The sequence below is a fragment of the Colletotrichum chrysophilum genome (genome assembly GCF_026319265.1).
Source record: "Colletotrichum chrysophilum strain AFK26 chromosome Unknown scaffold_82, whole genome shotgun sequence".
In the NCBI taxonomy this organism is placed as follows: domain Eukaryota; kingdom Fungi; phylum Ascomycota; class Sordariomycetes; order Glomerellales; family Glomerellaceae; genus Colletotrichum; species Colletotrichum chrysophilum.
In genome coordinates, this window is record NW_026517369.1 from 94,612 (window position 1) to 162,070 (window position 67,459).

The 67,459-nt window shown below is 55.9% G+C and overlaps 17 protein-coding genes and 2 non-coding genes across 19 annotated transcripts; 12 read left to right on the forward strand and 7 right to left on the reverse strand.

Moving 5' to 3' along the window:
* The first annotated feature begins 359 nt into the window (after positions 1-359).
* Positions 360-442, forward strand: COL26b_008949. Its single transcript has one exon. It is a non-coding gene; the product is annotated as a tRNA-Arg (tRNA).
* A 3,871-nt stretch (positions 443-4,313) lies between these two features.
* COL26b_008950 (uncharacterized protein) lies at positions 4,314-5,516 on the forward strand (the record flags this gene model as incomplete). The annotated part of the gene is made up of 1 exon (XM_053181694.1): positions 4,314-5,516. The coding sequence occupies one exon, from the start codon at positions 4,314-4,316 to the stop codon at positions 5,514-5,516; it is 1,203 nt and encodes a 400-aa protein (XP_053034342.1).
* A 1,419-nt stretch (positions 5,517-6,935) lies between these two features.
* COL26b_008951 (uncharacterized protein) lies at positions 6,936-9,927 on the reverse strand (the record flags this gene model as incomplete). The annotated part of the gene is made up of 5 exons (XM_053181695.1): positions 6,936-6,970; positions 7,045-8,112; positions 8,401-9,178; positions 9,224-9,551; positions 9,788-9,927. 5 exons carry the CDS (start codon positions 9,925-9,927, stop codon positions 6,936-6,938), a joined length of 2,349 nt encoding a protein of 782 aa, XP_053034343.1.
* Positions 9,928-12,234: 2,307 nt separating this feature from the next.
* Positions 12,235-13,807, reverse strand: COL26b_008952 (uncharacterized protein; the record flags this gene model as incomplete). The annotated part of the gene is made up of 3 exons (XM_053181696.1): positions 12,235-13,084; positions 13,135-13,656; positions 13,728-13,807. The coding sequence occupies 3 exons, from the start codon at positions 13,805-13,807 to the stop codon at positions 12,235-12,237; spliced, it is 1,452 nt and encodes a 483-aa protein (XP_053034344.1).
* A 3,866-nt stretch (positions 13,808-17,673) lies between these two features.
* COL26b_008953 (uncharacterized protein) lies at positions 17,674-18,947 on the forward strand (the record flags this gene model as incomplete). Its single annotated transcript, XM_053181697.1, has 2 exons — positions 17,674-17,771; positions 17,855-18,947. The coding sequence occupies 2 exons, from the start codon at positions 17,674-17,676 to the stop codon at positions 18,945-18,947; spliced, it is 1,191 nt and encodes a 396-aa protein (XP_053034345.1).
* A 1,008-nt stretch (positions 18,948-19,955) lies between these two features.
* COL26b_008954 (uncharacterized protein) lies at positions 19,956-23,806 on the reverse strand (the record flags this gene model as incomplete). Its single annotated transcript, XM_053181698.1, has 4 exons — positions 19,956-20,591; positions 20,644-23,489; positions 23,558-23,678; positions 23,801-23,806. The coding sequence occupies 4 exons, from the start codon at positions 23,804-23,806 to the stop codon at positions 19,956-19,958; spliced, it is 3,609 nt and encodes a 1,202-aa protein (XP_053034346.1).
* Positions 23,807-24,431: 625 nt separating this feature from the next.
* Positions 24,432-26,740, forward strand: COL26b_008955 (uncharacterized protein; the record flags this gene model as incomplete). Its single annotated transcript, XM_053181699.1, has 2 exons — positions 24,432-24,770; positions 24,818-26,740. 2 exons carry the CDS (start codon positions 24,432-24,434, stop codon positions 26,738-26,740), a joined length of 2,262 nt encoding a protein of 753 aa, XP_053034347.1.
* Positions 26,741-27,161: 421 nt separating this feature from the next.
* Positions 27,162-28,049, reverse strand: COL26b_008956 (uncharacterized protein; the record flags this gene model as incomplete). Its single annotated transcript, XM_053181700.1, has 1 exon — positions 27,162-28,049. One exon carries the CDS (start codon positions 28,047-28,049, stop codon positions 27,162-27,164), a length of 888 nt encoding a protein of 295 aa, XP_053034348.1.
* Positions 28,050-29,928: 1,879 nt separating this feature from the next.
* COL26b_008957 (uncharacterized protein) lies at positions 29,929-32,079 on the forward strand (the record flags this gene model as incomplete). Its single annotated transcript, XM_053181701.1, has 4 exons — positions 29,929-30,672; positions 30,723-31,039; positions 31,097-31,456; positions 31,509-32,079. 4 exons carry the CDS (start codon positions 29,929-29,931, stop codon positions 32,077-32,079), a joined length of 1,992 nt encoding a protein of 663 aa, XP_053034349.1.
* A 159-nt stretch (positions 32,080-32,238) lies between these two features.
* On the forward strand, positions 32,239-32,311 carry COL26b_008958. Its single transcript has one exon. It is a non-coding gene; the product is annotated as a tRNA-Glu (tRNA).
* A 4,389-nt stretch (positions 32,312-36,700) lies between these two features.
* On the forward strand, positions 36,701-37,882 carry COL26b_008959 (uncharacterized protein; the record flags this gene model as incomplete). Its single annotated transcript, XM_053181702.1, has 1 exon — positions 36,701-37,882. One exon carries the CDS (start codon positions 36,701-36,703, stop codon positions 37,880-37,882), a length of 1,182 nt encoding a protein of 393 aa, XP_053034350.1.
* A 479-nt stretch (positions 37,883-38,361) lies between these two features.
* COL26b_008960 (uncharacterized protein) lies at positions 38,362-39,145 on the forward strand (the record flags this gene model as incomplete). The annotated part of the gene is made up of 3 exons (XM_053181703.1): positions 38,362-38,590; positions 38,649-38,999; positions 39,051-39,145. The coding sequence occupies 3 exons, from the start codon at positions 38,362-38,364 to the stop codon at positions 39,143-39,145; spliced, it is 675 nt and encodes a 224-aa protein (XP_053034351.1).
* A 155-nt stretch (positions 39,146-39,300) lies between these two features.
* COL26b_008961 (uncharacterized protein) lies at positions 39,301-40,642 on the reverse strand (the record flags this gene model as incomplete). The annotated part of the gene is made up of 4 exons (XM_053181704.1): positions 39,301-39,452; positions 39,502-40,331; positions 40,386-40,543; positions 40,601-40,642. 4 exons carry the CDS (start codon positions 40,640-40,642, stop codon positions 39,301-39,303), a joined length of 1,182 nt encoding a protein of 393 aa, XP_053034352.1.
* A 513-nt stretch (positions 40,643-41,155) lies between these two features.
* Positions 41,156-42,270, forward strand: COL26b_008962 (uncharacterized protein; the record flags this gene model as incomplete). The annotated part of the gene is made up of 2 exons (XM_053181705.1): positions 41,156-42,209; positions 42,260-42,270. 2 exons carry the CDS (start codon positions 41,156-41,158, stop codon positions 42,268-42,270), a joined length of 1,065 nt encoding a protein of 354 aa, XP_053034353.1.
* Positions 42,271-43,752: 1,482 nt separating this feature from the next.
* Positions 43,753-44,866, reverse strand: COL26b_008963 (uncharacterized protein; the record flags this gene model as incomplete). The annotated part of the gene is made up of 3 exons (XM_053181706.1): positions 43,753-43,885; positions 43,934-44,775; positions 44,825-44,866. 3 exons carry the CDS (start codon positions 44,864-44,866, stop codon positions 43,753-43,755), a joined length of 1,017 nt encoding a protein of 338 aa, XP_053034354.1.
* Positions 44,867-45,822: 956 nt separating this feature from the next.
* Positions 45,823-46,959, forward strand: COL26b_008964 (uncharacterized protein; the record flags this gene model as incomplete). Its single annotated transcript, XM_053181707.1, has 1 exon — positions 45,823-46,959. The coding sequence occupies one exon, from the start codon at positions 45,823-45,825 to the stop codon at positions 46,957-46,959; it is 1,137 nt and encodes a 378-aa protein (XP_053034355.1).
* Positions 46,960-47,296: 337 nt separating this feature from the next.
* On the forward strand, positions 47,297-49,530 carry COL26b_008965 (uncharacterized protein; the record flags this gene model as incomplete). The annotated part of the gene is made up of 2 exons (XM_053181708.1): positions 47,297-47,406; positions 47,454-49,530. The coding sequence occupies 2 exons, from the start codon at positions 47,297-47,299 to the stop codon at positions 49,528-49,530; spliced, it is 2,187 nt and encodes a 728-aa protein (XP_053034356.1).
* A 668-nt stretch (positions 49,531-50,198) lies between these two features.
* COL26b_008966 (uncharacterized protein) lies at positions 50,199-51,921 on the reverse strand (the record flags this gene model as incomplete). Its single annotated transcript, XM_053181709.1, has 4 exons — positions 50,199-50,331; positions 50,379-51,040; positions 51,087-51,806; positions 51,871-51,921. The coding sequence occupies 4 exons, from the start codon at positions 51,919-51,921 to the stop codon at positions 50,199-50,201; spliced, it is 1,566 nt and encodes a 521-aa protein (XP_053034357.1).
* Positions 51,922-56,567: 4,646 nt separating this feature from the next.
* On the forward strand, positions 56,568-58,187 carry DBP8 (putative RNA helicase; the record flags this gene model as incomplete). The annotated part of the gene is made up of 1 exon (XM_053181710.1): positions 56,568-58,187. The coding sequence occupies one exon, from the start codon at positions 56,568-56,570 to the stop codon at positions 58,185-58,187; it is 1,620 nt and encodes a 539-aa protein (XP_053034358.1).
* Positions 58,188-67,459: the final 9,272 nt, after the last annotated feature.

Genomic DNA, 67,459 nt, shown 5'->3' on the forward strand with positions numbered 1-67,459 from the left:
GATGGGCTCTGGTGACCGAAATGCTCCGGCCGATCCACCCGGGAGCCCGGCCTGCGGTGAGCCAATGAGCACGCCTCGTCAACGACTCAAGCCTTTGACGGGAATCCTTTCGCTTCCCTTCCTATCCGAGCGTTTTTTTCTTCTTCTGCTCCATCATACCTGATCCACCGACCAACGTCGAGTCCACTTTTCCTTGGTGTTTTCTCTCTTTTCTCCCGCCCGTTCTCCACTGAACTAGCTCATCGTCTCCAGTCTCGTGCTCATGCGAAGAAAAATCTCTTCGCCGGCCCCCTCCTAGCGTCTTGAGCAGGTTCTGCTTCGCGTTTTCCAACAACCACCTCGGCTCATTCAGCTGAAGCGGCCGGTTGGCCCAATGGCAAGGCGTCTGACTACGATTCATCGTGCAATCAGGAGATTCTGGGTTCGACCCCCAGGCTGGTCAAGTTTCTTTTTGTCGCGTCTTCACATCTTGGCGGCACGGTGATGTTTTTCATGATGCCTGCTACACACTTGTTTCGACATTGGTCCTTGTTTGCCATCAGTGTACACAGAATTATCTGCTATACTTGTCTCTTTCAGCTTATTGTTCCTTGAGAAGGACATTGGTCGTCGTCAAATTTTCAACGACGTCGAGTCAATTCCTGCCCGTGGAGAAATAACGATAAGCTTAAAAAGCTGACAGAACTCAGTGAGGCGCTAGTCAGAAGTTACCACAGAGTTTGATCTCGCGTGGCCCGTCGCGTGCTGCGATGTGGCCTTCGCCCTGCATAAACTCAAGCCGTCATTCTGAGCTTGTTCGCTAGACGTCATGACTTGGAAGGGGTATCTTGGTCAACGAAATGGCCCGCGCTGGCAGAATTTGTAGACGGTTTGATGAGTTGTGGTGATAATTATTGCTATCTCTCAGGCAAAGGCATTGAGAAAGAAGGAGTTCAGCGACCGATGAATTCTGCGGCAACCTGGCGACCGACTGCCTGAGCGCTGTGTCCGAGGCCTTCCCCTCTGAACACATCAAGGGTTCAGGGGTCCCCTCGACAGAGTCTAGGTTCAACTTCGGTAGGCGTTAGAGATGTCTTATCCCCGAATGTCCTCTTGGATCTAGAAGCATACCCTTGGATGACTTTTCTTGTCGCAGTGCGCGCAACCTCACTTATGCAATACGACAAAGTTTCGATGCTTTCTTGTCTCATACCAGATCAAATTTGGTTGCACGCTTCACGTTGCAACCGCACGAAGTATTCTTTCAGTCTCTTTGTATTTATCTTTTGCGCCTTCTATAACTCATCCGGTTGAACTAATGCTCCAAGTCTATGCTTCTCGTGGGTTTCCTCGCATGTCTATGCTACTACTTTTGGTCTTGTTACCGCCCCTGCCTGGCCTCCAATGGCTCTCTGACTTCATCTCATGAGTACCAGTCTAAACACTTCATGAAAAAGTCCTCGTGGTCTGTTTGGTTTCGGTCAAGCTCAAAGAATTTTTCGCCTGGGCCGGCGACGCGCACTCTACCGTCGATCCCATCCTATGACAGCAGGCCTACATCAACGCATGCGAACTTCTTTCCGTCTTCTTCTGGGTATAACAAGACAAGATATGGCGAAGACGGGACCTTGACAAATGATGCTATCTTTTGCTCGGGTGCGACTCGAACACGCACCGCATAGACCCCGCGAGGATCGTTTGCCTGGCGAACTTGATCGATTTTCAACGCCTCCGTGAAAATGGGCGGCGCCGTGATGTAAGCGTTTGATAGCTGTGGATCCCATCTTTTGTGAAGAACGTCTGCAAGTGCCCATATCGCCATCTTGACCGGACCGTTGTCGTTCTCGTAGATTCCGTTGCAGACACCCAGAAGCCAGCGGATAGCGGCTTTATTGGCTTGGGAGCTGTTCGAGATTATTTGTGTTAGTTTATTCATCGCGGCAACGAATTCATGCTCAGGCGCATCTAGGCGTCCCTGCCGGATTATGTGGAGGATATGGATGAACAGCTGGCCCACTACTCTCACGCGGCTGTAATCCCATGCAGATGTAGAACGATCTGGCTTCCACGTGGTCTCGATAGACCATTGGCGATACTTCAGGGATGTGGGCTGAGCTTCCTTCGAAATGACTTTCTTGAGTTCCTATTCAAGGCCAAAGTCGATGAAGAATCCTTCCCATCTGCTGGTCTTGTGTTGAAGATAGGTGTTCTGTCTTGTCAAGCTCACAACCTGCTGTTCGAGTTCACGGATATATTCCCGGAGTTCGGGACCCTGGAGTGAGTCCATGGTTGACAATATGGGCAAGTCGCAACATTCAGTGGCGTTTCTCAGCTCGAGTTTGGGCTTCGTGTAAACTGATGGCGATTGGCATCCAAAGAAGCCATCGGTTCCGAGATAAGGTATGCTGGTATGAGTGATGTCAGTACTTAATCGCCGCCGTGTCCGTTCATTTTACTGACCTATGCACTGAGATCTGCTGGAAGAATCTTGTCGTGAAGGTCTGTGGTCAGTTGAATGATGTTTTTCTCGTTGCCTGCGGGAGGTGTTTCTGGAAGATACGATTGGTTTTGGTCGAGTCCCAGAGATACTTAAGGAGAAGGGAAGCAGGTGGCCATTAGGAAGTTACCTGAAGCGCGACTACCTAGTTAAGAGCGGGATCCTGCCTTATCTAAGGTACGCGACCTTGATCTGGGCCCTTCCCTATTTGCGAGGTCCTCCTGCTTCCAAAGTCTATCTGGCTTTCGACCACACCTTCCATCAGATATCATCTCCCAGCAAGAGCTCATAACACATTGACGACGGCAGTCATCTCGGACACAACGAAGACAACAGACAATATAGAGACAACAAGTCCGGACTGGATTGAGGGTTTGCTGCGCCATCACATGGTCGAATATCTCCTTGGGTTCTCGTGCGATCAACCCCCCGGCAAGAATCACTAACAGGGACGCAGTTTACCGTGGCGTCCCACCTTTCCTCGTGTACCGTCCAAAGAGACCTGCTGTCCTGGGGCCTGCCGTCTTAGCACCTGCCAAAGTGACTCCTGCCAAAGACCTGAATCGGGATATCACGACATGACATGGCCAACGCTGCCCATTTAGAATGGTCCTCTTGAAAACCTGTACAACCTGACGCTGTATTCCAGCAACTGACCGCCTTGGGGAACAGTCTATTCAATTTCGGCCTGTATTGCTTAAACAAGTCATATCCTTTGTCAAACGCATACCCAGGAAGACACATGGTGTGTACTGAGACTATGCTTTCTCTCGTCATTGTATGTTTGTTTCCCTCACTCTCTGTCGACATGATCTAACGGTCCGTCAAAGTTCCCCAATGCTTCACCCAAAGAGCAACACTGTTGGCAGCCGCCCGGAGCCCCTCAAGTATTGCATGTCATGGTGTTGGAGGAAAAGCTATGAATCACTGCCTCTCGCTCTTTCCACCATTTCTACCCAAATTCTTGCCACTACGTCTCTCGCGTTATATGTTTCCTGGGCACTCTGTGAACCTCTCTGTGAAAACCGCCAGCACTCTCCAGGTGTCTTTGAGATACAGCTTTTAAAAGAGTAGAATCAGTGAACCACTGACTACCTAGTCGTTCCTTCTTTTTGATGTCCTGGTGACAGCTTCATCCCACAAACCCTCACCTCTCTGCTCTTCTGACTTCCTCTTCCACAGCAACATTTCACATTCACCATCAGTTCCCAGTCATCCACTCTCGGGAACTGAGAAGGCTGCACATTGGTGCTTTTCGTCACTGCGCTTTCTTTGCTACCGCACCCCACGAATTAAATAATTTTCTCTTTGCACTCCGGTTTCCACGACACCACATCTCCCCAAGTCTTTGACATTGCATCCTTACTTCTCACTACACGACCAAAAACTCGCTACCTGGAGCGAGAAGACAAGCTGATACCGGGGCCGCAGCTTCCTCAATTCTTCCTCATCTGCAGTCCTCGACCCAGCCCACAAATATCACCCTTTTTGTTCTCAACCCCCCACGCCAAACCCTCCTCCACAACGAATAATCAATTAGCTCCCGATTTCAACCACCTAGCTGAAGACGAGTTCGGTCAGACGTACGAAAACAAGATCGAAAGGGACTGGCGTGTCGTTCCTTCCTTCCTCCACCCCTTGGTTATTTCACCTCATCACCAGCTATAAGTATCCGTCACCCACTTCGACTCTCCCACCACAACACCTCAACACAACATCACAACCACACAAAGTGATTCACCACAACAACAATATTCGCATTCACCCTCCACCCGGTATATATCGACGACCACCCACGAACGTCATCCTTCCAATCCCTCACCCGACAACCGCCACCATGGTCAACACCAAGTCTCCCGAGCTGGTCGAATACCACCAATTCCTCATCGACCGCATTCCCTCCAATGTCACCGATGCCTTCCGCATGGCCATCATCGACGTCATCGAGCAGCGCGTCGAGTTCCCCGACCCCAACGACTGCAACCTCCTGTGGTACATCCAGAACGAATACGAAAACGACCGCGAGCCCAAGGCCGCCGAGGTCGTCGCCCTGGCCCTGTGCTACGAGAAGGGCGCCATCGAAGGCGGCATCTACGACATCCAGCAGAAATACTATGCCAAGCACTCCGACCTCGCCCACAACATCCACAAGTGGACCATCGCCGGCATCTCCGGCCAGCCTGTCCAGGAGACGGATGAAAGCGGCACCGCTTCTCCTGACGCCGAGTTTGCCGACCTTTATGCTTCTTTCAAGCAGCCTGATCCGTTCGCTGATCTGTTAAATGATCCGTCCGAGAGCTCCAAGGCCAAGGGAAAGCGCAAGGCCTCTGACGAGGACGACGAGGCCGCCAAGCGCGCCCGGCTGTCTCGCCTCTCCCACAACGACTACACTGACAACGAGGACACACCCCTCCTCAACAAGCTCATGGCCAGCGCCTTGGCTCCTCTCAAGAAGTCCTCCAAGAAGGGCACCCCCAAGACCGTTGCTTCATCCTCCCGCAACCAGAGCCAGGACGCCAACCCCGGCCCGACCGCCGCCCTGATGGTGACCTCCTTTCCCCGCGTTCCCATGACCAGCAACCACGCTGCGACTTCCAACAGGAACAACACGGGTCAACGCCAGATGCCCGTCACTCCGAACGCCGGCTCTCGCCGTACCAGAAGCAGTCCCGTAGAGAACCTCGAGGCCGCCAAGACAGCCCAAACCCAGGCCATAATCGACGTCCTCCACAAGCAGGCCACCGACAAGCTGGCCCACGCTGAGGCTCTTCGCAAGGAGAACTCTGCCGCCCTCGACCAACAGCCTGCCGACATGGACCTGGCTGCTCTGACCGAGCACGTCACCCGCACTAGCGGCCTCAACTCCCGAATCCACTCCTACCACGAGAGCGCCATCAAGGATCTGAGCGAGGCCGTCCGCCTCCAGCGTGAGCAGGACAATGCCTCCTTCAACCGGCTCAACCACATGGAGAGCATTCTCAGCGTGATCGGTAGTGCCGCCCGCTGCACTCTCAACCGCACCCACGAGTCTGAGAACTGAACGAGCACGTCCGTCAAAGAGGCAGCTTGTACGAACAAAGCATTTGGAACCATGCCCAAACTTATGAGATCAAGGGCGATTTTTGATTTTTTGCAGGTTGAATTGAAGATTGGAGAAGGCTTGGCAGGTAATGAAGTTGGTCCGGAAAGCTCAGGAGTATTCAAGGCGTTGGACAAGGATTCAGATACCCAGGAAGGGGATTGTTTCTCGCAAAGCTAGATAGATTGGGCCAGACCTTGCTGAATACACTGCATTGAATGAGAAGCTTTCACTCATGATGTTGTTGACTTCCATGATGCCTAACTGCTAGACTATTCGTTGTCATATGCTTGCTGTGATGGATTCCGCTGTTACCTTTAGTACGCAGTGCAGATGAGCTTCAGGCAGGATGTCTTAAACAGATGAAACTCTCAAGAATTGATTGAAACGAGAGATCAATTAGTTCTTTCTCTAATAAACCCAAATGGGCTACTTTACAAGCTTGTTCTGCCCAAAAAATGAGAGGTATTGATCGCTCTATGTCAATGATGATGCTCCCCAATCCATGAAACTCCGGAACAAATAGATAAAAGAAAGACATGACAAGAGAATAAGAAAAAAGAAAAGAAATTAGTGATTACAACAGAAGTTTACCTCTCTTCCCACCCCATGTACTTTATTGGCAGACAACAATTTTTGTTGTCATCAAAAGCAGCGCTGAACTTTTTTCATCTTCTCCTTTTTTAGAAGCAGGTACCCCATTCCGGCTGGCAGCCGTTGAACGCGTAGCAATTGCTATTGTTCCAAACCCACACCTTTGTAGTCGCACATTGACCTTTACTCGTGCAGCAAAGACCCGTCCCGCACTTTTGTCCCAATGTCGAACCACAGGAGTCACCGACGTTGTTGGCGACCTTGACAACCTTGGCCGTCTGCGAAGGGGCAGCGGAGGAGGAGGTCGTGGTGGATGTCAACAACGTGGAGGAGCTGAAGATGCTGCTGCTGCTGCTGCTGCTAGAGGACTGAACGCTGCTACTGGTATCGCTGCTGGAACTGCTGCTACTACTACTAGAAGACTGAACGCTGCTGCTGGTGACGCTGCTAGAAGACGAGCTGCTAGAGCTGCTACTAACAACGGCATCGGGAGAAACGACAGCACTACTGGTAATGATGACAGAGGAGCTGACAACGACATCCGGAACAACGACAGGACTACTAGTAACAACAACAGACGAACTGGCAACGGCATCAGTAGAAACAGAAGCACTACTGGTAGTGACGACCGTTGAGCTACCAATGGCATCAGCAGAAACGGAAGTACTACCAGCAGTAACAACAGTCGAGCTGCCAATGACATCGGCAACAACCGAAGCACTACTAGTAGTAGCAACAGTCGAGCTGTCCGTGGTGGTCAATTGGGACGAAGATACGGTCGAGGTATTATCTGGCAGAGGAGGTTGCTGCGGAGGAAGAGCCTGAGAAGTAGTGTTAGCAGAAGGTAAGATAGAAGAGGTCAGCGTCGATGCGCTTGTGACCTCGGTTGACATACCACATGTGCCGAAACTGGATTGACATCCAGTGCCACAGTGAAGATCAGTGCTACCGCAGTAGCCGTAAGCCGAGCAACAGTTTCCAAAGGTGGAGCCCTGGCAGGTCTCCGATCCCGAGGTGCCCGTCTTGCCGCACTTTCCATCAAGAGACACGTTCACGTCCGAGCCGGTGCCAGAGCACTTTCCGAAGCCGCTCTGGCAGCCCGTATCGCAGTGAGCGGTGGTGCTACCACAGTAGCCGTAAGGCGAGCAGCAGTCACCGAAATTGGTACCCAAGCAGTTGAAGCCCTGGGTACCACCACAAGTACCGTCGCTGGAAGGGTTGGTGTTGGTGGAGGCCGAGGCGGAAGCAGTGCGGGTACCGCTAGCCTGGCCGGCAGCGGAGCTTGCTGCAGAGCTTCCACCGGACGCGGAGCTCTGGCAGCTGCCGAAGAGAGACTGGCAGCCAGTACCGCAGTGGGCATCGGTGTTACCGCAGTAGTTGTACTGAGAACAGCAGGTGCCTCCAGAGTAGCCAACACAGCTCTTGCCCGCCGCGGCACCACACGTACCATCGCTGGTGGCCGGGAAGGTAGAGCTTGCGAGAGGAGCAGAGGCAGAAGCGGTACCGGCAGAGCTGGGGCGGGCGCTTGAGCCGGCCGCGGCGCTTGCGGTGCCACTGGGAGAGGTAGCGTTGACGGAGGCGCCACAGGTACCGAAGACACTCTGGCAACCGGTGCCGCAGTGAGCATCGGTGCTTCCACAGTAGTTGTACTGGGAGCAGCAGCTGCCCTGAGAGTAGCCGATACAGGTTCTGCCGTTGTTGCTGCCGCACTCGCCGTTGTCTGAGACAGGAAGGGTGGAAGAGGGAAGAGCAGCGGTGCCAGTGCTGGAGCGAGAGGCAGATGACGAGCCCGAAGCCGCGCTGGCCGTGGATGAGCCAGACTGGGCGGAAACGGAGCCAGAAGCCGAAGCAGAAGAAGACGCCGAGCCGGAGACGGACGCAGCAGTGGCGGAGCCGGTAGAAGAACCGGAGGCAGAAGTAGAACGGGTTGACCCGGAAATAGAGCCTGAAGTAGAGCCCGAGACTGAAGATGATCGAGTCAGAGAAGAAGTTCCTGTGCGAGAGGTAGACCCGGTGGTGGCAGCAGTGACGCTTCCGGTAGCGGAAGTGCGAGAGCTGGAACCAGAGCTGCTACGAGTGCTTGAGCTGGAGCTGGTGCGCGACGTGCCAGTGCTGGAACGCGAGCTGGAGCTAGAAACCCGCGAGGACGAGCTGGAACTCGTGCGAGCGGTCGACGAGCTGCCACGCGAAGAAGAGCTGGTGCGCGAGGAGGAGCTGCTGGTGCTGCGACGAGAAGTAGATGAAGTCCTACCTGTGCTGCTGGAGCCGGCGTTGCTTCCGCAGTTACCAAACTTGGACTGACAACCCGATCCGCAGTACGCGTTGGTGCTACCACACCAGCCGTTGACGGAACAGCAGTTTCCAAAGCTAGATCCAAGACAGGTGTTTCCGCTGGTTCCACCGCAGGAAGCGTCAGTTGAGACAGCCAGGGACGTGGAGGTGGGAAGGGTGGTCGCGCCACCGGTAGAGAAAGCTGCAGTGGTTGTCTTGGATGCCGTGCTAGCGCAGACCGCAGGGCTGGATGCGGTGATTTTGAAGTTGTAACCCGGGTTGCCACGACGGTACCAATTCTCAACGGGATCGCCCAAGCACTCGCCGACGGTAACGGCCCTCCAGCCGTTGGCGACGACGGAGTCCAGAATGTGAGGAGTAAGAACCTGGGCAATCTGCTGATGAATGTCGTGCTCGATGTGCAAGTAGGAGCCGTTGCAAGGAGACTTGGCCTGCATGGCTTGGTCCCACAAGTTGACACTGACGCCAATCTGGCTAGGGTCAGTGTGCAGATAACCCTGAGTGTCGAGATCAAAGTAGGTGATGTGATAACCAAGATCGGCCATCTGTCCCTGGCACTCGGATCCGCAGATGGAGTAAGGAGGACGCATGTACGTAGGGTAGAAGCCCAAAATGTCGGTGAAGGCGATCTCGTTATACACCATCTGGTTCTTGCGCTGGGCCAGGGTCAAGGAGTCGAGGTTCTCGTGAGACCACGTGTGGCTGGCGACCTGGTGGCCCTCGGCAATCATACGCTGCTGTTGTCAGATCTGTGCCAGTTTGGACACGTGTGGAAGTCTTACCTGAATGGTGCTAACGTAGTTGGCGTTGATCATACCCTTGCCGATGTTGTTACCAGTGATGAACCATGTTGCAACAGCACCGTGGGCCTTGAAAGCATCCAGCATGCCATCGGTGTAGAGGTACGGGCCGTCGTCGTAAGTGATGGCGACATCACCGTCGTTGACGCAGTTGTAGATGCCAACACCGCCGTAGGGAACGCTACCAAGCTTGGGTCTGGCGTCGTTGGAAGTGTCGGGGCCGCTTGGCCTTTGGTTGCCGTCGCAAGCAGGGCCGTAGCTGATTTGACAATCGGGAGAGTTGCAGTAGTCAGGGCCCTGACCACACCATCTATGCAGGGTTAGCCACTGATTGCATGCCAGAGAAGCGTTGGAGAATACCCAGAAGCCGAACAGCAGTCGCCCGGGTTGCAAGCTCCGAGCTTCGGACCACACTGCGATCCATCTCCGACCGCGATTCCGGAGGGCAGGGCCTGTGTCTGGCCGGATGTCTGTCGGGCTTCGAGGGGGCTTGTAGCGTCTCCACGGGGTTTGAGTGGCACTGATGGAGGGTTCCATGCCTCGTACGCCGCACGCTTCTGTCGCAACTCGTTGGGCCCACCGCGTCCCCAAATGACATTCATGTGAGGCTCATGCTCATCGTGGCCGTGTGCCTGAGCGAATTCCAACCCAGTGAGGGAGGCGAGGAGGAGGGGAGACCAACGCATTGTGGCTCGCTGTATTAGACAAAAACTAAGATATGAATATAGTGAGTGGTGCAAAGAAATAAAAGAAAAGGCCTAGGAGATAAAAGAGTGACTCCAAGCTTCTTGTAGGGACACTGAAGCACCTTGATAGAGGATACCGAGATAAAAGCCTCTCATGATTCAAGCGCGGCCATCGATGTTATATACAGCATGGGAGGCGTCGAGGATGAGGTCGTGGCATCAGAAACGGCGTCACATTCTCCACAACATGGTTGCTGATGAACGCGAAGAAGCACCCCCCACCCCTCTCCGGGAGGCTCGAGCAGTGATGGATGGAAATTAGAGGGTCAAGAGGCGAGGCCGCCAAGTAGCCGGGTCGGGAAAGTTAGCGTGGCGTCAAAGATTCTCGATCAGCGTCTGGACGGGTAGGAGCAACGAACTCATCGGCATGGAATCGCCGTGATGTGCGCGCCTAGCCTTAGACACGCTGCAAACCGGTCCACCCGTTCTGAAGAAATTCATTGAGCTCGTCGCCAAGAGCGAAAGCGATAAAGATGCCAGCGTAGTGTTCAGGTGAGACCATACCGAAGGCAGCGAGACGGGAATAGGAACTGATGAACCGATGGGGACGGTAAGTGAACACGAAAGAAACGCGGTCAGAGCGGGCTGGGCGACAAGCCACCGGTTGCGACTGTGACTGTGGGAGGAAACGCCAGGACGAGCCGAAGACGCCAGTGGCTGTACGGGGCCGCACCGACGGGTTCGAAGAGGCTCGAGGGGTGTGGAATGCCACGCCGTGGTCACATCGTTGGACCCTTCTGGACGTCCGCTATGAAAGGCGAGCGAACGGAGCGAGTTGTGGAGGTTGTCGAAGGAACAAGAAAGAGAGCCGATCATGGACAAGCCTGGTCGGGCGCGCCACAAGACATCACCCGTTCCAAGGCTATCTTGGGAGCCTATTCCGTGGTGTTGAAGCCTACCTCCGTGTCTGTCCATTTTGGCTCCGGATAGAGTAGCGATTCTGGCTCAGAGTCAAGAACGCGGCAGCACTAAGCCGAACCCGGATGTGCCTGACAGTAGCGCACCCCGTTGGTTGGGCCATTGCTGGCAAGATCGGAGAAAAAAATAGAAATGGGACGAACGCATTCGGGTTGCCGGTCGATCTCATCTTTCATTCCTTTCTCCTCCACGGGGAACCCTGATTGCTTGGCTCTGCCGCACCGCGTAGGTGAGCAGCGTCCCCTGACACCTCAGTGCGTATCCTGCAATCTGCGTCAGTATCCGTCGCCCGGCCATGTGTTGATGTGGTCTTGGCGTTGAACTACCTGATCCTGGCCAGAGGGCAGGCCATCGCTCAGATGTTGAGATGCAGATTTGACTTCAGGTCAGAACAGACACGAGCCCACCGATCTGGTCAAGCTTGCAGATGACGTCCTTGCGCCTGCATGGAAGTCTGGAGCAGGATGCCTAGTTGGACGAAGCGCCTGCGGAATAAACAAATAAACAAAGCAGTGCAGACTTCATCGGAGGATCGGCATGGCACAGGTGCTGTCATCCCATCGTCTTCTTGCATCTCGCCTCTCGGCCGGCTGCTTGGGCCGAGTCCAGCGATAACATTTGGACCAGGGTGAACCGAGTCGTTGGTACCGTCGTTAGCAAACCGAACCCGAGCTCCCGCGACGGCGTGCCCGCTGCTTGTAGACGTGGCCGGTCAAGTTCTCACTGAAACCATGCAATTGGCTGTGCAAAAACAAGCTTGTTCTCCGCGGAATGTTCATTTGAAATTGTGTCCTGCCTGACAGCTCCCACGCTGCCCTCCCGAATTGTCCCCGATGTGCCGGTAACCCGGCTACCATTGTGCTGAATGAGGTTATGCATATAAACTCCATGACGCCCTACGCCACACTCTCCGGAATTGGTATATCAATCCATTATCGGACCATTCCTCGCCTCGTCTGAGTGACGTCGGCCACAACCGCACGACAACCCTCTGTCCAACGCCGTTTGCGGAAGCCTCGGCATTCGCGGCAACCTAAAAAATCAGTGCCCCCGCTGGTATTGAACCACGGTGTGCATCTTAAAGATCCCCCCTCCATACTGTTAAAGCACCGTCATTTCGGATTAGTTGACGTAGAACATGACTTCCCTTGTCGCCTCAACTTTCGTTGTTGTACCAACTGGCATCGTCGTCCTGGTTTCGTTGACGTTTCCTCGGAGCGTTCCGATCCGACTGTGGTAAACGGTCAACTTTATCGGTTCGCCGAGTCGTGGCATGTCGTGGGCCCGGCAATCGCTTGTCGATTCTTGAAGTTCCGGTCGGTCCTGTCCTTAGAGTGGTTGAGTGCTTCCCGATTCCTTCGCAGCGGCTATCGCTTTCGCCTCTTCAGCCATCGCTTTAGCCTTGGCGTCGGCGTCGTCAGTGGATCCCGGGCCGGACGGAGAGGAGCCGTCGCCCCCCAGACCGTAGTCGAGCTTGAGCATTTCGTCGAGGTCACTTTCGTCAAGGTCGTCTAGTCCATTTGCTTTGGTGTCAGCTGGTTTGTTCTGGGCGTCGCCTCCGGCTTGCTTCTGCTGCTCCTGCTTCTGCTGCTGCTTCTGCTGCTCCTCTTGCTGCTTCCTCTGCTCCTCTTGCTGCTTCTGCTGCTCCTCTTGCTTCTTTCGCTCCTCTTCTGCTTGTCTTGCGGCCTCTGCCTCACCTTCTTTTTTACGACGCTCGTCCTCCTCTGCTTTTGCTTTTGCCTGCTCTTCGGCCTTCTGCTTAGCTTCTTTTTCTGCCTGCTCTTTCTCTGCGTCGGTGGGGCCTATACCTCCTTCTCTGTTGTCGCCGTCGCAGCGTTCGCGTTCGAGTTTCATGTCCATGATCAGGCTGACCTCGGGACAGTAGTCAAAGATCTTCTTGCGCTGGGTCGGGTTCTTCCAGACTTTGTCGGGAAGGTTTTTGCCGCCGTCGGGAATGTGGTATCCCATCGGCTTCTCCATGTACACCTCTTCAACGGCGAGGGCGCCCTTCTTCCCGTGCGCCACCTTCTCCCCCTGCATCACCCACAGTCTCTTGCCGTACCACTCATCTTCTGCTTCTGTGTTGTTATATCTTTCCTGGAATTGCAAGACCCTCTTGATAGAGGATACTCTACGGAGGGAAAGACCGCCGTTACCTGAGAAACGGTCGTCGGGCGTTCTATCGGTGGGTTAGGACGGCAATGGTATTAATGCATGGGGTTGACTTACTTGGGCGCGCCAGCCCAGCTCCAGTCCAACCATTCATTCAGACTCGTCGGAGAGTTGGAGCACAGGATGCTGTCCGACTCGAACTTGAGGATCCACTCCACGCCAGGGAGGAATTCGTCGTAGAAACGTCGGTCGGTCAACAGGCGGTAAATGTGCTCCTTGGACTCGATCGACCAAGGCTCGGGAAGGACCATCAAGTCCAGCTTGCCAATGATCTGCTGGTGCTTGACGCCGTAACTCCGAGAGATGCTTACGGTGCTCTTGTTGGAGCCGATGAACAGGAATCTCCAGTCAGGAGGCACGACAGACGTCATATGCAGCAGCTGGGGAACCAGGTGAGGGAGCGGACGAGGCTCGATGATGAGCGCAAGCTTAGACGCATTGTATCTAGCCCTCGGGTCGTCGGTCGGATTCCAGTCGACCTTGATCTTGGGAATCTTCTGCCGCGCCTCATCCAATCGTGACCTGAATTGCGCCTTGATCATGGGCTGGTAGCCCGGGAGGATGTGGGCGAACCACCATCTGCACGAAATGTCAGTTGCACGTACTGGGTAGAAGAGCACATGGTTGCATATGCAGACGGGAAGACGAACGTGATAGCCAATGAGGCAAGAAGCAGGAGCTTGCCTTTCGTAATGGCAAAAGCGCTCGTTGAGGAGGTTGCGGCAGCCATGGCGAATAGGCTTCGACGTCAAAGGACGCGCAGCGAGACGAACGTGAAGGGATCGGCTGTCGGGTGTTTTGGGCGGAACAGTAGTGAGTGATGGTGAAGTCGAAAAAAAATGTCGAGGCAATACTCTCAGTCGAGGGAACGAAACGCTCGGGGTCGGCGAAAAATCAGCGGCGCGTCATATCGAGTTGTGAAACCGCCGAGAAAGAATGCCAATATGGACTGGGTTGCGCGTTGTGGACAGCTTGACAGGTCCCTAGAAGGGAATTGGAGGGAGTCCAGAAAGTTCGCCCCGACGCGCAGGAATTCCGGGGGTATTGAGGCTGAGTATCGTTCGGGTTCGGTGTGCCGGGAGGAATTCAGAGACAAGGTCTGCGAGGGATAGGAAAACGAAATACAAGGGGTTCAAGGGCGATCAGAGAACCTGAGATAGATAGGGCACGCAATGGCAGATGACGAGTCGCTGCAGGAGGTGCCGATGCTGCTGAGTCGAATGTCATCAAAATGTCCGTACCGTTGGCCACGTCCGCTTCACAGCGCAAGCCTCGGGGTCTAACGGATTGGGGCGCGGGAGGAGGGGGAGGCCTGGAAATCAAGCAATTCCACTTGCGCCCACAACAGAGAGCACGCACCAGCACTAACACCACTGATTTGGCGAGGAGGGTGGGGGGAGCTACTAGGCGCGGGATATGTGGGAGCGAGAGCAGAGGGCCCTGCAAAGCGTCTAGACTGTGGTTGATGGTGTTCGAGATCGAGTCGGCCTTGGGGGGGAGGACGTGGAGGTGGTGGTGGCACATGGAGCACATGGGCGCAAGGGAGGAAAGAGAGACAGAAAAAAGTGACCGGCAGGAACCCGCAAGTACCGCCCGGCCGCCCAACGTCTGGTGCTGGCGTGGCAAGCAGGGAAGGAGCTCTTCCCGTAGACCCCACCTTCCCGGGTCGCTCCTCCCTTCCACGTCGCCCTTCCCTGCGTCAACCCAAGGCCCGTGGACTGAACAGTGAACAGTGAACACTGCAAGAGCCCACGGCGGGCGGCGGGCGCCCGGCTGAGGGAAAGGGCCCCCCTGCGTTGCAACTCGCTCTCGTGATCCGGGGTGAGCGATTCAGCACCGGCTCGTTGTCTCTCCGTCCAGTATCTTTTGCCGCCCATCACAATCACTTGAGATCATTTCCTCTGTCAATGGGGTTCGTCAATCATCTTGCAGCTCCTCAATCGCCCCAACTTTTAATTGCCACGAACTATCATTACTCGAATTAACCTCACCTTGCATACAGTCTGATACGGAACCACCGCCCATTCGTGCACGGCTTATCGCAACTCCAGATGACAGTCGAACCTGCAGCAACACCACTGCATGAAGGCCTCAGTGACGGCCGTCTGCATATGCGGATGATGTGCCTGGTAATAATGGCGCTGCCCAGCTGAAGCTCTGAGCAGGCTGCGCTCGATAGCCTTCCGCCCGAGCAGCGGCGGACTTCAGGACACCGTTTCTTTTCCATCTCGAGAGGTGAGTCTATTTGATTAAACGCTCTAACGCGGCTTTTCAACGCCCGCTCCGCTCCACGCTTTCCATGCAAGCAACAAGAATGCTGCCGTCGTGTCGTCTCCAGAAGGAAGTTGGAGCTTCTCCGGGTCTGAGGAGCGATATGGGTACGGCCAAGACATTGTTATCTCACGTCCTCCCTGCATGGTGTGGAGGAACCAACCGAGCGAGGCTGGAGCCTGGAGAAACAGGGCTCGCGATGTGCAGCAAGGGCCATGTATTGTGCCCGACGATTGGTTTTGCCCGCCGGTTTGGACTCGACCTAGAAAACCTCCCATTCACAGAATCGTACAATGTACGCGAGCGAAGCAAACCAACGCATCGGCCTCCGGTGCCAAGACAGCAAGACACAGCATCATCCGTTGGCTGCATGAGCCATCACAGTCGGGCGAATTGCTGACGGTGTCACAGTGTATCAGTGTGGGCGCCGTTCGTTCATGTAATAGCCTTTCGTCTGAAAAACTCAAAAGCGATGATCATTTCGAAGCCTCGAGACATTTGAGACAGCACCGCACACGGTCCTCCCTTGTGTGCCCTTGCATCTAGTCTTTTTTGGCCCAGGGTCTCGGTCTGTTGTACTCGCTGGGGAACCGAGATTGATTTGACGTTGGATCAAGCGATTGACGAGGCTCCCGTGAGTCTGTGACAATTCGTCTCGAAGAAGCGGTTATCGGGAGCCCATGTGCTACCCGTAGACAGCGCAACACACCATCATGCTGCTAGCATTGGGCGACGCGCTGTGATTAGTACCCCTGGGCTTTAATACGGCCCGGCTAATGGGTGACACGGCCGGCGATACCGAGAGTGCGGCACGGGGGACTGTTGGTTTGCGATTGCGACCAAGGCCTGCACGTACTCGGTAAAGAGCAAGGTACCCTGAGTCTCGGAGGCTGTTGCGAAAGTCGCCGGCGCTCACGAATCGGTTCGCAGGGCAAGATGATGAGACGAAAACCGCTGCGCCCGCCGCAAATTGCATTCTGTCCGCGACCGCCGTTCGTAAAATGCCATCCTATGACCGACCGACAGCTTCGTGGCGCTTCGTATCAGTTGCGGCATCCAGCAGCTGGAAGACGTCGTCGAGTTGGAGTGCGAATGGTGGCGTGACGTCCCGCCGCCGTTCGTTCCTTATTCCCCTGCCATAATACACACCGAATCGAACCCTTCCATTCTAAATCTGGAGGATCCCACCCCAGGTCAAACGTGTGAGGAGAGCTGCAAGTCAGAGGATAATGGAGGGGACGGCGAAGGAACCGCACTCGCAGTGCGGATAGGTGGCCTGGCGAAAGCATCCTGGGTCCTCATCATCGCGCTTGGCCGTCACCATCGACGGGATACTTTATGATACCTGACAGGTACTCGACCGATTTAGATGCTGCTACAGTGGCTGCATTGCGCGGTTTGACAGGGGCTCGGCGGTCGTCGACGGCAGCCAGGGGTGGGAAGGCTGCAGGGGAGCTCGCTTCACCTCCAGTTCTCTCGCTCCTCAGTTGCATGAGGAGCGGTGCTTGGGTGCTCCAGTGTGGGAAAAAGAAGAAAATCGGCTCGGCCGTCTGGGGCACTAGCAGCCCACTAAAACGTCCCATTTGCCATCCCTTTGGTTGAAACTTCCACGACCTGGGGCCTGGCCTGTTTGATTGGAACTCGCTGGCACAACTCTGTCTGGCCCAGGCGTGGGAGGCTGGCGTGGACAGGTGCCAAGTGTAAGGGGGGGAAGGGAAGGGGTGCAGTATCTTATCATCAGATAGTTTTCCTTCCGCGACCCTCGACGAGCAGCCTGGCATCGTTTTGAAGGGAGGCAAGAGCTACATTCACTGCGGGTTCGCTTTTCGAGGCCCTGCCGCTGGAAAGTTGCCGCCATCTTAGTGCAAGTGGAATCAGCGCCTCTGACACATCACGCTCTCTGACCAGCTTTCTATTTCCCTCTCACTCTCTTCCTTCCTTTCTCAACACACAACACCTCCTCTGTCCTGCATCTCCAACGCGGGCCATGAGCAGGTATCCGCGCGAGTAGCCCAGTCTATTCGCCATCCGCTGCCGTCGTCGTAATCACCACCCGGCCGCGGATCCGGGCATGCCTTAGTCCTCCCCTGGCACGCTACCGCCCATCCGCGCCATCGACCTGCGTAATCGCTGTGGACCGGACGGCTCTGCGAATCGCCAACACGCCCGCTCCAACAGCCGGTCTGGCCGCCAACTCCCCCGACACAATTTCCGACAGAAGCATCTCGCTACAACTGCCGCGCCGAGACCCGTCTCCCAGCGCTCTTTACCAGCCGTCTTGGCTCTTTTGTCAAGATGGCTTTACCACCTCAGCCAGACACCAACATGGCCGATGTGAAGCAGCAGGTCAAGGTCCTGCTACTCTCCCTGTGGGCTCTGACGAGCCGCCGGATGAGAGTGGCCGGCGCCTTCGTCCTCTTCCTGTAAGTCGACCGTCTGAATTATCACGGGCTGTTCGCTGCGCCTGTGGACTGCGCCGCACGAGTTACTGACAATGAGGTGACAGCGGCGTGTCGGTATGGCTCTCGCTACCCACGATCAAGACGATGACCGTTCCAAAGGTCACCCTCGAATACGCACATTCACCATACAACCACTCCAAGGTCGCTCTCCTCGTTGAGAACCGACCCAACCCTATTCTGGCGCCTCTGATGCTGCACTTCATCTCTGTCGTGCCCCCGGACTGGCGCTTCCGCTTCATGGGCTCCATTGACTCGGTCCGGTCAATCAACCAGTCTGTCGCCATTCGCGAGCAAGTCGCCGCCGGCAAGCTGGACCTGACCTATATTCCCTCCAACATGAGCACCGCCGGCCAGGAGATGATCAGCCGCTTCCTTACCAACTTGTGGCTTTACGAGACCGTTCTGCAGCCTGCCGAATGGCTGCTCGTCTTCCAGACCGACAGCATTCTGTGCGCCAACAACAGGCAGAACATCAATGACTACCTCGAGTATGATTGGATCGGCGCCCCCTGGAACCCCGGCGGTCGCTGGGGTGGCAACGGCGGTCTGTCCATCCGCCGTGTCAGCGCCATGATCGATATCCTTCGTAACCAGAAGCGTGTCGATGGATCCGAGCCCGAGGACGTCTGGCTCGCCGAGCGTCTCGCTCACCGCCCAGGCAGCAAGGTTGCCAACGGAACCGTCTCTTTGATGTTCAGCGGTGAAATGCACACAGGGCCGGGCACCGTGATCAACCACGACGGACCCAACTCGACTTTGGAGGCGGCCGCTGAAGGCGAGCTTGTTGCTGGCATCGACGACTACCGCGAAGGCTACTACGAGCCCATGGGATATCACACTGGTGGCAGCGGTATCTGGTTACACAGCGCCATCTGGGGTACCCCGGCCCTACGCAAACACATTTGGGACTACTGCCCGGAGGTTAAGTTGACGTTGGCTATGGACGCCGCCAAGTACGTTCCGGGTACATGCAAGTCCAACTGGAAGAGAGGAATCGACATCTACGAGGACGGAGGCCTGGTCGAACGCGAGGAGGAGATCTCCGAGGAGGAGGCTCTCTCGGCTTACCCGTTCGGGACCGAGATGATTGACGGCGAAGAATACCCCAAGCTGCCACCCAACTTGATGATGTGGTAGCGCCTTGCTCTGTATGAGGAATTTCACTTTCAATCTGCAAAGGACCACATTTCGAGCCATGGAGGGCGTATGGGGCGAAGTTTGTTACATTACAGGTGGTTGTTACCACTGAATTTGGCTTGGCGTTTGGAGGACTGCTCCTGAATGGAAAGCGGACAAGACAACTCGTGGAATGAGTCATGTATGGCATAGATCATTAACTTTTCGAAATAACCATTTGAACAACACAACTTGAGACGTAGATCCTCCGTAAGTCGGCCCATCCCGGCTGCGAGGCGGTCGGAAATGAAGGTGATCAACTTGTGCAGGGCGACGCCCCCACGTCCTGGATGTCGCACAGATCTCTTTCTCAGTCGCGCCGCAATCTACCTGCCGTGCGCCGTCCAGAGTTTCTCAGAGTTAGAGAGACACGGACACCCATGCAAGAAACCGGGGCGGCCAGCGGCAAAGGGAAACCTTGACAAGACCGATCATACGCGCGCGAGAACAGGCGCATAGACCTACCTGCATGTGTACAGAAGTAAGGTTTTTCCATTGTCGAATTCTGCGCTCGGATATCGGCTTCCATGGAAGTTGCACATAAGACAGGAGTGACCTCCGGCGGAGGTTTCCGGCCTTGCTTGAACCCATTCCCCGGTTCGTTTGCGCAAAATCTCCTGACGTTGGCCCGGTGGGAGCAATGCATTTCGATTAAGTTATGATCTAGGTAGCTACAGGCAAGATGGCCGCGGCGGGCCGCGAGACTGCAGAAGTGCAGAACGGCCCGTTGGCGTTGAAGGTTGGCGCGTAGCCCTAGCCAACGAGATTCCAACCATATACTGTTGGCTGCGTCAGGAATGAAGGCGAGCAGAGGCACCCAAGAATAATCGGATATCGAATAGTGCTACAAAACACGGCCCGCCAGGTTGTCAGCAAGCCTCTACTGGAGTGCGTTGTATGTCTTAACAGTAAACCAAGAAATGTGTAGACAGGAATCAGGACCAGAGATGGTCGGATTACAACAAGTAATTAGAGCACGTATCCGCCGCTTCCAAGACACTGCCACTCCCTCACGCCCGTGTGCTCCTCGAGCTCGACGCACCACCAGAGCACCTCCTTCGCCTTGTCGATCTGGCCGCTCTCCTCGTGGGCCCTGGCCAGTGCGAACCAGGCCTCCGAGTTATTCCAGGCGACACCTAGTTTTGTCAACGACGACAAGAGACCGTAGGCACGGTCGCGCGCCGCGAGGCGGTCAATCTTGGGCAGTGAAGCTGCCTTGTACGGCGCAGGCAGTTTCTCGTCCGACTCTGCCTTTTCCAGAGACTTGATGGACGAAGCCGTCGTTGCTGACTGATGGGCACTCGTCTTGCCGATGCCTGAGCCCGATGCACTGGAGCCCAGTCCGAGTGGCTCTGACGGGAGGCCGTGCTGCGGTACCGAGATCTTGGGCAGATCTGGCGCTGGCAGTGACAGACTTGAGATGTTTTCTGGCACGCTCAGCACCGGAACTGCTGGCGGCGGCAAGACCTTCTCGGTGTAGATATCGAGCAGAATATTGGACAAGCCCACGATCGCAGCAGCGTGATCTGGGAAGTGGGTGAGGGCCATTTCAAAGTCTGACCTCGCGAGGTACGGCGATCCCTTGGCCAACGAGAGATATCCCAACTAGGTGTGTTGTCAGCGATTACGTGCAGTATACCAGACGAAAGAAACTCACCTCCGCCCAAACGTCTCCGAGCAGTTCGTCAACCCCCTTCTTTTCCGCCCAGCCATCGCCTTTCAAAGACAAAGCGCCGGTAGGATCTTTGGCAACCTCGGCTTCGAGGATGCCGACGAGCTTCTGGGCTTCCGAGATGGCGCCCTTGCTGTCCTCAAACATGCCCGCCCGGCGATAGAAACCCGCAATCATCAACCACACCTTGACCAGCAGAGCAGCCCGTTGTCTCCGCTCCAGGTCCTGAGGAAAGTGTATTAATGGCAGGGGGTTCGAGATGGTATATGTAGCACTGGCAGAGATTTCGGAAAAGTTGGTAGACCGTGACTTCTGAGAAGTATAAGACTCAAGGTGATGGAGTGACCGGCCCCGAGAGATGGTTGATGCCGTGGAGGCCTGACGGTTTCCAAGCGGAAACTCGCTTTGTTGCAGCTCGTCCGCGGGGGTGAAATACACCTCGCCATCAAGAACAGTTGGCGCGTGAGGGTTCGTGCCTGCGCTACTAACACTTGATGTCCTCTTGCGGCCGCCGCTGCTATCACGCTTGCGAAGACTGTGCCTCTTGCCAGACTCGCTTCTTGCCCGGCGGGTGACGCTGGAGAGTCTGCGCGATCGCTTTTCGTTTGGCGATCCGTTCTCCTGAGTGACCTGGATGGTCGGCGCGATACTTGCAGAGGTCTGAGTAGTCATTGGGCGCGCTGTCCTCTCAGTCTCCGCTATGCTTGCCCTCCTCGTTCGCTGCGAACCGAAGATGCTGCCCTTAAGACTCCTCAACGTGCCTGCCGAGCTCTTTGGTGGGAGCATTGTGGATCCCGTCTTGGGCGGTTGCGTTGTAGATTTGGCCTCGAGGCTTCCGAAAAGCCGGTTGAACAGCGACAACAGTTCGGAGCTTGCGTTAACAGCCACATCGGGACCCTCGAGAAGCTCAACGAGTGCGAGCTGCGTCATCTTGACCTCGAGAATGCTCTCTCTCTCCGTGTCGTCCATGTCGTCCACAACCCCCTTACGTTCGTTGGCAATCTTCTCGTCCTGAGCCTCGGCATCATTCAGATGCTCACTCTTGAAGTGGAGATCCTGCCGTCCGAATAGGACAGAAGGGTCACGGAACTGCTCAAAAGCGCCCTCGCAGGCCTTGGCAGCCATATTATATTCTTGTCTCGCACTCAGAAGGAGGGCCAAGAGATGCCAAAGGGGAACTAGAGAGCGCTCCTGCCAGAAGGGGCCGTGATAGAGGCTATGCTCTTCGTCCGCAGACTTGTTGGATATCAGAGCTGTCTTCACAATGTCGATTGCGGGGGTAAGTTCCCGCCGCTCAGCCAACAAAAGACCCAGGGCGAAGAGGCTGCGGACATCTCTAGTGCGGCCCAGCTCCGGGGAAAGCGACTTTCTCAGACACCTGATCGCCTTTGTCTGAATCTCGGTTCGTGACGCTGCGTCGTGTGTGATTCTCGACCAGTGGGCCTGCGAGAGACCAATGGCTTGCCACGACAGCGCAATCAGGTGGGGGCGGATCTTGGGGTGAATGGTAGTCGTCTCATCCTCTTCCGGGACACTGTTCTCGTTCTCGACACCATTTTTCAGTTGCGGCAGTCTGAACAACCAGTCCTCGAGCACATTGCCAATGTCACGAGCCTTCTCGATGGCGTCTTTCCCACCGTAGCGGCACAAAGCCAGAATGCATTGCGACATTGTCTCGAGCACCGTCCCGTCATCATCGAGGTTGGCCTCGAGGTGGCCCGTTTTGTCGACTCTGGCCTTGCCGTGCTTAACCAGATCCAGGTATGAGTCGAAGGCCTTGAAAGCGAGATCAAACTCGGCCACCGCAAGATGAACCGTGAACAGACAGCGAAGGATGGCACTTGAGTGGTACGTCTTGGTTGCGCAGTCGTAGAGAGTATCGAGAACACCTCTGCTGAGGCTCTCGCGTCCTCCTTGACCAAGATCCTGGTCTTTCCAACCGCGGCCGCAAAGGATAGACCAGTTGCTGACGACAGTCCTCACGAATGATTCAACCTCTTCTCTGGTTTCGTCGGCTTTGGGGAAGGTGGTCTCGCCGATCAGGAGCGCTTGGTATGCCGCTTCAGTCTTTTTGAGCTCGATTCTCATCTGGTTCCGTGCTGAGGATTCCTTGGTGATCTTGCCGAGGAACCCTGTCGGGAAGGGCAGATCTAGCTCGAGAATATTCGTGAGAGCCAGGTAGTATTCTAACCACACCTGTCGCCTTGGCACGGAACCCCTATATCCATACCCTCCTGTGACAGGTCCCGTCATCGACTCCCAGTATCTGGCCCATGATCGGAAGCAGGCGAGCGAGTTGGGATCCTCCAGCGACCTCTCGTTCGAGCGCAGAGCTAGGCTGTGCAGCACACAGTATTCCGTCAGGAAGAGCTCCGACCATACTCTGAATTGCTTGTGGGCGTTGCGGGTTGCCGAAGGCGCGGAAACGGAGGGCAGCGCAGAGTCAAAAACGACCAGGGCCTCAGCGGTCTCATTGTTTCGAGACAGGCAGTTGGCCTTGATGAATGCGGCCTTCAGTGCGCTGATGTTGGTCCATTCGGAGAGCGTATCGGTAGAGCTGAGCTGCGCAAGCTCCTGCTCCAGGTTCGATGGCAGCTTCGCGGCAGCCTGATCGAACTCGCCAACCACCCAATGCAGCAAGCCAGCGCAGACCTGAGCCTGGAACCTGTCCTCTGGGAACCGTGACTCTCCGTCGACGGCCGCTTCGAGCTTCGTGATGACATTCGCAGCATCGAGGTCCTTCGCGGATACGGCAGTTGCTGGTCGGCCCGCGCCTGAGGGATCGGTCGCTTTTGCAATTGCGCATTCGGTTTCGGCGGCCAAGGTCAGACCTGTAGGGGATTCGAAGTCAGTAGGGTGGACGAGGCCGCGTGTGCAGGTTTCGTTCGAGGTCACCGACAGGTTCGGTCAGGCGCATGTTTCCTGATCTTGCGGACGAACTCGGGAACAGCGCTCCAATTGCCGTCGCATCTCGCATCGTCGAGAGCCTTGATGTAGTGGGCGGCCTTGTTCGGGTCGGGCTGCAACAAACAAAGACAAACATGTGGTCAGTACAAAATGTCCAGCACACACAGCTTCGACGTCATGGGTTGGGGCATGGGATGGGCGGTCTGTCCACAGCCCCTGGGAAAAGCACACTCACAGCCATTTTGCGATGCCTCGGCCAGTGCCAATATTTCGGGGAAGATGAGAACCAATTCTACTAGCACGGCATCTGGGCATACAGCATGTTTTGTTGAAGATAGCAGGGGGGGCCGGCGGTGGTTGGCGATGTTTAGGAGCCGAGAAATGGCTTAATTAGGAGAAAGCACGTTGCACAAGTGATTGGGAGCGAACGCGATATGACACGCTTGTAGTGCTGCTGCTGCTACTCGCTGCACTAAAAATGACGGTGAGGTGGGCTGGACCTCCAAGGACTGCGAGGTCCCTGGAGGGAGCACGGGCCAGTAAACGGGTGAAGATCAGGGGATCCTGTCAGTGCCAGTCGAGCCTGTGAAAGGCCTCTTTGTACCATTGTATCTTTGTGCTCGTTATGCCCCTTACATAACAGACCAGGGAGTCTCTTGTGTCCAATCAGAAGACAGCAACAGTGGAGTCGACGGTACATGTGAAATGTACCTTTTTCACTTACAGAAAAAAAAGTTTCATTCAGCATCAACAGCCTGTGAAACGAAGACAGTGCTCATCATTTATCGAGTCGGCAGGCCTCGAAAACTGTCTTGGAGACTCAATTGGGTCATTTTATCTTTTCCTGTGTCTGCGGTGCAGTCAAAATGTCCCTCCCCCCCGATCTGAAGGTGCTCTGCCGCCGCCTGACCTCAACACCACCTGCCCAGTTGCCTCATTCGATCCCGGCCTTCATCAACCACGTCCTCCGCTGCAAAGATGTTCTCTCTGCGCCCCAAGACCAAAAGTCCAAGGGCGCCGCCTCATCCGAGACGGCGTCTCTAGTCCACAAGTTGAGGACCATCATCACGACTCTTCTCAATGGCAAGAGCGCCATGGGACGCTTCACTGGCGCAACTCTCGTAAAGGCGGTCGTTGATGTCGGCGGATGGGAGTGTCTCAAGGAGTCTGGTCCTTGGGTTCGCAGCCTCTTGGCTATGATACAGGTTAGTAGAGTTGGATGTCCGTAGGTTCAATCGCTGACAGTTCACAGAAGAACGACCCCTTCCCAGTAAAGGAGGTCGCGATTGTCACTCTCGTCAGGATATACTCCCTCATCCACGACTACCAGACTCTCACCAGAGAAATCGCAACACCCACCATCCCAACCTTCTTTAACGCATGCTTGCAGCTGATCAAGCTCCCGCCAGCTGGCCAGCGCCTCAAGACGCCTCTTGTTGTTGTCGAGACCATCCTGGATGCGTTCTCAACTCTCATCCCTCTGTACCCGACCACGTCACGCCCTTTCAACGGCCAGACCAGGACTGCCATCCGGCCTTACCTGGCGCCAACTTCCTCGGATGGGATCACCATCCCCCAGCCTCTCCGCCGCGCCAGCAGACACCTGGCGCTTTCGCTCCATTTCACCACCGCCGGCAAGACGGGACCTACTGATGACTGGAACAAGCTAGTCGAGGAGCTGAGAAAGGACTTCCATTCCAGCGCCGACCAGGTTTTCCGCGCGGTGCAGGAGTCGTGGGAATCATCTGCCCCTTACACCCGCTCCAAGGTTGACTTTGACGCCTCTCCTGCTGGAGCCGAAGGAGCAGCCCAGCTGCCCCCTTGGACCGGGATTTCGGCGGGCCGCGATAGACTTGTCGGTCTCCTCGAGTACCTCACAGATTCCCTTCGCTACACTACGAAAGCATCTGTCACCGTGCCCGTCGGTGCCTTGTTGGACGTGGTCTCCAGAGTCTCGTTGATCAGCCGCAATTCCAAGTCGCAATCCTGGGACCAGGCCCTCGAAACGCAGGCCGCCGTTGGTAGAGAAGAGAAGGAGGAGCTATGGGCCGTGATGCCGGACATTCACGTTGCTGCGCTCGATGTTTTGTTGGTTCTGGTCCAAAGACTCGAGAACAACTCCCTCCCTCTTGCCCCAGAAATCTATGACAACCTCCTCCTCGTCTTCAAATCCGGCATCAACATCCCCTCAGTGCGCTTCGCCGCCTACAAGCTCCTCAACGAGACCCTCCCCGTCTGCGGTCCCGGCCTGCAGAAGCTCACCGTCGAGACTCTCGGAGTCATCATCCTCGCCTGCTGCCGTGACATCCAACAGGAGACAGGCTACGTCAAGGAGACCAAGGCGGCCACCAAGAACGGAGCAGACACCAAGAAGAACGGCATCGCGGCAAACGCGGACCTCTTCCTCCCCTCGCAAACATCGGATGCCCAGTCGTCCTCAAAACCCAGCTTGTCCAAGGACCATCTGGCCGCTGCCGAGACCCTCCTCACCAGCCTCCTTTCCCACCTGCCCCAACAGCACCTCAAGCCCGGCCTGCGCGGCCTCCTCGACCAGACCGCCATCCTCTCCCGCAACAAGGACGCCATGCTCGCCAGCGTCCTGAACCCCTACGTCAACCAGGCCGGCGCCATGTACCCCAGCATCCTCCCCTACCTCTCGCAGCAGTACCCCAACGACAAGGGCGTCGAGATCCTGCGCTCCAACATCCGCACCGCGACGCAGACACCCACTCCCGCCGACGACTTCGGCGCCAACGCGACGGCGACGCTCGCGGAGCTCGAGGCCGAGGAAGCCGCCAAGGACGGCGAGGAGGAGATCGTCTCCGAGATCGAGGTCGCGCAGGACGAGGAGATGAAGGACGCATCCGCGGCGGCTGGGACCATTGTCGTCGCCGCCGACGACGACGACAGCAACCCGTTCAAGACGTCCAAGGGCGCCAACGCCGCGCCGGCGGAGGTCGCGAACCCTTTCGCGGTGTCGTCCGCGCAGAAGCGCAAGCTCAACGACAGCGACACTAGCCCGCCCAAGAGGCAGAGCGTGGAGAGGAAGGTGGAGCGGGCCGTGGTGCCCGAGCCGGTTGCTAAGCCCGATGAGGCGGGTGACGACGATAGTGACGACGAGAGTGTCCACTTGAACATGGATTTAGATGACGATGAGGAGGAGGATGAAGAGTAGGCCAGACCGTCTTTTTATTTCGTGTCATTTCAAGTGCAGATGGGCATGATACCCCCGAGGGAGATTCCAGCATTTCGACTTGTGAAGTCAGGGTATATAATTTGAGGAAAAAATGTGCGAGCTCGCGACTCCATGGTCTAAGCTGTATTCTGTTTACACGACACTGTGAAATCGCAGTATCCAGGGCCACGAGGCCGTTGACTATTCTCGGAGTATGTAAAGCGTATCCCGCGTGAGAAACGGGCGTAGAGTGTAGAAATGCAAATCCCAAGGCAATCCCGTCGATAGCCTCTCGCAACGCCGCCCAGTGAAGAGTTCTCCACCAAACCCCCGTTCCATGTGTGAGCCAAGATATTTTTCAAAAGCAAATTTGCAAACCAAAGACCGTAGAAACAAAAACCCCCGTTGCGTGTCGTCTCGTTCAATCCCGCAGCCAGGCCCTGCGCTTCTCCTCCTTCCTAGCGCGTCGCTTTTCCTTAAACTGCTTGAGCTCCTGCTTCGTAGGCTTCTTGCCGCTGCGCTCGGCCTTGAGACTGCGCCCGTCGTGGGAATTGGCCGCGGCGTCGACGTCGAAGAAAGCGTTCATCTGCCGTCTGCTCTTGGCCTCGTCCGAGTGCCGGTCCGGCCCGTCGCCCGCCGCCTGGAACTGCCCGGTGAAGCGGTTGAACTGTGCCATTGCGCCATAGTTTTGTTCCGCGAGCGCGGCGGTCTGCTGCGCCTCGTCCTCGTTCGCCTTGTCTCCCTGCGCGTACCACGCGGTCGGGTCGTAGTCGCCGTGGATGGCGGGATTGTAGCCGCCCGCGGCGGGTCGGTCGTTTGCTGGTAGGGGCGGAGGGCCTGATGGAAGAGGCGCGGCGGTCGCGGTGGTGCCGGGAGCTGCTCCCGTGTCGGTTGAGGATGAGGCCGCGGCGGCGCCGGTTTGCACGCGCGGGTTCTCCCACTGCGTCTTGCCCGTGAAGCGGTTGAAGAAGAAGTACGCGTTGGAGGTGGGATCCCACTGGAAGTCCCAGCCGTCGTCTTCGGCGGCAGGAGGCGGCCCTGAGGGCAGCGGCGGGGCTTCGTCGGGAAGAGGCGGCGCATCGTCGTCGCCGGCAGGGGCCTTGTCGTCGGCGGTCGCGGGGGACGCGCCCTCGCTGGCCTCGCCGGACTCTGGGGAACTCGCGGCAGCCTTGTCGTCGTCGCGGCTGTCGCGAGAATCGTCTGGCGATGCAGAGGAGCTTCGTTTGTCGTCGGCCGGGGCATCCGCAGGCGTGCTCTGCTCGGGATCAGCCTCGCGCGGGGAGGCGGGTCGCGGCGACTCTGACGCCATGGTTTCAAAGGGAGATGGAATGCAGGGTTTAATTCGATGGTGCGTCGCGAAGTAAGTCAGTTGTCTGTCACCGAGTAACAAGAGTCTGTCGATCTGGCTGGACCCTCATAGCTTGGTGGTGAAGAGGTCGACGAACGGAATCGGAGAGTGCGCGCGCGTGCTGGGGGTGGTGGGAGAAGACAAGGCAGAGATTGAGGTTGGTTGGCAGGTCGCGCAGACCCAGTGCTCGGATGAGTGCATCACCTGAAATTTGGATACAAGGAAGAAGCCGCGCCGGTGATGGGCCGTATGGGGTTCCGCAGTTGCAATCCTGTGAACTGACGGCGGGCTGGGTGGACGGACAGGGGAAGGCCCAAGGCCCAAGGCCCCCTCCAGGCCAGCCAGCCAGAGCACTCAACCTGGAAGGCTCCAGGTGAAGGATGGCCAGGGTTAGGGGGCATACGGCCACCACAGCACCACTTTTGGCACTGTCTGTGCGCACTGTGCCGAGACCGACGCAGCGAATCTAGTGGCACCGTGTGGGGCCAGTGTCCTTTTCTTGTCAGAGCCTAGTCCAAAAGTGACGATGGACCGCACAGCTGCTGCAGGCACGCACTCTGCTGGCCAGACCCAGACCTAGACCTCTCTCTGGCTGGTGGCAATACCTTACGGAAAGTGGACGAGGGAAGGCGGGCGGGAGTGGGATGGGCAGTTGTAGTCGGGTTGGGTCTGACGGATGGATTTGCTGCCCGCAGAGCCCGCCTACCTGGTAATGTAGAGACAGACTGCAACACTGTACGGCCTGGCCTGGCCTGTTGCTGCCCGCATGCCTTCCATTGGTACACGGCAGGCAATGCAAGACTCGAAAGACGGCACGACAGAGGTGGGCAGATTAAAATCACACTCACTGGTCGGAACCTGATGGAAGTCGACGGAGCTACGTCCGGTCTTTTCCAGGGACGGATCGGATTCTCTCCTTCGTCTGTCTGTCTGTCTCTGTCACTCTGGTTTGCCCTACTACTACCACACTCACACTGCACCCAGCCAGCTGAACAGAGCTTTCTTCTGCCTCTGCCTCTGCCTTTCCTTCCTCTTGATGGTTGCCGTCCTCTCTGTTTGACGATTGACCTGCTGTCATCTCTCCTACGCCGACGTCTCACTCCCTCCCAAACCGTTGAGCCTCTGCCGCCCTCTTAGTCTCACCGTCTTCTTTCTGCCCGCCCTTCATCTCCGCCATCACCCGCCTCGTCCGCCGCATCGTCCGCACCACCGCTGATGATCTTGCGCGGGGAGCCGCAAATCCTCGCCGTCGTTGGATCGTCCCAGCCAATGTCTGCGTCAGTTGGAGCTTATCGACACGGGTTCTATCCTGCGCGGTATACGGACGATCGTGTGTTCTTTGTTTCTGCTCGCCCCCTCGGTTATTATGCTGCCTCCCCTCTTGCCAAATACCCCTCTTTTCCCCATCACGACGACTGAAGCCCGTTCTGGTACCTTGGGCGAATTCGCTCCATCGTGAACCCCTTCCCAAGTCGTACGAGCACTGCTGTTGAAGCAGCAACTCCCCGACCCAGCCGAGGGCATCGATGCAAACCCAGTCGGAGTCATGCCTGACCAGAGCCTCCGTCGATTGCTTCCTGCCCCAAAAACCCCCCTTCCAGCTCTATCACGTCCACCGCCTGCCCCCTCTCGAAAACGTGCCACAGCGACAAAAGTTGCATGCAATGCCTGTCGTGCCAAGAAAAAGGCTGTAAGCACCGGGCCGCCCCGTAGTTTTCCTCTCCAAGTCAACTGACAGATCTACCTTTAGTGCGATGGCAAGAGACCTGCATGTTCATCGTGTGTCGAGCTAAACGTGGCATGCGCCTATGTCAGTGTAGACGAAAAGGAGACGCCCGCAATGGCTCTCAAGCGCGAGAACCAGGCTCTCAAAGCCGAGAATGAAGCTAACAAGCGCGAGAATGAGGTCCAGAAGCGCAAAAACCACGCTCTCGAGTCAATGTTGGCCCAGCTTAGCTACATGTCACCAGAGGCCATGGCGAGGACTGTGAAGGAATTCAAGTTCGCAGTCGACCCAAACGCTCCTCTCCGCTCCATCACCCCGTCAGGCCTTGATCCTCGACGCTTTCTGCCTCAGCTGCACACCAATGTCGAGTTTGAACTCATGAGAGACTATCCGACTGCGTATCCTATTTCAGGAAACGCCCCTCGGTTCTCTAGTCCAGAGAGCACAGACTCCAGACCGTCCAAAATGCGTCGGATCACTGAAGCATCTGATTCGGCCTCGTCATCGCCTGAACCGAGCACGGTATTCAGCAACGTGTCCGTGGCCGGTTCTTCATCGGGAGAAACCTCCAACGAGTCCATGGTCCTTCCGTCGAGCACGTCCAGCGTCTTCTCGGTTGAGTCTATCCGCCCTCCTCCAATTCAGACCGACTCGCGCCTGAAAGATCTCGACATCACACACTGGACGGCCGTGTCCATACCAAGCGATGTTGCTGCGAATGTCATCTCACTTTACCTCGAGACGGACCATGCCATTCTAGGCTTGTTTGACACCGAACTGTTTGTGCATGATCTCACCCACTACGAATACCAGTTCTGCTCTCCGCTGCTCGTCAGCGCCCTTCTCGCCTTTGCTTGCGTTAGTCTCGGCATCCCTTTCCAGTCTAACCACAGCTGACCCCTGAGTAGCAAGCCTATGCGGCATACGACCCTGCCGCCTCTGGCTGGAGCCGCGAGTTCCAAGCAGAAGCAGATAGGTTATGGCGAGCAGATCGAGAAGACTCCCTGACGACTGTTGCCGCCCTGGCTTTCCTCATTCAGTCTGTGGGCTGCAATGGCGACGGCGAGCTCGACGTTCAGTACATCAAAGACACGGCAGCCATGGCAAAACGCATGAAGCTCTTCGGCACTCCTGATTCCTGCACCACCGAAGACCTCGGCAAACTCTCCGAGGAAGACGCAAGGGCGAAAGCACAGGTCGCCTGGGGGGTCTTCAGCAATCTGAGGTGAGTCTCGGAGAAGACCACCCTTGCGACGAGAGTGTTCCCTAATAGTGGGAATAGCATGGCGTCACAATTCTATCTGCCAGCTACTACCGAGTATCCGCCAGCTCTTCCAATACCTGGGAAGGATCCCATCGTACATGCTGGTACGAGAAGCGAGAGTCCTCCCGACTCCGCGGCCTCTGGTTCTCGTAGGAAAAGAAGCGAACCACCACGAGGGGCAGCGACATTCGCAGCTCTTTGCGAGTTATGGGTCATCTCATCACGATTGACGTGGTACTACCAGCATGACACCGGCCCTGGAAAGGCCGCCAAGGGGTTCGCCCTGCAAAAATACCAAAAACTGCTGTCATGGGCAGCCAACCTGCCCGAGGGCGTAACCCGTAATGAGCACAGCCCTGGCCATGTGCTCGTTTGCCAGTACGTCACCCCCTAGCTGAGGCCGCACGTAGCCAAGACTCACCGTCTGTAGTATGCTCTTCCACGGCACGATCCTCTACCTCTTCCGGCCGTTCATCCCCACCAAGCAGCAACACACGATCAACTCATGGTCGCCATCTGCGCCAGCCGTACCGTCCATATTTGCTGCTTCTCTCGAGCAGCTCAAAGGCCTGGTAGACACCTACATGACACTACCTCAAAGGACCTACTCCATCTTCTGGCACATAGCCCTCATGCACGTGGCAAACGCCGCGGCAAACGACGCAAGCGATCCCGACGGACGCCACTACTTTTTCAAATGCATCTATGCTTACCTGGGTCTCTACCGTTCCTTCGCCGTCGCCGGAGTGATTGCGCAGGGCCTGCTGGGCATGGCGGTCAAGAAGGGGACGCTGAATGCCGCGGAGGGGTATGCGATATGGCAAGAGTTTCGAGCGACGGACAGCCAGAAGAGCAGCGGACAGTCGGTAGCCCCGACAGGGTTGTTCGTCACGGATCTCAACCTGGCCGTGAGGGATCGGGAAGCGGCGAGGGTGGACAGGCTCATTGAGGAGTTTAACGAGTTGACGCTGCTAGAGGAGTTCACTGTGGGGGTTACGTGAGGGTGTCTCGGGCAAGTGCAGCCCGGCTAGGCATCCATGACAGGAAGCAAACGAATGAAAACGAATTCACCGCAACCTCTCTGGTCTGATTGCACGTCCCGCCTCCAGAGAGCTCCATTACTGTCGTTCCTCTTGCTCCTTTCAACAATGAATAGAACCTCCCATTTGGTGCAGAGGTTTAGCATATCGCGCTTTCACCGCGGGGACACGAGTTCGAATCTCGTAGTGGGAATTCTTTTTGATTTATTGACCTTGTCTGCTTTTTATTTTGCTAGGCTTCGAGGCAGGCCGGAGATTCACCCCTTTTCATGACCCTTGCGAACTCGAGAGGTCACCACTCACGAAAACTACTAACACCGCGGCGTATCTAAAGGGACGTCAGTTTGATATCTCACGTGGTGATGAGACGTGACTTACGCTGCTGTTCCAGCAAATATCTCGGCCCTCCGCGCATTCGTCATTACTCCAACGCTGAGGGCGAATAGGGACGTGAAGAATGCGATGAGACCGAGCTTGGCAGCGTCGTTTTTAACGAAATAGAGCCCTGTTATTGATCCTATCAGGAGAATGGCTGCGATGAGGGTGCTGATGACCGCGACTGCGATTGATATTGAATGCTCCTCGTATCTTCCTATCCTGACTCCGTTCTCTCTAGCGTCTGCCTGGAAATGTGTAAGTCAATCGTCCCTACGTCGGTACGTCTACACTCACCTTTATGGGCCATTTCCTTCTGAGATATTCTAACAAAAAGTCTGTTTCTTGAGCGGGATTTAGGGCGACAAGGTCACCGTCGTTATTGAGAATTTCCGTTTCTCTTCCGCTGAGTTCACTTACTCCCGTGAACCATGCTTTGAAGGCACCAAGGACACGATTATTTGGTCTTTTCAGCTTTGCGATCTCGCTCTGGCGAAGTAAAGCTCTGTCTAGGTAAATATAAGTTTACCGGCAAGATCCAGGACAGGTTAGCGGTATTGGCTCACAGTATTCTTCCAATTTTTGACGTAACTTCTTGATCAAATCCGCGCGTGTTTTTGCTTTTGACGTCTGTATGTTGCTTGCCGTACTAGCTTGTGATGAATATACGAGGTCGCCTAACTTTTCCCAATCGCATACTACCATCTGCCAGTCCATGTCTTCGTCTTCCGCATCTTCTTTATCAAGCTCGCTAAGCTGGTGTTCAATACTCAGCATCTCGGACTGAAGATACAGCAAATTCCGGGTAGCCAGCTCATCGAATCGGCGATAGATCAATGTTTCATTGTCTACGTCTCGTGCCATCCAATTCGCAGCTTCGGCGTACCCAATCTTTAAGTTTGCCATAGCACTGGCTTAGATTGCAGATAGTTAAAAGATAGTGGTGACTTTGAAAATCGTCGACCACGTCAGCTCCTTCTTGTGAACAAGAACCACACACATGTCGACAAAAGTTTCCATTTGAAATGATAAGTTGCCCTGAACCAGGTACCTCGCCAAACGATCTTCGGGTGTACCTGGGTGTCGAGAGATTTAACATTTGAAGCGCAGGAGAACAACCACTTATACATCTGAACCCATCGGCTAGCAGTGACCATCCTGCCTTCTGCCTAACACGAGCTGAAGCCGCCAATCACACCTTATCTTTGCATCACTGTCACACCGACTTGCTGACGTGGCATTCGAAAGTGCACTTCTTGAGGCTTTGATGCATCAGGACGTTCTGCGAGAACGTTCATTGGACGGCTGGTCATGCGAAACTGGCAGCGAGTCTGCCTGACATATAATTCATGGAGCGCCTGATTTGCCGAGAGAAATTATATAACTGCTCGACGTGTCACTGCTGAAATCTTCTCGATACTCCCCGCATATTCCTTCAACTAGCGAAACTTCCCGCCCAGTCATCCTTTTCTTTGTTGGAGAATGTCTTATGGCATCATGCCTACATTCGAACCCTACCTACTCTGTTGATATGTGTATTTTATTGTGAACCCAAGAGCAAGCACGTCGGGATGAGAAGATTCGCGCCCTTATTACCAGCTCAGACACAATGGAATCACAGGCCTACAGCGTACACCTGCGGACCGCCGACAATGACGAAATACCCCCAGAAGGCCAAGGAAAGAATGCCGAGTCGGCATCGGCCAAGAATGGTCAATATCAAATTGGCTGGATTTGCGCACTCCCTCTAGAAGTTGAAGCTGCACGCGCCATGTTGGACCCGTCACCACGACCGACGAAACCGCCGGCGAAGCGGCTAAGGAAAGGCCATTTCTCATCAAGTTCTACAGATTATGTGGTCGAAGGAACCGTCAACGGGATACGCACAGAAGCCTCACCCGATACTGGCTCGGATGAGTGCATCATATCATCCCATTTCGCTTCCAAGCTGGGTCAGAAACCGGCAGCTGGCACGGAAAAGACGATCACTCTCGCAAATCAGAAGACTGTTGAATCCACAGGAATGATCGAAGTGCTTTGGAAGTTTGCAAATGACCCCAAACCTCACAGCTTGACGTGCTGGATTTTGCCGGGTTCTTCCAACGACTTCGTATTGGGGAGCCGATTCTTGAGGGCTACCAAAACCCTCACAACATCCATGCACCGCATTACGAAGGTCTTTCGTTCATCCAGATTCCGGCTGAGGCTTCTCGGCGAAGAAAGGCAACGTATTCTAGGCGCTTTCAATAATCAAGTGACGACGGCACTCGCAGACACTGGCTCCGACCTGATGCTGGTTTCTTTAGATCGTGTGCTATCCCATGGCCTTTCCATGAGTTCCGGAAGAAATGACCGCACTGAAGTTGAGCTTGCAGACGGTTCAAGAACGTGGACGTGTGGCATTGTCAAGAATGCAACGTGGAGGATTGGGGAGAGCCCTGTGCGATGCGACTTTCACGTGCTAGATGGCCTGCCTGCGGATGTCATCTTGAGCAAAGATTATCTCTTTGAACAGAACATATTTGCCAACCATTTTGAATCGTCCTTCGACATCGATTCGGTGGAGGGCATCTCTCTGCTTTGTGGTGTCCGTGTCATCGAAGAGGGATTGTATGACTTGGACGAATTGGAGCAAGAGTTCCTGCGGGATAGTAAGCAATTCCCTTGCAATTACATTGAACATCACTAACAGTTTCATAGTCGCATCGCAAAATGTGTTCAATTTCGAGGCAGTTAAGAAGGAGCGCGTGAGGAGGTCTTTGGTAGTCAAGAAAATTGCTGCACTGCCTCTCACAGGAAGACCTGAGGCTTTACGTCGCGAGGAAGACAAGAAGCGACGTTGGGACACAGCAAGGGCACGTCACAAACTGCTTTGGCCCAGGCCTCCATAGTCTCCTAAATGTGAGTAGCCAGAGGGCTGCTCCTTCGAGCTCTATATAGACATGGTAGACGGCAGCAATGCCCGGCGGATAAACAAAATATGGGGCGACTTTGATGGGGATTTGGAGTTCAAAAGTGGTTTTCTTCATGACTTAGGTATTTGTAACGGAGTGAACAGTTCTAGGCTGGTTGGGGTTTGGAGGCTTTCGGTGCTCAATCATGTAAGATCAAATCGAGGTTTCGGGGAAGCTTAGCTTTGAAAAACCCTAGACTCAAATTCATTCATGTTGTAATAAGACAACTAGAAACAAAGCCCACCCTTACTCCTCCTCACGAAATCATCATCGCCGCCTGCTCTAAGCCCTGCAGCTGGTGTAAGTCGTGGATTGGGTTGACAGGGGCGAAGTCCTCCCTCCTGATTGGACAAAACACTCTACCTCCACATGGCCACGAGCATCGTACCGCACTGACCTCTCGCGAGCTAGCAGCGTCAGATCCTCTCATTTACATCTCTCATCAATCTCTCATCACAACAAGGACATCGGCCCTTCAGAGATAGCGTTGCAGTCCACGGTCATGACCTCCTTTCGCACAGCCTCCAAATGCCACCGCAGGCCTCCCGTTACAACCCACAAATAGCTCAATGACACCCGTGCCGCCGTCGTCCCTGTTACCCGCCGCCTAGGAGTCTGGAGCGACACGGAAAGCTCCACGAGACGACGCTAACCTTGGGTAAATGAGCGACTGAGCAACAAACACCGCATCCGGCCGTTTAGGTTGGCTTGGTGTGCCAAATTGCTCCTCCTCTTAGTCAAGGCTCATTTCTCCGTTCCTCTCCCCTCCGCCGCTTCCAAGATTCCCGCCCGGTCCCTAACGGGTACGACGGGATCGCCATTGCCCAGTCGCGCTGGCCGCTGCAACAGCTCACTCTTGACGCTAAGCCTGAACTCTCTGCAGCGTTTTCAAATCATGGCGACCAAGTGGCCGCTAGCCAAGGAGCTCCCGACGCCGTTTTCGTAGGGATCTCGCGCGATCCCCAGTAGCTCTCTACCTGTTGGTCACTCGATCTGCTATGCTTTTGTTCGGCCGGGGCGATGGTCTGGCCAGCTAGTGGCTCGATGACATTTGGAGGCAACAACAACGCACGATCACGTCTCACATTCCGGTGCGCCGTTGCTTGGGGATGTGTTTACGGCAACACCATCCCAGGCCAAGACAACGATGGATTGGCACCTCTTCTTTTTAAATCATCCCATCCCCGCGTTCTCTCTTTCATCCCGTCCCCGACAGAGCCGCACGCCACTCACTCTCACAGACAAACACAACCATGCCGTCAACGAGGTCATCTATTTTGGGCTTGGCCCTCGCCCTCCTGCCTCTGGCTGTGGCTGACGACCACCCTGTCGTGGCGGATGATGTCTGCAATTGCTTCCTCACCAACACCTCAGAGAGCTACTTCACCAACCATCTGTTCTACGACTTCCGCAACCTCGGCCAGTACGCCGGTGTCCCTGACATCATCACCAGCTACAACGACAGCGGCAACGCCTCGGTAACATCAGACTACTTCAACTCCGATGCATGGACGTCAATATGGTCTATCCAGAGCTGGAACAACAGCGGCAACAGGGGCAGGAGCGGCAACGATGCCACCATCAGCATGGTCAACTCTCCCAATAACATCTATATCGAGAAGAACACCGACTCCAATCCCCAGTCGGACACCTACATGAGCTTCCGCACCGCGCGTCTCAAGGACTTCCAGACCTCTGCCGAGATGGAGTCTGTCTCGATGGGCTACCACTTCGTCTCGGTCCGCATGTTTGCCCGCACCATCGGCGACCCAGGTGCCTGCACGGCCTTGTTCACCTACCGCGAAGCCGAAAAGTACGCCGACGTTCAGGAGGCCGATATCGAAGTCCTGACCAAGGACCCCGACAACAGGATCCAGTACACGAACCAGCCCTCGTTTGACGATAGCGGTAACACCATCGACCAGTCGACCCAGAACGGCACGGTGCCTGTCTCTTGGCGCGACTGGGCCATCCACCGCCTGGACTGGGACTCGGAGCAGAGTGTCTGGCTTGTTGACGGCCACAAGGTCTCGACCATCAAGTTCCAGGTTCCCCGCGATCCCAGCCGTGTTATGATCAACTCCTGGAGCGATGGTGGATCATGGTCTGGCGTGATGGAAGTCGGCAATTCGGCCGTCTTGCAGGTGCAATGGCTCGAGTTGGTCTTCAACACCACTGACTCCCCCACCACCGTCACAAGGCGCGGTGCCGTCAACTCGCAGCACGCCCACGGACCCCAGGGCAAGCTGGCGCGTCGCGACGGCGATGGACAGTGCCAGGTCGTCTGCAGCATCGACTCCGCGCACGACTTTGGTCAAGTCGTCATGTTGCACAACGGCACGGCGCCTGGGCTGTTGCTCGCCCAGTCCAGGGCCCTGGTCTTCTGGGTGCCGGTGTTTATCATGTCGGCAATGTTCTTCCATGTCCTGTCTTAATGAGTGTGTGGGTTTGCTTTTCAGCATAGCAAGGGGTTTAAAACGCATCTGTATCTTGATAGATAACGAAGTCTACGATTACATTCTCGCAGCTGTTTCTGTCCTCACATCTTGACACTCATTTGTCCCCATGACCAGGGTGGTCAGACAATCACAGCTGTCAGCGCTCTGAAGGGATGAACAATGCAGCGAGCTCGACCCCTGTATCTCCAAACCGGACATTACGGCGTACCTTGTACAGTGGGCCGCCCTGCAGAAACAGCGGCCCCCAGGTGAGAAGCCAAGAAGCCTCGGCCCCGATGGAGGGGTGGGACGGGAGCGAATGGGAGAGGATCCAACTCCAAACCCTTGCTGCAGCTCAACCTCCCTCAACAAACTTCTCCAATCCCGCTGGCAGTCAAAAACACCAAAGCTGCAGTCCTGCGATCACCACGCAACACAAACCTCAAATCCACCACAGCTGCCAACCGCAAGCAATCATGGTCGACCAAGTCCCGACGAAGCCCCAGAGGCGCCCCTCTTCGCCTGCGAAGAATGCGTACCTCATCTTCTACAACTTCGTCTCGGCCGTCGCCTGGTCTGTCGTCCTCGGCAGGACGGTCGCCCTCTTCACGATGCGCGGCCCTCAATTCGTCTTCCTCGGCGTCGGCGATTGGACGCGCTGGACGCAGACTCTGGCCGCCATGGAGGTCCTTCACGCCCTGCTTGGTGCGTATCCCTAAGACCCAAGCCAATTGTTTCAAGAACTGACGGGAATCATGTACAGGAGTCGTCCGCGCCCCCGTCTTCACGACGGTGATGCAGGTCCTCAGCCGCTTCGTCCTCGTCTGGGGCATCGTCTACCCGTTCCCCCACCTCGCTCGCAGCACCTGGTACTCGTCCATGCTCCTCGCGTGGAGCGTCACCGAGGTCATCCGCTACTCATACTTTGCCCTGAACCTCAGCGGTATCCAGCCCAAGCCCCTCGTCTGGCTGCGCTACAACACCTTTTTCGTGCTGTACCCGATTGGTATCACCAGCGAGTGCGCCCTGATCTACCTTTCGACCGGCCCCTACGCAAAGCTTAACCCGTTGCTCCCGGCCATTGGCTACATGGTTCTGGCCATCTACGTTCCTGGTACGTTGGTTGCGCAAGAGAAATGCAAGGACTCGAACTGACACACAGCAGGCTCCTACATCCTCTACACCTACATGATGGCGCAGAGGAGAAAGGTCATGCGCCAGATGAAGGCCGACGACTTGGGTCTCTCCAAGACGCAGTGATTGCATTGCAAGACGAGGTTAAAAAATACAGGTGGGTATTTGGAGGCTACGTGGGTATGGATTTAGACAAAACCGGTATCTAAAAGCGCGTCCTTCGTTGCTCTGGAGGCGCAACATTCGTAATAATATAGATCAAAAAGAAACCCTCTCGTGCATCAAGCAGTCGCACTCTCTCCCGCTTCCGTGATGGCCAGTTTCGGCTCCTCGCTGGTCTCGTACCAGTCGTTCGTCGTCCACTGCACGATCAGCGACGCCGCATCCTGCTTCAGCTTCTCGTAACCAGGGTTCTGCTTCGCCTCAAACATGTCTGCGGCGGCGTCAGTACTCAGCTCCACGGTCGGTAGCAGGCAACTTACTCATATGCGCCAACGTCTCGTCGGTAGCCATATCATTGACTGCCTCATTCCACACCCCGGCAGGACCCTTCTTGGGCAGGTTGCAGAACGTGCGGTCCTTGCCGAGCACCGTCCCGACTACACTGACCTCTTTGCTGCCCGCCGCCTTTCCAAGCCGGGTGTACAGGTTGGCAAACCCGACCCCGAGCTCCCGGTTCAGCTTGACCATGTACTGCACCCTCTTCTGCAGCTCCGCGCCCTTGGCCAGACACCCGACGAACTCGAGGTGCGACGTCGCCCACGTCAACCCCTGCGTGATCTGCTCGCGGTTGTAATATGCCGCCCCGGCGCTCGCCGCAGCAACAGCCGCGCTGCCGGCCACCATGGCAATCTTGCCCCATCCCCAGCCAGCCTGCTGCTGATCCTTCTTGACTGGTGGTGCTGGAAGCGCCGCGACGGGAGCTTTGTTCTGCGCGGGAGAGGCGGCTTGCTTCGCGCCCCAGATGGCCGTCCCGAGGCCGCTGAGCTGCGTCATGGCGGCGGACGCGGTGTTGTAGTGGCCCTCGGCGCCGTGGGCGACGACTCCGGGTGAGATGCCGAGATAGGGGGTGTCGAAGGCGAGCACGCCCTGGACGTAGGGGAACATGAGCCCGTTGAAGGTGGACGGGTTGTCCGACTTCTCGACGCCGTCCTCGGAGTAGATGGGGTGCTCGGAGGTGAGCCCGACGACGGTCTCGGCGGCCACGATGCCGCCCATCGAGTGGCCGATCAGCACGATCCTAACGGACGGGTCGACCGTCGGCGACGGGGTGGCGTTTGCGACCTCGAGGTCGATGACCTTTTCTAGGAGCCTGGTCTGGGTGTCAGTGACCGACCCTGGCATACTACGGAGCGAGGGAACTCACCAGTCGCGGAAACGGCTGACGCAGTCTCCCAGATCTCCGCGCGTCTCATACTTTGGGTACACGAGATTCTTTACATTGATTTTGGGGAGGGCGGCGGCGAGCTGGGCCCGGAGCTGCTCTGTAAAGCCATCCTTGTCCCCAAAGGTGTCGTCACCTCCCTGTGAAGTGTCAGAAGCTGGTTGCATGTTGAAGTCCCCCCGACGAGGAAAACATACTTTGAAGCCGTGGATAAACACAAGAAGTAATGTCTTCTTCATCTTGTGATCGCCATCCACGGTTGCTTTAAGTTGGATGTTCGGGACAGCTGGCATAGCTTCAGCCTACGGGCTTGTCGGCTGACAGTACGAGGACAGTGCGAAAGTGCATGAACGACTGCCCCCGCATCGCCACCCCACCCATGTGACTCCCTTCTGAAGGGCAACTTCGATCAAGCATGTCTCTCCTTCATCTTGGAGTAGAATGACGTTACTGTGGGAGTCTGTCTTCATTAGTGTTTTGACAATAAACTTGACCATGAGAGTCAACAGATTGGATACTTGCAGCCGTTTCTGAGTTCCTCCGTTGGCACTATGGCGTACCTACGGCACAGCGTGCAGGCAACGAGCGGGTAGCTCATCCCAAAACCAATCAATCAATGCTAATCCTGTCACCTGATGAGGTATGCAGGCTGCAAGAGCCAGCCACTTTATAAAGTGCGTATACCTGTAGCTGACGCCGCTTCCATTGCATCGATTGCAACTTCGAAACTTCAACACTTCAAGATATGGGAAATGCGTCTTCTCAACGTCAAGACCAGAACGTTGGAGCAGTATTTCAACAACATCCCGAAGTATGCGATACTTTCTCATCGATGGGGCGAAGAAGAGGTCACTCTCCAAGACCTCAGCGCTCCAGCTTATCAACTCATGAGAGGATATGCCAAAGTCAACGGCTTCTGCGTCTTGGCTGCGGAGCATGGCTTCGACTATGTCTGGATCGACGCCTGTTGCATCGACAAGACGAGCAGCGCTGAACTCTCTGAAGCCATCAATTCTATGTTCCGGTGGTACGAGAATGCGTCAACTTGTTACGCCTACCTTGACGACGTAGGCAGAGGTCCAGCGGACGAGGGCCAGCCCGATGTTGATGGCGAATTCAAGGAGAGCCTTTGGTTCACGAGAGGCTGGACTTTGCAAGAGCTTCTCGCTCCCAAACGTGTGCTGTTCTACGACAAATTTTGGAGGCAATTTGGCGACCGCTCCTCCTTAGCTGCTGATATCAATGCCATCACAAATATCCCCATTTCTTACCTTCGTAGGGAACAAGATTTTCGTTCAGCGAGCATCGCCGTCCGCATGTCGTGGGCAGCTTATAGAGAGACTACCAGGATCGAGGATAGGGCGTACGCGCTTCTGGGAATATTCAATGTAAACATGCCGCTTCTCTATGGAGAAGGCGATCGCGCATTTGAGAGGCTCCAGCTAGAGCTCCTAAAGCTCAACACTGACGAATCCGTTCTTGCGTGGAGCCCGCTGGACACTACCTTGAAAGAGGAACCTTCGGATGTGTTCTACAAGCGTTTCCGGATTTATTATAGCGTTATACACCTGCTATCCGCCGACCCTCAAGAAACTCAGTACTCCAAGGAGTACTACCGAGAAGTCTCACATCGACCTGAGTATCACAGGCTACTCGCTCAGAGTCCCAGAGACTTCGCTTGCTGGTCAAACATTTCCGCCATACCGATGGGTGGAACAAGCTCGGTGCCTGAAATGACGAGCCGAGGCCTGCGAATCACGCTTCCTCTTTTCCAACTTGAGAAGCTTGCCTACGGTCTGCTTGACTGTCAGATTGGGACGGATTTCAGAAAAGTCGTTGCGATCCCTCTGTTCCAGACCGCTATTAGTGATGAGTACATCCGACCAAAGCAGCCCCCATGCTTATTGGATCTCCCCTGGAGCACTACACGGCGCATGCAGTATCGTACCATCTACATAAGGAAGGACAAGCAGGATCATCGTCTTGAGCAACCGATCTGGAATACGGATATCAAGTGTGGGTTTGTCCGTCTCGACGCTGCACCAGATTTACCGGAGCGGTTGGTGAAAGTAATACCGACAGAGGCGGACAAGAGGCAATGGAGCAGCGTTTGCCCCGTTTCAGGTGCTGACCAGACTTGGAAACGCATTCTCTTGCACTACTCAAAGGACGACGGTGAAGATGATGGGTTCGTTGTCGTCCTCGAGCGGCGGACCTTGATCCGCGCAATATTCTCGCATACTATGGTTCCACCACCTTTCGTCTGTCACATTGTCGCCAAGAAAAAGGACCAGTCTCTCGAAGACATGTCACAGAACTTCGATACATCCAAAGCAGGCGACTTGGTTGTGTGCCCGGATGGACCTCGGAGTGTCACAGTGAGACGCGATGCGTTCCTGAAGCACGAAATGTTCATTGTCACGATCTCCTCCTCTTATCCATCATGTTTGCCAATCCAAAATCGGATCTTCAGAGCACCCTCACAAGGACTTTTTGCTGGGGCCGGGATGAATGCGGACGCTGCAAGCAGTTACGTCTACGAAAGTTGCATGTTTAGTTGGCGAGAATTCTATTTCGTCCCCATTACGATTCTCTCTTGGGCATTGCTCAGCAGTACGGTCAGCAAAGCAGAAATTGCTGTGCTGGCCGGATCTAGTCTCTCTTACTTTGCAATACGCCTCAAAGCTCGACATGCCGCACACGCCATCCATGTGTCGAACGTGGATACATCTGAGTACGAAGTCGCATTTCGTTACTGGCCTTTGGACCTGGCGTTTGTAGTTTGTTTCACGTTTATCAACGTGTTCATCTTCATTCGCTGCTATCGGCTTGGCGAGGACAATACTGCATTGCTAGGCCTTCATCTACTCTCGATCTCCATCTGGGGTCAAAGACCTAGGACTCTTGGTACGCCTTGGAGGGAACGGCTGGTCAAGACTTGGCTGCGTTCCCGTGTATTTGCATTGAATGTGTCTATACTTCTCCTGGTTATGTCATTATATAGCCTATTGACGGAAATGGTGGCCAAAACTAGATGAGCCCACGCCCGAAGAGCCACCCGAGTTATACAGACTTAGGCAGAGAACCACAATGCTTTATCAGCGTGTAACTGACTAGGATGATGTACAAAACATGACCGAGCAAAGTCAAAGCACGAGCGATCGGAAGTACAGTAAACCATGATTGATCATCTCTAAGTATGCTTCGGATCAGTCTCAATCATGTTTTTGGCATACAACTTTGATCCTTCTTCGGTAGAAAACAATATTAGTCAATTGACCTGCAGATCACCCTTGGTAAACACGATCAATTCGCTTTTAGTAAATCGCTAATGAAAACACCAAGGTTCCTAGTACGTGGCAGCCAGTCTCTGCACAAGGTACTGCCCGCTGTTGATACCCTCGTACTTCTTCTCCGCTTCTGTTGCGTAAGTACCCGGAATGGCCTCAATGTGGCTCTTGAAGTTAGGGTTGCAAAAGTAGCTTCTCATCGTTAGCATCTCATTCACTTTCCTTGGTCATCTGACTCACGCAATGCTGTACCGCGGAGGGTACTCGGATCCATCTTCCGGCTTCCTTGGGGGCTCGACGACACGGTGGATCGTGCTCTTGATTGTGTCGTTGCTCCATCTCGCCAACAAGTCACCCGCGTTGACGACCACCGTTCCGGGGATGGGCGTGGCATCCACAAACTGGCCGCTGGGGCTCTTCACCTGCAGACCGCCCCGGTCGTCCTGGAAGAGCAGGGTGATGGAGCCATAATCGCTGTGAGCTCCGGCACGAACCTGGCCGGGGTTGATCTTGAAAACTTCAGGGTTGACTGACGGGTAGTGCAGCAGACGAAGCGTGTTATCGCCGACATCCGTAAACCCGTCAAAGTAGTGCTCATCGATGCCCATGCCAACGGCAATGGCGCGCATGACCTCTACGTGGAGGTTCTTGCACTGCCCAAAGAAGTCAAGCATCTGGGCCTTGAATCCGTCCACGGGGCTGCCCGCCTTCTCCACGGGCCACTGGTTCGGGTGCGTGGGCTCACCTTCGCGGCCAATCTCGTAGCTCTCCTTCAGGTCTGGGTTGCCGGCACGCTCCTTGCCGACCGAGGCGGCGTCCATGAACTGGCTGACCTTCTCGCGGCCGGGGGCAGAGTACCCGCGGTTGGCCTCGGGCGTGGTCCAGCCGACGGCGGTCTTTGCATCGTCGTCCTGGGCGAAGAAGTCGGCCGACTTGGCAAAGGTGGCAGCGCGGAGCTCCTGGCTGATGGGGACATTCTTGAGGTAGATGAAGCCGGCGTTTTGGAAACCGTCGAGGATCTGCTTGGCGGTCTCGGTGCGCTTTGCGTTATCGCCGCTGAGGAAGGCGGAGAAGTCGATGAGCTGGGGTGTGTGAGTGAGAAGTGAAGTCGGAGATGCTTGGCGAACTCACGGGAATGAAGAGGCCCTCCTTGTCTACCGCGGTGGCCGCCATTGCGATTTAGCTATGAACAGCTGAGAATGAGAATGAGCACCGCGAGATTGCAAACAGTTGATGAGATGTCAGTGGTCAAGTGTATCAGATACCATTACTCGGACTGAGACGTAGAAGATTCCACGGCGTCGCGATAAGGTTCACGAGCGAGATCCGTGCGGTAGGGCATTTGAGTGACTTATATTCGTCTGGTAATACAACAGGACCCTTGTGAAAGTGCGAGTTCAGGCTACCAACCACATGGCCGGCATTGACCTCAGCCCGGGCATCTAATCAGTCCAGCAGGCCAAAGCCCCTTGCTGATCCCGGCAAAGAGGTGACGGAGGAAGCAGTAAGCCATACAAATCCCTGAGGGGTCATAGGTCGGCTCGAACCGGGCGAGTCGCACGACCAAGGCCATCGGAGACCTCCTACGCTGTGCTCATAATACCAACGTGTAAGACAATAAAACAGAGTGGCGTTACCCCGCCAAAAAGACGAAGGAAAGATAAGGCCGGCGCGGCGCAAAGGACCGGCGAAGATAACGGCGGGGTAGGACAATCGGCAGCCAGCGCAGTTGGAGCAAGACGCCCGCGTGTGGGGTGGGCGACTTGATGCGGAGACGTGCATTTCGGATGCAACTTCATCACCTTCCTGTAAAGACATAGCCCTCGGGTAGCTGGTACTTAACTCAGGAACACGAGAATACTCAGCGCTTGAGAAATACTCGTCTCAAAGACTCGACGTTGTGTCTTTTTCTCTTTCCTGCAATTGCGTGTTAGCTGAGAACCTTCACGACTCGCGATTGAGCCTCGACCATTTGTAAGTCGGCAACCTCCAACGTCGCATCTTCAATCTTCCAGCCCAAGACTCACATCAAGCACAGAACACATCCAAGGCGCTCCCTTCATACCCCGCACCTCACCAAACAACAAAGAATTCAAACATCTTTGAGCATCTGGCGAAAAAAAGACAGAATGGCCTCTTCAACACCGATGAGGGTGGTCGACATCCACACGCACATGTACCCCCCGTCGTACATCAAGATTCTCGAGTCTCGAACCACCATTCCTGTTGTCCGCCGGTTTCCGCAGGACCCCGATCCGCGCCTTATCCTCCTCGCCTCGGAGCAGCAGGCCCTCGACGAAGCCACCAAGGATGCCACGGCAAAGCCCCCGGGCCGGCCGCTGACCTCTCACTATGCCTCGCTGGAGCAGAAGGTGCACTTCATGGACACACACAAGATCGACATCTCGGTCGTTTCCCTGGCGAACCCATGGCTGGACTTTATCGACGCCTCGGAGTCCGGCCCCATGGCGCGGGATGTCAACGAGGAGTTTGACCGCATGTGCGCTGCGCATCCCGGGCGTCTGTTCTTCTTCGCTGCCCTTCCCCTGACCGCGTCGCTCGAGACGATCCTCGAAGCCATCAACCACGTCAAGGGGGTCAAGTACTGCCGTGGTATCATCCTAGGCACGTCTGGACTGGGCAAGGGCCTCGATGACCCAAACCTGCTGCCCATCTTCAAGGCCATTGCCGCCGCCGGTCTGACCATTTTCTTGCACCCGCACTATGGCCTGCCCAACGATGTTTGGGGCCCGAGGGCGAGCAACGAGTACGGCCATGTCCTGCCCCTGGCGCTGGGCTTCCCCATGGAAACCACCATCGCCGTGGCGCGCATGTATCTCGCGGGCGTCTTCGATGAGGTGCGCGACTTGCGTATGCTGCTTGCTCACAGCGGCGGCACACTGCCTTTCCTCGCCGGCAGAATTGAGAGTTGCATCCTGCACGACGGACAGCTGGTGCGCGAGGGCAAGGTCGGCAAGGGCCGTCGGAAGATCTGGGACGTGCTCAAGGAGCAGATCTACCTCGATGCAGTCATCTACTCCGAAGTTGGATTGAAGGCGGCCATCGACGCGAGCGGAGCCGACAGGCTCATGTTTGGTACAGATCACCCCTTCTTCCCTCCGTTGACGACTGATGAGCAGGGTGAGTGGGAGAGCGTGAGCATGAACGCGGATGCTGTGGCAGCTGCTGTCGGTGAAGGAAGTGAGCAAGCGAAGGCTATCATGGGCGGAAACGCGATTGAGATTTTGAATCTGAAGGCGGATTGAGTAATGGCATTAAACGAAAATGAAAAGTACCTTGAATTAAAACATTGCGATGAGATTTAGTGAGACGTGGGATCTCATATGAAAAGTGGCTCAATGAGATTCGCTTCACCGCTTTCTTCTTTTAACCAAGATCGGCGGAATCATCGCACACCGCCTGCCATTTCATTCATACTCGCCAGTTTCTGCCGGCAATTCCTGAAAATATGCCTGTTGGCCCCGCGACGCTTTCCATCAGACATCTCAACTCTTACAAGCCCAATTCACTTACTTTTATCGAGATACAAGTGAAATTGCTTGCAATTACATCGCAAATCTTGTTTGGTATCATAACATCAATATGGCGACCGAAACGCGCCGTGCTAACGGCACACGCCTCGATGCGTCTCTCGGCATCACAGAGCGCATCGCCCCGAGCATGACTGCTTGGACCGGCGACATGCGCAAGAGGTGCGCAATCCCAACCTCTAAACTCACCCGTCACTAACCAAGCCCAGATACACCGACTTTCAAGTCTACGAGATCAACAAAGATGGCTCCGTCCTCCATCTCACAGAAACACGGCTCCCGCAGCCCCCCAAGGAGCCCACCCCTCCGCCGCCGGCCGCAGAGGAGAAGCAGGAGGAAGTGAAGCCCGAACCACAGCCCGAGAACGGCGAAAACAGCGAAGCCCCAGCGCCAACGATCCCCGAGATCTCTCCCGAGGACATCGCCACCCTCACCTCCCTCACAAATGAGGACTTCGCCAAGCAGCTCGTCGCAATGTTCCAGACCATCTCCGCCGACAAGAACGCAAAGGTCGAGGCCGCCACCTCACCCGCAATGGACGACAAGGACCAGCGCTCGCAGCTCCACCAGGCCGTCCGCCGCATCTTCAACTCCGTCATCGACACAACAACCGACCCAACCGGCGCCATCGTCGCCAAGATCTCCCCGCCGAGGGGCAAAGGCAGGGGCGTGCGCGGAGGCCCCCAGCAGAAGAAGAAACAGGAGCCCAAGGTCAAGGCCCCAGGTGAGGGCGAGTACCTGCACTTCACGCTCTACAAGGAGAACCGCGACACCATGGAGGCGACGAACCAGATCGCGCGCGCCCTGCGCGTCAAGCCGCAGTCCATCGGCACCGCCGGCACCAAGGACCGCCGCGCCGCGACGACACAGCGGTGCTCCGTCCGCCACGTCCGCGCCGACAACCTCATGCGCGCAAACTCGCGCCTCAAGGGCGTCACCACCGGCGACTACGTCTACGCCACCACGCCCATCCACCTCGGCGCGCACACCGGCAACGAGTTCGTCATCGCCCTCAAGGACTGCGCCGTCGCCGGGTCCCCCGACCTCCCCCACGACGAGCGCCAGTCCAAGATCGAGGCCTCGGTCAAGGCCGCCATGGAGAGCATGCACTCCCGCGGCTGGATCAACTACTTTGGCCACCAGCGCTTCGGCACGCACGCCGTCGGCACGCACGAGGTCGGCCGCATGATCCTCCAGGAAGACTTCGAGTCCGCCATCAACGCCATCATCTCCTACGACGAGGACATCGCCAAGCGCGCCGCCGGCGGCGAGGTCCCCGCGGAGGGCCACCAGCGCGACGACTTCAACCGCCACCACGCCTGCATGCTCTTCCGCCAGGGCGGCTCCGAGGAGGACGCCATGAAGATCCTCCCGCGCCGCTTCAACGCCGAGGCCAGCGTCATCCGCCACCTCGGCCGCGCCACCTCCCGCCGGGACTTCATCGGCGCTCTGACGAGCATCACCCGCGGCTTGCGCAGCATGTACCTCCACGCCTACCAGTCCTACGTCTGGAACCACGCTGCCAGCCACCGCTGGCGCCTGTACGGCGACAAGGTCGTCGAGGGCGACCTCGTTTTCGCCGACGCGAAGCCCCAGGCCGACGCGACCGCCGAGGAAGAGGCTGACGACGACACCGCCGACGCCCGTGCGCTGACCGCCGAGGAGGCCGCCTCGGGCCGCTACACCATCCACGACGTGATCCTCCCGTCCCCGGGCCACGCCGTGCTCTACCCGACCAACGCGCTGGGCGACTTCTACAAGACCTTCATGAAGGAGAACGGCGACCTCGACCCGGAGAAGATGATCCGCCGCCACCGCGAGTTCAGCCTGCCGGGCGCCTACCGCAAGCTTACCGCGCGCTTCCTCGCGGAGCCCCGCTTCGAGGTGCGCGCCTACACGGATGACAACGAGCAGATGCATCCCACGGACATGGACCGCATCCGCGCCAAGCAGCCGCCCTCGTCCAAGAAGCGCGGCCGCACCGATGGGGACGACGAGCAGGCGAACAAGAAGGCCAAGACCGACGAAGACACCGAGGTGAAGCCCGACGAGACGATGGAGGATGCTGCGGCTGCTCAGCCCGAGGAGAAGCCCGAGGCTGAAGACAAGCCGGCGCAGGCCCAGGAGACGGATGCCGCGGCAGCCGAGCCGGAACCGGCGGCGGTCCAAAAGACGGCCGTTGTGGTGACGTTCCAGCTCCCCAAGAGCGCCTACGCGACAGTCGCCCTGCGTGAGCTGATGGGCGTCGACGAGTCCGAGGTCATGACAGCCCCTGCAAAGTCATGAAAGAGAGCACTGGAGGAAACGTTTCAAGAGGCCTTTCATCAATCCCACTTTGCATCTAACCGTGCCGTAGACTAGATACCCCTGAAGAGATTTGTTGGGTGAAATAAGATATGTACAACGCCCTAGCCTTTGCAAAAATGACCAGACTCCCCCCGTTCCGTGGCCAAGGAAAATGTTGAAAAATTCATTTGTGTACTTTTTCTCAATTGTATCATACTTAACATGCCATCGCTCCAGTGTCATGATAACAATGCCATGCTGACAACCACCCAATACACAACAGTCTGGTGCGAAGATATCCCCGCTCCTCCCGACCGTCTCGGATACCACGACTCGTGTCCAAATAGCCCTGTTCCCTCAAAGGCGGTGACATCGGCAGTCCTGTGCCGTGCCGTGTTTACTAATGGTGAAAAATCTGCCCCTTCTCTTGCTGGTGGATCGCTGGATTTCTAGGTTCGGTGTGATGTTAAATTCCTTGTTGTGGCTGCCGTTAACGGCTCGTCTCGCCTCTGATTGTTGCAGTTTAACTCAATACGCGTTGCTTTCGTGTGCCTCTGTAGACCAACGAGCAACGCAGTCGAGTGTAAAGATCCAGACACATATGCAAATTCGGCAATGGTGAGTGCACCGAAACACGCATTGCCGACTCGGTCGCTTCTGAACGAAGCCTACTTGGTCTCCCAGCCCCATACCTGCGCGAGGTATTTGGCCATGTTGACACGCTTCGACCGCATTTCGACCATCCAGGGATGCTCAAGCATTCTCCAAGGGCTTGCTCTCCGGGTAGACTCCTTCTCTAGGCTTCAAGGTGTTAGTCATGGCTCAAATGTTTCTCGAGGTATACTCACCAGCACTCGATGAAGTACTTGAAGTTGTCACTCCAAAAGATGTTGGCATCCGGCTCGTCCTTGAGCTTGGGGATGGGCTGCCGCACAATGTACGTAAGAAGATCGATAAGGCCGGCGCGAGGCTGCATCTCGGTGCCGTCGGCGGGGAAGGGGAAGCGATGTTGTGCCACCTCCAAGAGGGTGACGCCGGTCGACCAGACGTCGGATGTGATGGTGTATGATTGGCCAGTGATTCGCTCCGGGGCCATGTAGTAACTTGTACCGATGAAGGTGTTTGCCTCGCCCTTTGTTCCAAAGTCTCCTGAAACACCGAAATCGCACAGCTTGACGTCTCCGTTCCTGCATAGCAAGATGTTGGAAGGCTTGATATCTCGGTGAATGATGCGCATGCCGTGCAGGTACGTCAGACCGCGCAGGACACCCTCGGAGATCTTGCCGAGCACCTTCTCGCCTGTGCGACCTCCAAGCTTCTTGACCTCCTTGTAGATGCTGTCGAGAGAGCCACCCTCGCAGAACTCCATGGCAATCGAGATGGTGCCAGTAGTGTTGTCTTCGAAAGCGCCGTAGTACCTGCAAATGTGCTCCGACGCGCACTCCTTGTTGAAACCGAGCTCTCTCACGATCTGCTTCTTAACGTCGGGATCGGGATTCGTGGTGATGATCTGCGAGTGTCAGTCTAGTTCAAGTGTGGTGTCCATATCTACGCACCTTCAGGGCGAAGATGGTCTTGCCGCCTTTCAGCTTGGCTTTTGTGACGGCACCACCGGCACCCTCGCCGAGAGAGTCGAGTTCTTCGATTCTCTTCTCCAAGCTTGCGACCCTCCACCCATCTGCGTCGAGTTCCTCAACATCCAACGTCCTGCCGCGCTCCAGAGAGAGCTTGTCAAAGCCCTCCAGACCTTGTAAGCTACCATCTCTTTCCATGCCCACGCCGCCGTCGCTTCTTTCCGAGTATATGGAGCCAACAGCAGACGACGGGTCGGGCGTTCCCCTCGGTGGCGCACCGAAACCATACTGTGAGGCAAACGACAATGCCGAGTACTGAGATCCGGCCGAGGTGGGGTTGCTGGCCCTGCCATCCAGAGGGCCGAAGCTTCCTGACCTAGAGTGGGCCGCGCTGCTCTCGCTGCCACCGCTGGCTGACTGGCCCACCCCGACTGGCCTTTGGGGCTGCTCATAGGGGGTTGTCTGGCTGCCCATGGGGGTTGCAAGGTGAAGGGTCGGTAGAGGAGGTCGAGAGTTTACGGGTTGGGGCGCAGTGCCGCCGACGGGCTTTGCATTTGGCGAAGGTGGGATCGCAAGACCGAGTCTCGGTGTGCGGGCGCCGCCGCCGGGCCTCGATCCGGGGATGGCAGGACGAAGAAGAGGAACGGGAGAGTTCATCATTGGGACGGATCCGGGCGTAGAGAGGGGAGAAGGGATTGGAGCCTGCGTGGTGTCAGTCAGCGTGAATGTCGAGGGTTGGTGAGATGGATGCTGGCGAGAAGCTTACCTGCTGAGGAGGGTCCATGGTCTGTGGTTGTGAAGAGTTTTGGTCGGCCATTACGGCGATGTGATGTTGGGGCGGCCAGAAGATGGTTGTTGTTGAAGCTGGGGAGGGTTATACACAAGAGGATTCCACAAAGTCGCAAAAGGGCCGAAGCCAAGCAACCCGACGACGTAGTTGGATGTAGGTCGAAGTGTGGTCGCTGCGGCACAGGGCACGGGCGGAAAGACGAGAGCTAAGGTAGCGTGCTCGAGGGATTGTGGGAGGAAAAGCTGACGTAGCAGTTGGGGCTAGACAATGGGATTCGCGGACGGGTGGTTCCTCTGGCTCAGGGCAAAATGCGTTAGTACCCGTCGAGGTCGGCCGTTTAGGCGGTTTCGTGAATATGGGTGTCGGAGCGAGTGGAAGACGGGAAACATGCAAGGAAGAAACGACGACGACTTTGACGACCAAAAGGGCGATACGATAAGCAGCGTGCGTTTCCCGCTAGGCGTCGCCTCGGGACGGATCAAGGCTGAAATGGAGGTAGGTCTCGGTATCTGCCCACCGTAATAATAATGGTCGAGGTCGGAAATCGGAACGGACAGTGTTGGAGCTGGCCTTGGAAGGTGGTGAGAGGGTGGAAGAAATGCAGTCGGCCGTGGATGCGTACGCGGTTTCTATGGTCTTCAGGCCCGACGTCTGGTATTGGGACTGGGGTCTGGAAGAGGGGGTTTCTTTTCCTTGGAGGGACTTGGTGAGGGACCAGCAGCAAGCAGGCCGAAGCAGGACGACAGGGACCGACCGACGGGGAGGAGGGGAGGGGGGACCAGACCAGACCAGACAGACTCCAGAGGGACCCGACGAGTTGTGGCGAGACCAAGGTCCAAGGTCGCAGTCTTTGGGAGCGCCTGAGAGTGGGATTCAAGTGGGTGAAAAAAGGCGGGGGGCGGGCGGGACGAGGGACGAGGTACTTGAGCTTGGGCGCTAATTCCAAGGCCAAGTTCCAATCGACGACACCAGGAAGCCTGCCTGAGATGACAATGCCCTGCTGCGGTTGTGTGAATGCTGAATGCTGCACCGCGCGCAACGCAACACAACACACGTAATTGCCCAAGAAAGGTGTACCTTAATCATCCTTGGGTATTCATCCCATCTGCACCTACGTCCGTCATGCTCTAGCTGCTATTACAGAGTTCGAGCATCCCGTCGGGGCCTTCCATCACCCTGCCAAGGGCTCTTCCATTGCCTTTATTGCGCCTTACATCAATACCTTAAGGTACCTACCTACCTTAGCCAGGTTCAGGTCACTTGGGCTGTACCTGCCGTCGCCTCGAGAGCACGAACCCAAAGTCAACCGGCACCAGAGCGACGAGTAAAAGGATGAAGCTTGGAATCAGAAGAGGACCGCGCTTGGTCATTGAATTTTCTTGTCTCTTTTTCTCTCCAAAGTGTGCCATACGGGACGATTACGCGCGCCACATTACGGAGTCCCTTGCGTTGAGTCGTCTGAGGTTTTGCCATTCCCACCTTGGTATTTTCAGGAACGGCATCGACCTTGAAGCATGGACCGAAATCGCCGTGCTGGTCCAAGAGGACGACATATGAGACCTGGACAGGACAGCCTGACCTGACGAGCCAACAGGAGCAGGTCTACCGGAAACAATCCACCCACGGATATGTCTGTACGCATAACGTCCTGCCGGGAGAGAACAGCAGCTCTGCGGCGGAAAAACGAAAACGAGACAACAAAAGCAATGCCGCTGTTCCGACTCAAGTCAACAGTCATCCAGTACATTGACTTTCCTTGCCTCAACTTCTCGCCTCGAGACGCGTCAGGTACCTGTTGATCGAAACCACCGCAACGCAGCCACCTCGCCAACAAAGCTTAGTGTCATGTTCACTCATCGCCTGTGTGGTGAGTCGCCCATTTCATCCAAGGCTGGCTCTGGGTGCACAGTGACCCCGAGTCTGGCCAGTAACACGCAGCTCTCGGGCGACGAGATTTGGGAGGGCACTTGCGATGCATCAACCAGCATGGGGGCGTGAGAGAGACGACAGGGGTTGTCCTGCAGTTGGTGGTGTGTCGTCTGTGTCTTGGGCTGCCATTCGATGCCCTGCCCTGCACCCAAAGCTCGCTGCTTGTGCCCTCGAGCCTGCCTCCCATGTCGCTGACGACTGTCGTCCGTCGTCAAGCAGTCTTGAGCTGCTGTCCTTTGCGTCTTGCGTCCTGCATCCCGCCCTGGCTCTCGCCTGTGTCTGCTGCACCAAGCGGGGGCCGCCCCCGATGCATCAAGACTCTTTAGTCGAAGCAGAGGCCATGGGGTGTCGATCGACAGGACAATATGGATATCCCGCCTGTTCAATCAAAGCAGACGTCGTCGGACGATGGCTTTACCCTCTTGAGCATTGTCAGCTGGATTGGCTATCAGGCCCCTCCTCGCCGCCCCTCGATAATTAGCCAGACAAATTGTTGGCAGCCAGCCATCAATCACAATCACTCCCGTCACACTCTCACACGACGCACTCGCTCGCGCATACACTAATTAACAACCGGGAAACCTTTTGACTACTGCACAGTGCCTGCCTGCTTGCTACCGATAAACCAAGACGGGATTGGGGTCCAAATTAATGCGGGCTTTCGGCAGCCAATCTCCATCCACAGAATTGCCATTGTGGTCCAGAGCGTGTCGATGAAACTCGCATTAGCCAGTTGACAATGTCGTTTTGTCTGGAAAATGGGGCATCTCCGGCGGCGGTAGACGAGGTGAGGGGACTGAGAGAGACACAAACGGCGTGGACATGGAGGGAGGGACGGCAAGGAGAAGGGGACAGGATGGGGCACCACACGGAGCTCCCCTCGGCACCTGTGTTGGCAAGCCTTCTACCCTCCGTGTTCTTGCACTGGCTGCTGCCGTGTTTCCATTCCAAATCATTCAGGAATTGTGACTGCCATTGCGACCCAACACTACAGACCATCGGCACAGCAATCCATCCTTCTGGGCAGGTTCCAGTAAGCTGATTGCAGAGAGTCATAGACGCGACCGATGGAGGATGCAGACCGTCTGCAGCACCACCGCGCCAACATCCTCTCCACCGGTCCTGCGGCACGAATAGGAGGGGGCCCCGAGATGGAGGGGGAGCCAGATACGGACGGGAGGGACAAGGAATCCTTTGGGGTCCGAAACACCACAAATTTTTATCGTCTTCTCTTTTTTTTTCTGCCTTTTTTCTTACCCAACGCGGCCAACACGGTAGGCGGCGGCGGCGGCGTGTCTGCGGTGTTTGGACGCCGCGCAACTCATTTTCCTCACCGCATCGCAGCTGGATCCCGACAACCTTCGGACGAAGGCCCGATTTTATGAAGCCCTGTCCAGGACACGTACATGGTGCACCGCTGTTCGGCGATCAAGCTGCACAGGTTGCCTGGTTCGGGGATTTGCTGATGCCTGAATCTGAATCTCCGTTCTTTGAGTTGTCTGCCTTACCACACGGCTTCGCAGTCCGTCTTGGGTGATGGCAAGGCGTTGCCGTGGCCGTCACATCACATCATCCATCTGTCGAATCCGCTGTACCGGGACCCAGATGAGAGCTCAAACTCACCGACAGTCAGACGGTACACCAAGGTGCACTCGCTTGATACGAGAAACGACAATGTTCCTCGAGATTCCCTATTGGACAAGCGCTTACACGGTTTGGGCAGCAGTAGGTGCGCCCCGAGACGTCAGTGATCGACACCCGATTCCTTTCTGCTTTACATGCCTCGTCAATCCTCTCCACCAGCATCACACACACACACACACACACACACACACCTAACGCACTGCCGGGTAGGGTACGTGCCTCACTCTCACCTGGCTTCAAAGACGCCAATGCGATCATGGGCGCCGCGGCGGCGGCCGAGTCGTCCATGTCCGAGGCTCATGCTATGCACGGGGTCTGGGGGCATAAGCACACAGTGTCCAGGAACGGGTACCTGGAGTCTGCCAAGCACATAGGGCGGAAAATGAAGTCGAGCTGGCGGCATCCCTGGACGGGAAGCAACGCTATGCTGTCATCAGCCTCAGCCCTGGGGTTGCCAGCAAAGTATTTGTGCCTGGCCGTCCAACATTTGTAGGTAGCCTGCTAGCTCACACATGACGCCAAAAGGACTGCACCGCATTGTGGAAAGGCCTTGCCTCGACTCATCATGTCAGGTCGATCCATGCGGCGCCGTCGCGTAACGCACAGGTTGCAACCCGGGGGGCCAGAGGCATTGCAGCTCCAGATGAAATCTGCAACCAACAGATGACAGTCGCTCGTCGCTGCAAACCTACCCTCTGAGGTGGGCGTCTGAGTGGTCGAAGACTTCGTTGCAACGCTTTTGGCGCCCTGTGAGTGGCTGGTGATCACTTCTCATCCGGCTTCAGTGGCTCGTTTCCCCAAGCGCGCGTCTACCCGGTCAATGCGGGGCAGTTGCTGGCTTCCCATTGGGTTCTTCCACGCTAAGCCCCTGCATCACCCCGCCTGCCCACCCAATCCCGGCAGCTGGCAACGTTCTGAATCCGCCCAAGCTTTTTGGCTCTGGCTCCGTCAGTCCAAAAATTTTGGAGGGACCCTGAAGGAAAATTCTCATACGCTGGTGCAGCGCCGCCGTCCACCCGTCACCACCGTCCACCGCGAACAAGCTGCATAACGTCTCAGGTTGCTGTCGAAGCCGACATATTTGTGATCAATCACCTCAAATGCCGTCTTCCGCAGCTCCCCGACGGCCGGGCCCCGCGGCCGACGACGAGGATCCGGCTTCCTCGTCCGCCAACTCCTCCGGCGCCGAATCCGAGTCCGACTACCTTGACAGCCCCGGCTCCCGCAAGAGACGGAGGACCGAGCCGCCAGCTGCCGAAATCATCGATGAAGACGACGATGATGACGAGGAAGAGCTCAAGGCTGTTGTTTCTACCATCCAGGCCCCTTCGCGATTCAAACGCGCCGCAGTCCCCGAACAAGCACCAAAGACCGTCCTTCCCGCGCCGTCGCAAAACGCAATCACTGCGCCGACAGACCCCAACACATCATTCTCGTCCCTCAACGTGCGCCCATGGCTGGTCCAATCGTTGGCCAACATGGCCATCAAGCGGCCGACGGGCATTCAGAAGGGCTGTATACCAGAGATCTTGAAGGGCAGGGACTGTATCGGTGGCAGCAGGACAGGTTCCGGTAAAACGGTCGCGTTCGCGGTGCCTATCCTCCAGAAATGGGCAGAGGATCCCACAGCCATCTTCGCTGTCGTCTTGACGCCGACGCGCGAGCTTGCCCTGCAGATCTTTGAGCAGTTCAAGGCCATCTCTGCGCCGCAGAGCTTGAAGGCCATCCTCATCACGGGTGGCTCAGACATGCGCCCTCAGGCGATTGCTCTGGCGCAGCGACCCCACGTCGTCATCGCGACCCCCGGCCGTCTCGCCGACCACATCAGGACATCGGGAGAGGACACCATCTGCGGTCTACGGCGCGTCAAGTACGTTGTGCTCGACGAAGCGGACCGCCTCCTCGACGCCACCGGCCCCGGCAGCATGATCCCCGACGTCGAGGAGTGCCTGTCCGTCTTGCCGCCCTCGTCGCAGCGCCAGACCCTCCTCTTCACCGCCACCATCACCCCCGAAGTCCGCGCCCTGAAGGACATGCCCATCAAGCCCGGCAAGCAGCCCGTCTTCGTCTGCGAGGTCGACACCCAGTCCCTCGCCATCCCCGCGACGCTCTCGCAGATGCACCTGCAGGTCCCCGTCACCCACCGCGAGCACTACCTGCACACCTTCCTCCTCACGGACGGCAACGCCGACAAGTCCATCATCATCTTCTGCAACCGCACCTCCACGGCCGACTACCTCCACCACCTCCTCCGCCTGCTCGAGCACCGCGTGACGTCGCTGCACTCCGGCCTGCCCCAGCGCCAGCGCGTCGACAACCTCGGCCGCTTCCGCGCAGCCGCCGCGCGCATCCTCGTCGCCACCGACGTCGCCTCCCGTGGTCTCGACATCCCCGAGGTCGCCCTCGTCGTCAACTACGACATCCCCCGCAACCCGGACGACTACATCCACCGCGTCGGTCGTACGGCGCGTGCGGGCCGCAAGGGCGAGGCCGTCACCTTTGTCGGCCAGCGCGACGTCGAGCTGGTGCTGGCGATCGAGGGCCGCGTCGGGCGGCAGATGGAGGCGTGGAAGGAGGAGGGCGTCAACCTGGAGACCCGCGTGCTGCGCGACGCGCTCAAGGTTGTGAGCGAGAAGAAGCGAGAGGCGTTGTTGGAGCTGGAAGAGGGGAGGGAGGTTGGAGGAAAGAGGAAGAGGGCGAAGCAGAAGCTCAGGGCGTAGGTTTGCCCTTGGAATGTGTAATGTTTTGCAAAATGGGAATACATGGAATAGACAAAATAATACCCGAGGTTTTGAGACTAATGCTTTGGTTGAGATAAATAGGTCGATTTGTGCGTGAAACATCAATCGTCAATGTACCGCTGGGCAGACAATGTAAGATGAGTATGTGGTATCATGCTTGCGCCTTCGAGGAGACCTGTTCGCCTCAGGGACGCGTGCTTGGTATTGCAACGTGTTGTAGTCATAGTCTTCGCGATGGTTATCCTTACACAGCTGTGAGTGTGAGAAGTAGATGTAGGCTCACCCCTGTGTCGTGGTCGAATATACCTTCTCAAGTACCCAGCTCCATCGTCGTCTATCATCCTCGTCGGATGATTCCTGCGTTATAGGAGAACTGTAGGAAAGTCATCTGGCTTCGCATTTTGCTTCACGTGTTGATTTGGACAGAACTCTAATCATGATGTGCCAAAACCCATTCTTTTCAGAAAGGAGTACACGCAGTACATTCCTGTTTGAAAAGAAAAGGATCATGAAAGGGGACACATCAATAGTATTATACCAACCATCGTGAGGTCTCGTTTAGATATCATAATAGCGATTAAGGCAATAGGGTCATGTGTGCCATCTGGAGTATTTATAACCCCTCTTCACCACCACCCCAGAGCCTCTTTTCCAACAAACAATAGGCTGGTCGTTATTACTTCGCGGGCCAGGCATATTATGAGGCACCATATCAATGGCCCACGAATCTGAGGTCGACGTTAGGCTCTGTTAAGAGGTTTGTGAACGCGTAACAGTTGGTCATCTCTCCCCCTGGCGTATACCTGCTTGTATTCAGCCGATGTATGACAACAAGATGATTTCTGTTTCTGACAATATGTTGTAAAGATAGGCCCCGATAGACCCAAGGATCCCTCGTGAAGCGTGCTTTGTAACTCATGGCACCAAGTCTCACGAGCGTATCATTTGTGTGTTGGCGTTCTCCTCCATCTGTCCCTCTAGGCGGTGGATTTTTGAATTGCACACTCTGCCTCGTCTAATGAAGCCAAGACACACGCTCTCCGACAATGGGCACCGCGATGGGCTGTTAAAAGTTGCACCGACAATGAACCGAAACTCGCAGAGAGAATGAGCCGATAATAGAGAGTTGTCAACTACCATTCAGACCTTGTTCTAAATCAGGAGGATACGAGCTTATCCCCCAACCAACTTCAGATCCCTAATACTAAGTTTTCACAAGGGCGAATAATCTATTATAAAAGAGCCGGATAGTCCAATATCTAAGTCGTCAGCAACGAGCAATTATACCTTTTTGATTAAGGAAATCAGGACACCCGAGAAAGGTAGCTAAAGGGGGCAATCTCGATTGTCGTACGGGAGTAAGAGCGTCTACCAAATTTTTTCATGTTCTAACGGTATCTGTCACTTTCTTCCGAGTAGACGATAACGAATAAGATAGGGCTGATGACCTGCCTGAGTTGTCTCGGCTTCGATGAGTCATGGGACAACTCAAACACCATACTATCCAGGTGCTGGAACGCTGCTGTGATCTTTATCAAGTGTACAGATAGAAGACATAAAGCTCACATTTTCCATGAGGTCGCTGAACTCTGGTCACGGAGATTGCTTCGACATCGCCACCAGCGCAAAAAGGTCGCAGTTGGATTGTATATAAATGAACCAGAAAGCCAGCTTACTGACTGCATTTTCTCTTCCTTATTTCAACAACCTACACATCATTCGACGTCGTCAACGGAAACCAAATCACACATTGCATTTTCTTTCCTACATCACAGCTCTTACACAACAGCAAGATATTCACAATGACCCAAATCAAGATCAGCAGCAAGCATACCAATTTGGCAAGGCCCAGCGACCATCGAGGTCCGCCGGCACGCCCATCCTGCGCGGTCAAACGCCCGTATATCAAGGTTCGACCATCCGGGAGGCTATTCCACCTCAGGCCAAAGATAATGTATCTTATCTCTGCAGCCATCATCATCCCTGTCGTTGTCAACAGCGTCTTTGACAGCCAGACCCTCCTTGCACCAACCAACGGCCTCGTCTCGATCCCCTTCGCCCTTCTCAGTCTCTTGACAAGCATCATTGCTACTGCCATTTTAAAAACTGATACAAACTTTCAACCGGATAGAAGAGGCCCTTCTGTGTTGGAAGCCCTTATCTTGGTGGTTTGGCCCGTGGCACCAGCCACCTACTTCGTCAGACTGGTTGATGCAGGTAGTTCTCGTTTGGGCGACGTCCTTGCGACGTCCTTGCGACGACCATCATATTACATGAATGCATGACCGCTCTGATGTGGATTGCTATGTTCGCTTACATGGTCGCCTGGAGGCAGATAAGGAGGCAGCTTAGGGAGGCATTTATGAAAGCAGCTAGGAAGGCAGCTCGGGAGGTAGCTCTGGAGGCAGCTGAGTTTATATTTGCAGACGCCTTTCCGCTGCATACAAATGCTGTCCCGGACGATGAAAAGTTTTTCGACTAACACGTTGAACATAATAAGCCTCCGCCAGCTTATGTCAACGTGTGAATGTAGACGAATGGCATCACGCGATCATAGGATGTGCATTCTCTCGGGAGTAGAACGGCATGATAGAAAGTTTTAGCAGCAATTAACGCAGTGTCTAGTTGGAAGTTCTTTGCTTATTATTTTTATTTAATATGTTTATCCTTTTTTGACTTCCAGATGAAAAGTGCTATATAGTGCGGCATCTCTAAGCTAAGCTCCACCCGTAGAGTATAAAACCATCCAGGAAGTACACCCGTGTAAGCCAGACCATTAGTACCAATAGACGGAGACTACGGAGACACAAACACCGTGAACGTTATTCCTTGGTCAGGTATTGTCCGGATATGCGAGACTGCCATGCAGCACTGACCCTGACGATGGCAACCCTTGCCTTCTTTTCCACGTCACAGGAGTCAAAAGCATGATGAGCGCACGGGAATGCTAGTGCTGTGCCAAACGTCCCTGAGATCGCTTGTTCTTCTTCCTGCCGTTGTGACTCTTGCCTCCTAAATTACAGCCTCACACCTTTTGCGACTACATCATGCCGTACTTCAGTTAGAACAGGACTAAAAAAGTCAAAGACCTTGTCGCACTATTCTGTAGTTCTCTGACATCAACCTATGCTGGGACTAAGTGCTTCGGGAGCAGGCTAACAGAAGCAGCTGTGCAGCTTGATGATTTGCTCAAAGAAACCTAATCTCTACCATGACGGCATGATCTACAAGTGGAAGAAACGGAGATACACCAGCAGCGTTGAGAGGCGTCCGCTACTCGGATTCGTTCAGCAGTAGTTTTCAAAAGACATCACTGGCGCGCTAGACGCCCCTCGTATCCCGCATTGCCGCCGTTCTTTGTTCCAAGAATAACATGGCTAACATACCACTTGCTCATTAAGCGCTCTGCCGATGTCATGCCTTTGCTAAACACTCGGGTTCACGTCCGCCCTACTCCCAAACTGGGAGACACCGACACGTTACATTCGTATTATTGCATCTTTTCGGCTCAGGGACTTTGAGTCGACACTGGCATGTCGCATTTGCATTCCAACCCAGTATGCCTCAGACACACCCCCCCAGACTAACACACATGCAGATGGATATTTTCGGTAGCACGCCAACAAATTGATTCACCTTTACCGAACGATCGTCATTTGTGGTCCCGGAGATTTGGTACCAAGACACGGGGCTAGCTTCCAGCCGCGATGAAGAAACACGCACTCTGCCGCAGTGAGACCAGGCACCCGGGTCAGCCTCAATCACCTACCCCCAACGATCTACAATCACAGATCTCAGACATAGCAACACTTGCGATAGAATGTTATCTACATGCAACCTGCGAAAAAGAACTCCAGGACAACATCCCCTCCCTTTTGTTTACTTTTCCCCTATTCAACCCTCAGCTCATCAATATTGTAGCACAGAGAAGTCCAAGCGCAAGACCCGAGCCGGGGGGCCGCATCAATTGTCTCACCGCGGAAACGCCACCGGACAAGGCCCTGGGACCTGATCCCAGGTTTCCGGCACCGGGGGGCGGGAGGCGTTTTCCCCGACCAATCCGCTTTCACGGACATCGCAAAAGAGCTGAGGTCAGACAAGTCAGATCTCCCTCCCTCCCCAGCCAGCCTGGTCCCCGGGGAAAGGGGAGAGCTCTCTTGCGGTACACGTAGCGGGACAGGCACAAAAATAAAGAAAAGCGAGACGTGATGCGGCGGTCGAAGCAATCTGTTTTTGGATAGCTTCAGCTAGACAGCTTCGGCACATAGCTCGTGTGGAGCAGGCAAGGCGTGGTTCGTGGCTCGGTCCAGACCTCTGTCAGGAGTTGAAACGCCCTTCAGACGAGTCAAAACCAGGATACCTCTCACTATCTGATCGGACCTGACGTGACGGGAGTGCTTGATCGCCCAGCCAAGCGCACACATCACCCGAGGGGGCCCGCGTCGCTGAAGGCTCCCGCATTTCCGGGCATTGCCAAACCAAAGAAAGAGACAGACCAGCCAGACCGGGCTCTTATCCGGGTTTCGGAGCCCAGCTCCGGGGCCGCTCCCCGACGCTCGACCGCCACGGCGCCGAGAGAACGCCATACCATGCTCGCGTTTGTCATCAATGCCTTCTTTTCAGGCACGAGTCCCATGTTCTTTCACAGTCCCGCAGATATCGACACACCCTTTCGTGGGGCCCTTCAGCCTCCACGTGGGTGTACCTAGCGCAGCGTAGCGAAGAGGGAGGGAAAAAAATCTAGACCCAAGCCCACAAAAGCCCAGTGAAAATCGCGAACCGACCAGGAGGATACGGAGGAAACCAGCAAGAATGAGAAAAACTAGCATAAAATTTTCATCACGATATCCACCGCGATGGATCCCCACGGCGCCTCACCGACGCGAACCGGGCCTCTGTGAGTGTGACTGTGTGTGAGTCTGCTGACGTCAAAAAAGGGAAATGCCTGCAAAAAAAAGTTTTCCAGAGAGGAAAAGAAAATCTCCACATGGTGTTGGTTGGGTTTTTTAGTTGCCCAATCCAGAGCCCGGGACCCAAGTGTTCGCGGACTCGCGGTTCGAATACTCCACCGTTCGAGAACCTGAAGAGTTCGTTCTCGCAACCCCTCCGATACGCGGAATAGTAGAGAATTTCTCTTCGCAAGGATGGTGGATGACCGGACACCCAACACATCCATTGACCGCGGACCTTGCACCACGCAACACACACACAGAAGCCACACAATTCCGCGCATCCACTTCCAGGAACGCCGGACAAGAATCGCGCAAGCCCCTGAAATACGCTAGAAGCACGCTAGAAGGCCACATTTTCCACGCTAGAAGCTGTGCACGGTCCAGAAAAGCGGAGATCAGCTCATATGGAAGGACGCTAGAAGGGCGGGAGAAGGGCAGGGGTCTCGCTGTTTTGAAGCCATCTTGCGACAATCCTCAAATCAAACACGCAAAATTGGCATGCCTATGAGAAACTTGGCAGCACACCTCTCTCACTTTACACCTCTCTGACGGGAGCGACGTTGCATTCTCTTCCTGCGAGTGATCCAGATACGCGGTGTCTCGCATACATATTCGGCGCCGCTGATGACGACCAGCGGAGACCGGCCAGGAGGTCCTTTACAGGACCGCAGACACCGAACATGTACGGGACGCCTCCATCACGCCCTCTCGAACAATGCCAATCTAAAGCGATTCCCGCTGCATTGTGGCTTGTGTGGGGGAGGAGAGATTTCAGGGCGTGTTCGGACGAGACCGATGCAAAATCCGGCGACATTCCGGCGCCTCAAATTCCACAAGCCGCCCCGTTCGTTCACATTTCCCGTTGCGCATACGAGCTGTGCCGCCAGCACCCAATGCAGCAGAGAAGCAATGCATGCCATTTCATATACAGTCATCGGGGAAGCTGGCGCAAATAGCCAATGAGCGCCGTGGCTGCATTTCTTTTCGGTGGTACACATACCAAGCCTTCGCAGCGCAAGCCACGGGCGGTGAGGATAACACGCAGCTGGGGTTGCACCGCCTCAGTCTTCTGATAGGGCGCTGATGCGAGGAGCGAATCATCGTGAGGGCGCGATGCAGTCAGCATACCTACCTACCCCAAAGAGCGGAGGGAGGGATTTGCACAGCAAAATTGATCGTTGGCTCGCGAGTCGCGGGAACAGCCCTATCTGTGTAACCTGCATCATCGTCGTCGGCGAGTTGCTACGTTCCATTGTGCCCTTAGTATGTCGACGAGTAGTAGGTGTGCTGTGCTGACCCCCTGACTCTGCCATGTAAGAAGCTTACCAATGACTCTGCATTGGTCATTATCGCGGTCCCCATTTGCGCACTTGGCTTGGGGGATCTGTAAGCTCCGTCGGCGTCTCTCATTTCTCATCAGTCAACAGCAATTGGTGTGTCCACCGAGGCCCGCTCGCAGGGCTGCAGGGTCTTTCTGTCCTCGCATTCCATCGCCCTCGGCCATGTCCATAGGCTGACCGTGAGGCACCCTCTCACCTGAGCACGTCAGACCAACAAGAGTCCATGAGACGCCGTCTGAACCCTCAATTGGCTTCTCGCGTCATCAGTCCCGAGGGAGCACGGAAATAAGGTGGTGATGGTCGCACAGGCAAGCGCTGGCGGGGAGAAAAGCATAGGGCAGCTGTCAGGACCGCGGGATTGGGAATTCAGCAGCGCAGTCCCCACTCCCAGCAAAGAAGAGAAGCTTTTAGCCTTTCGGCAACAGTCTGCTATGACGCGAGCGCGACGATGTCTGAACTTTTGCAGTGATGAGTAATTTTTGCGCTGATCTCTTGCGCTCGTGAAAGAAGTTCTCTCTCTCCGACCCGCCGACCGTCCGTCGGGACCGCGGTGTCAAGAGCGAACCGTGCGGGAAGCTCGGCAGGGTGGGGACGAGGGGTGTGTGCGAGCTTGCGAGGGGTGCTTTCTGGGTGACTCGCAGGCCGCGAGAGAAAGATGCCGAACTCCTCCCCCAAACCCGGGTCATCATCGACAGGAACTTTCGGACGGCATGGGGCCAACTCGTGAGCCCTGTACACGAGCCAAAGACGGGCGCGGGAAAGGGTCCAACGACTTAGCACGGGTCCTGTGCTGTCATCCCGCGAGGGTTTTCAGGAACCAGCACTGGCGTTGCTCCGTGTTGCGCCGTAAACCGTAAACCCGCGATCCGTAGCCATCGTGGAGTGCGGGATACGTTGTTGGCGGCGGCGGCGGCAGAGCCAGGGGCCCCGAGTCTGGGCAGCCCCCAGTTTCCGCAACTTGGGGAGCCAAATCGAAGGCGGTCACGCGTGAACCGGCGGTCTAATCCACCAGCCCGGCCGTCCGCCCTGCCGCTCCAAGTAGCGACCGCTTCCCACTGCTGCCATCGTGGCTTGGGTCCTGTCCTCCCCTCTCACGAGAGACGGCTGCAAGCCTGCACGGTATTTTTTCCTTCTGGAAGGGGGACACAGCAGCTGGTTCAATTGGCTGAACCGAACTCGCGGTGAACGCGAAAGGGGTTTACGAAGTATTGGCACGCTGTGTCGCGGCCACCATGCAAGCCACCTGTTCTGATGCCGTGGATTCGTACGTGGCCGTCCACGCGAATGCGCAGCAGAAGAGCATCAGTCCCGTTGACTCAAAAGCCGTCGTCCTCGCGACTGGCTGGTCTTGCTGCAGGTCGCATGCGACAGCGCGCCAGATTGGGCTTGGAGGGGAAACGGAATTTGGATGTGGCTTGACCTCTGCCAAAAGTCTGGCAGGTGACTGATGAGCGATGAGCAATCCTGCTTCAGGATGAGTGTTTTTTTGAGTTTCCTCCCTTTGCTCCGTGCCCCCGAGTGCGGTGCCGCTGGTCTCCGACAACCCCACGCCCAGAGCAATCTCGGAGAGTAAACTTGTGAGAGAGGCTTTCTTTCGGCATGGGCAAAGTCGGAGACGGCCCCCCATCTGGCTTTTTTGTCATCACTTGACAGCTCCCGTGCGGAGCCGGGGTCCTCTTGCTTTTCGTCGGTATCCAGGGAGACGGGACAAGTCGGCGAACTGGTACGGCAGTATGACTGTTGTCGATGCTCAATCTGACGGCAGCCCGTGCGAAACATTGGATCAATGCTCAAAGAAGCAATTGCGGGTTTCTTCTGCTTCATTCGCAAGGAAGGGCGAACAGAGACAGGTACGGGGAGACGCCTCAAAGTGTAGGCAGACGCGAGGCTCCCCAACGGCGCCGCTGATGCAGCAGCCCCCGTGGATGCTCCGTCGCCCCGGGCAATTGACCAGTCGCGAAAGGCCGGCGTGGGGTACCAAGCAGGCCGACTCATCACGACTGTGGCTGGTGTTCTAGGCATCACCGTAAAAGAAGGGACACCGCGAGAGCGAGTACGGCGTGTGCGTTACGCAGTAGCCTGTGAATCCCGTAGGCGGCGTTATGCCCAACGCGGAGAGCAAATGTACCTCGCCTATTGGCTGCTGCTACGTTGCCCTCAGCCCTATCTCTCTTTCGGCGTGCTGTATCTGTACGTACACTCGGCATCCCTGCGCTTCTCTCCTGTATTTACTGCTCGGGGCCACTCGTAAATCCGTACAGATCTGCTTCGTCGCAAGGTGCTGTGATTGGTGCGTGTCCGACAAAGCCAGTCAGCTGGTTAGATGGCCCCCAGTCTCAGGCTCGCACTCGCAGCCAGGTGAACGGAGCCGACGGGCGGGCTGTGCTGGCGCTGATGCTGATGCTGTGCTGTGCTGTGCTGTGCTGTTCCGCCCAGCGCTGCCTGCCAGAGTATTATCCATATTGGTGCAATGATTGATGATCGCGGTGCCCTTCGCGGCCCTCGGCGCCGTGCATGAGGCCCAGCGACCGACGGGGGTACGGATAGGTGCCCAGGTTGAGGTAGCAACCGCACTCGGTCTGCTCGTTTAGTCCTTTGGACACAATTAGGCTTCGAGTGCGGTACCTGCCCTGGGGTAAAGGACTAGGGATTAGGAATTGGTAATTGTGCCAATTGCAGGCCTTGGCCGGGCGATCACGCCCAAACACCACCCCGGGCCAATATTGAGGCCGTCCTTCTTTCGCTTGTCCGCCTCAATGTGTCGAGAGTTACAGTTTCGAAGGGAGATGAGCCACGGCGATTGTGACGGGTGCGCCGAGGTAAGATGTGCGAATGCGCATAACCGCGTAACGGCCGAGGCGTAGGGGTCGTCGTACGTAAGGCACGCCCTTATTTTCACCAGTGATTGAATTGTGTGCAGAGGTTTGTCAGATGAAATTGTGCATTCGAGACTCGAGAT